The sequence below is a fragment of the Rhamphochromis sp. 'chilingali' genome (assembly GCF_963969265.1).
Source record: "Rhamphochromis sp. 'chilingali' genome assembly, chromosome: 9".
NCBI lineage: Eukaryota > Metazoa > Chordata > Actinopteri > Cichliformes > Cichlidae > Rhamphochromis > Rhamphochromis sp. 'chilingali'.
The window spans coordinates 22,777,934-22,850,022 of record NC_137936.1 but is presented as its reverse complement, the minus strand read 5'-3'; the positions used below and the strand labels follow the sequence as shown (position 1 = coordinate 22,850,022).

General features: G+C 41.0%; 2 protein-coding genes across 4 annotated transcripts; one reads left to right on the top strand and one right to left on the bottom strand.

Moving 5' to 3' along the window:
* Positions 1-52: 52 nt before the first annotated feature.
* On the bottom strand, positions 53-3,678 carry mrps16 (mitochondrial ribosomal protein S16). Its single transcript, XM_080890729.1, has 4 exons — positions 3,520-3,678; positions 3,307-3,337; positions 1,058-1,324; positions 53-609 (listed from the first exon to the last, which is right to left on the bottom strand). Exons 2-4 carry the CDS (start codon positions 3,317-3,319, stop codon positions 476-478), a joined length of 414 nt encoding a protein of 137 aa, XP_080746855.1. The 5' UTR covers positions 3,320-3,337; positions 3,520-3,678; the 3' UTR covers positions 53-475.
* Positions 3,679-17,947: 14,269 nt separating this feature from the next.
* On the top strand, positions 17,948-61,583 carry pax7a (paired box 7a). Of its 3 annotated transcripts, none has more exons than XM_080891072.1 (9): positions 17,948-18,494; positions 19,688-19,923; positions 20,625-20,754; positions 21,190-21,318; positions 38,882-39,081; positions 45,985-46,150; positions 46,622-46,818; positions 57,553-57,802; positions 58,967-61,583. In XM_080891072.1, exons 1-9 carry the CDS (start codon positions 18,407-18,409, stop codon positions 59,080-59,082), a joined length of 1,512 nt encoding a protein of 503 aa, XP_080747198.1. In that variant the 5' UTR covers positions 17,948-18,406; the 3' UTR covers positions 59,083-61,583. The 3 variants fall into 3 exon arrangements, with proteins under 3 accessions (XP_080747198.1, XP_080747197.1, XP_080747199.1); XM_080891071.1 differs by having other exon boundaries at positions 20,625-20,769; XM_080891073.1 differs by lacking the exon at positions 21,190-21,318.
* The last annotated feature ends 10,506 nt before the right edge of the window (positions 61,584-72,089 follow it).

Below are 72,089 nucleotides of genomic sequence, written 5' to 3'. Positions count from 1 at the left end.
GATTCAAATACACAAAGGATGAGAAAAGAAGAATGAACACTGACCAAAGAAGGATGGAATGATTTCAATATTTATGAATCCATTTCAAAGTAAACAAAACAAACTGATATTCATTAAAAATGCTTTGTTAGCGTGAATAAGCAATAAAGGCCTTCGTTAAGACACAGGATAATAAATACAATCTGCAACTAAACCCCAAACAGACGCAGTTATATTGAAATACTTTAATTAGGTCTCATAAAACACCATATGCAAACTGCTGCTGTCTAAAATTATATAACTGTATTAAAGAAAAAGATGCAATTTTATGAAGCATCTGATCAAAAATGAATCACATGAAGAAGCTACTGACAGAGCCAAAACTACAATATGACATATTTTGAGTTTTCATGAACAGTTCACACAGCAAGTCAAATTAGTGAGTTATTTTTCAAAATAATTGTGGCAACTGGATGGTCACGCAAAGTCCACAGCTTTAACTCTCAACATCAGCCTGCTTCTGTCCCTCTTTCGGAGATTCCTCTGTTTCTGTTTCTGTCTCCATTTGGGCTCCTCGGCGCTCTGCCTCTGTTATTGTCATGGGGTGAAGAGGGAAAAATCCGGCCAACCCTACAAAAGATAGGTGAAGACGACAACATTCACAATAAGTATTTCAAACAATACAGAGGAGACAGGTAAATATCCTAACATCTTCTTTAACTTAAGGATAATGACTAAAAAAAGGATAATAAAAAAGAGATAGTATTATCTAAATACTGACAATTTTCACTTTGTGTTTTCAGTAGGAATTTACAATCTATTGATGCTAATGTCATCTGAGGGCACAGCAAACACATCACAGTGCAAAAGTCGTAATTTAGAGTGTGTGCAAAGCAATTAAAGATTACAAAACCTGGTGAAGAAAAAGTAATAAAATGCTAAATAAATATTGTCTAATAGGTGTAGATGCCTACAAAAAAAAAAATCAGGCGTAAACCAGTTCTCAGGAACAGAATGACAATAAAATTTCCCAATGATGAAGACTTCAAAAGAACACGTTTATGCAGCAAATACACACCCAGGAGTTTGGCAACCGGCTTTGTAGGGTGTGCTCCACATCCAATCCAATACTTGATTCGGTCGAAATTGAAACTGACAAGTTTCTCGTTGTAGATGTTCGGAAGCGGGTCGTAGGAACCCAGCTGCTCAATATATTTACCATCTCTTGCCCTTTTGTTGTAAGCTGCCACAATGCGATAAAATGGTCTGTTAGCCTGTTTGTGGCCCGCAAGAGCGAATCGAATCACAACGTGACCTCCGTGGTACTTCTTTAGTAGGAGTGATGCTAAAGAAGAAAATAAGCATCAAAAGCATTGTCAAAGACAGGAAAACATGACTTTCTTTAATTGTTACATACCCATATATGTAAGTATATGTTATACTATTATAGGCATTCAACTACCAAATACAGAAACACATTAAAATCTTACTTAGCACCCACTGTTGTCAACATCTTTGCTGCTTTAAACAAAATTACTTTCTTAAACAATATGAAGCAATGGGAAGACCAAATTTGAAAAGTTCTCTTGCATTTTATTTTTGTTATGTATTCAGGTTTTGTTGAATCCGTTGCTTTTCCCCTTTTTCGTGAAACAATCCCTGCTTCTGCCCTGCACATAAACTCTACTTATATTAAATGTTCTAACTAAGATTAACCTGTTTTAGAGGCAAATATAGCCCAGTATTGCTTCTCATGTGAAAGGATTTAGTTCTTTATGCATTTTACATAAATTTTAATCATTCTAATTGTTTCTAATAATTTCTAATTGTTTGAAGGAAAAAGAAGAAGAATTGAACAGTAAACCATGATTTTTGTTTCTTAGCATAATTCATATTAATAACCTTTGCATGACTTTACTTGCATTTAATCAACCCCACTAAGTGCATGTCTTTGGACTGTGGGAGGAAGTCGGCATACCCAGAGAGAACCCACTCAAACACGTGGACACAGAAACTTAGGATATTCTTGCTGTGAGACAACAGTGCTAACCACCATGACAGCATGCTGCCAACTAAAAAGTGTAATGTTCTCATATACTCTGACAATAAGCGTGATATTTACAAAAAAAAAAAAAAAGACACATACTGGTATGCTGTCAAAATAATTTTGAACTTAAGCAATTGTGTTACACTAATTGCACTACTCAGTTTTGCAGTTGTAGTTTGTATAGTTTTCTAAGACTTTGTGTAACTTTTCTTTCGTTACTTTTTATCTTTTTTGCAGCTGATAAAAGTGTAATCTATGACGCAAATTGCGCAAATTTACCAAACAATGAACTCATTGTCATGCTCAAGAAACTAGTTTGAGAGGATCTGAGCTTTGCCCCAAAGTGAGTCTGAGCAATCAGAAGATGGGTACACTGTGGTCTTAAAGGGATGGACACGATCAACAACAATGTTCAGGTACACTGGCATTTAAATTATGCTCAATTAGTACAAAGGGGCCTGAAAATGAGCTGAGAAAATGTCTCCCATACAATTCCACCATCACCAACAGCCATTGGTACAAGGCAGGATGGATCCATGTTTGCATGTTGTTTACAACAAATTCTGAGCCCAGATCTTCTATTTTCCAATTTTGGTGAGTCCATGTGAAGTGTAGCTTCAGATTCCTGTTCTTAGCTAAGAGTAAATGGGAATCAGTGTGATCTGCTGCTGCTCTGGCCCATCTGCTTCAAGGTTCAACGTGTTTTACATTACACACGTTCTCCTACATGTTCTCCCCCCCAAAATATTCAGACCAGCCCATCTGGCACCAACACCTATGCCACATTCTTCCACATTCTGATGCTCGGTTTGAACAGGTCTACCCATATGGAAAATAAACAGTAAAAACTTATAAAAGACTCGCATAAGATAGGGCCTGCTTCATATAGTGAATCATATAAGGCTTATATGATTTACTCATGAAAGTGGCCACTTTCTCATTACTTTCATATATTGTTTTAGTACATATTCAAAACATACAAGTTTCATTTATATAATTTTTCAAGGGATCTTATGTGTGTTTTCACTCTTGTATGCTTTTCATACAAGTTTCACACAAGACAGATACAAACTTTATAAGATTTATATATATCTTTTCCATATGGGTATATGCCCACATGGATAGAGTTTCTGCCATGTGATTGGCACATTAGAGATTTGCATTAATAAGCCGTATACCTAAAAAAGAAAAAAAAAAGGTATGATGGTGAGAATTATAGGGTCGAGTTCATACTGACCACAACAATTGGGGGGGAAGCCTGTTAAGACTTGGATACTCACATAAATGTACCATGGTGTCTGCGGAAATATCCTGCAATAGGCAAAGAGTCACATTTAAAACAAAGTGTAAATAGCTATATTTTATAAATAACACATGACTGTTAATAATCCTGAAAAATATAATTAAACCACATCCGAAGAAAACCTGACTTTGCACAGGCTCTCCCGTTTTAAGAGCGATGGGTTTGAAAAATAAAAATAAGCAAAACTTACCTCAGAGGACGCGTGTAGGACGTAAAGACAAATCTTTTCAGATGCCGCCGCTTTTTAACTCCTTGCACAGATGATGTATTAAACGATAAGAAGCGTATGTTTTCCCCCGGAGAGACAGTGTGACTTTCCTTTAGGGCGCCGCCATGTTTTAAAAGGAAGTTACGTACGGCTGCGTAATTTCATCCCCGGGACGCTAGATGGCGGAGTGGCATTGCTGTCCGCTGAACCACCGTCTACAGAAGGCCCGCACCAGCTATTAATCTGTGCAAGAAAACTAAAGTTAGTAGGGGAGTTCATGTATCAAACTGCAGTATTTCCTGAGTCATTCTGGAGAAAAGACAGCCTGTGAAGTGCCTCTAGAACGGCAATGTAAGTAATTACACATCCACGAATGTTTATAATGCAGGTCATTTAGGACCGAGGCACTTCAGGGAGAGGCAGAAGTCGTAATAATCCTTATGACAGTAAAAGTAGACATCAGACATAAAACATCATACATACATACATCACATTGCTTATTCAAGCCAATATATATTTATTTTTTAACAATTATTTTCTAAACATTGTCCATTTTGCATCTTACAACTTTCAAACAGTACAATATTACTCTCACAGCCATCAGGATATTAAATACCACCTTGCTCGTTAATTGCAATAGATGGTAGTGTGTTCATTATTTTATGTATATTTTTTTTTACCCTTTTTATATGTCCTTTTTTCTCTTCCTTATAGTTATATTCATTTTTGTCTATATTTTTTTTTCAATGCCGCAGCACTGGCACATAATTTCTACAATAAAGATATTATGATTCTGATTCTAAATTACAGGGACTACAAATGTAAAGTGTAATTCAATGGAACCAAAAAATGACCACAAAATTGTACTCAGGGAGAGTACTCAAATTCTCAGTGCTTTTGCTGATTTTATCAATAAATAAAACACAGATTTTAGAGCTTCGTGCTCTGTATTAATTATATTCATTCTATTCAGGGGATGAATAGGCCTACATCAACTGTGAATACACCTAAATGAATACCCAATTGAACCTGAATGAATATTGACAATACCAGCCATTTCATTTATGATTATGAGTTGGTAAATATTATCATCTATCACTCAAAGTAACACTCTCTGGGTGCAACATCATTGCGAGTCATGTAATTCTTCTCATCCTGCCTGTAATTTCCACTTAACACATCTTGCATGAGCAGCACTTTGAGTTTCAAATGAGTTTGGCAGAGTTCCTGAGAGTGATCATGAATTTGGTGGGGGGGGGGGTCATTGCTTTGCCTGACGTGTCCCAAGTTTTCTGGCTACTCATCGCCCAACTGCTCCCCCGCCACTGCTGGTCTCGGAACATGGTGATTTCACACTCCTGTTGTGTAAGCCTTGTTTTTCTGTGAGTGTGTGTGACACACATGTGAGGAGAGGTCACCAAAGACACACAAAAAGAGATGGGCCCTTGTTTGTAATTCTGCAAATGTCCAACTATTGCTGGATCACTCAGAGCCCGCAATCGGTTAAAAGAGATGTTACTCAAGAATATGTTTTTCATTTGCTTGTTTTTTTAATTGTTTATATGCCACATTTTGCTCTCAAAAAATCACTTGTACAAGAATGAATCAAAACTAGGAATCATTCATCCATGAAGCATTACATCTGTGTATGCTGCAAAATATTTTACAAGTAAATAAAGACAATGCTCTCCAGAGTTCCAAAAATGAAAAGCATTTAATGGTATACTGTGTTGAAAACGTATATAACTGACTTAATTTATAATTATCATAACCCCTAATTCTTTAATTTGACAGAATAACAAGATTTCAAGCATATTAGTTTAAAAAGATTTGAAAATTTTGTCATTTTGGTTTGTCACAGAAATAATTTCAACACTTAAAACCCTTTCTTGTCAACACACATCATTGGAATTTGGATCATTACTGAGTGACCATGTTTTTTTCCTTCTGTGTAAGAATCTGAATATGAATAGAGGCTTTACACAGTTAGGCAGCAAACAAAATGCATCTTACATGGTGAATCGGCAATGCATGATTATCTGAACGGTGACATTGATTCTAGTTGTGGCTCACTCTCTCGTGAGGACCCCATGCTCTTTGGGATACCAAGACAAGTTGTTCGTCCTCTAATCATCTGTGACAGTTCAGTTAGAGACGCTCAGATGACCAGATATTTTTCTAAGAAGAAAGCAAGAGGAGTCTGCTTTAAATGAAAGAGGCTGCTCCAGTTGTTTAAGCCATACATGTCTGGATTTAATTTGATTATGGGGAAGACCCTACTAGTGTACTCAAAACTTAGCTTTCACGTTGTGTCCTTTACAAAAGCGCCTGCCTTTAAGTGCAATATATAGGCAATATTTACATTAGAGTTGCAAAAAAAAAGCATGCTTTCCTCTCTATGCAATATAACAGGATACATCTTTTGGCATAATTGTTTACATGACTAGAAAAATTTGAAAAATCAATCTTAATTTATAACCTCAGACTAGAATGTTTTTGACTATTTGAAACACTACAGTACTAGGTGATTTTTACATTTCAACTTTATTCACTAAATGTCTCACACTCAAAGACAAATTTCCAGTACTGGACCGGATAGACATTCACCCACCACTTGTTCAATTGCTTGTTAATGCAAATAGCCAATCACATGACAGAAAAACCTGCTGAAATTCAAATTGAGTTAGAAGAAAGGTGATTTAAGTGACTTTGAACATGATGGCATTTTTTAATGCCAGATGGGCTGGTCTGAGTATTCCATAAATTACTGATCTGCTGGGATTTTCCCACACAAACCATCTTTAGGGTTTACAGAGAATTGTCCTTAAAAAGAGAAATTATTCAGTGATGGCTGGTGAGTTTTCTTGAACATGACATTGAGTTTACTGCACTCAAATGGCCTCCACAGTCACCAGATCTCAATCTAATAGAGCACCTATGGGATGTGGCAGAATGGGAGATTCACATGATGGAGCAACTGTGTGATGTTATCATTTCAATATTAAGGTTGTTTGATTTAGTGATATGAAAAAGTCATATCATGACATCATTGCTATAGCAACACCTTGTTTTTACATTCTCTAGTGTACACAACAGTAAGATAAGCCTAGGCTTATATACCAGTGAGAATGTAAAATGAGTCAACTAAGTATCAGTAGTTGCATTCCATATGTGATATGGATGGTTAGGGTGTGTACTACTGAAGACAAATGGCTTTAGACTTCACTTTAAGGGACAAATATCAGAATTCCCATGTACATCTTTGCAAGCAAGTACTCCCAAAATCTGTTTAAGTATTCAACTGAATCCAGAACTGCTTAAAGGTAGACTTATTTGCTGAAAGACACTAAGACTACCTTCTGTTGCAATCAGGTCCCTCCTTGAAACTGTCAGATACAATCAATGACATGTTATACATCTTAGAAAGATGGCCGTCTTTTCTATATTTATAGTCAAAGCACTGCAGTGTTTTTTTCCCTGTATATTTTGTTAAACCTGAAAATGTGAAATTGAAAATGTGCATAAAAGGAGAAGAATAAATCTCAAATCAAATCAAATCACTTTTATTGTCACATCACCTGTGCAGGTACACTGGTACAGTACACGCGAGGGAAATTCTTGTGTGCGAGCTTCACAAGCAACAGAGGTGTGTAAATCTTGATTGATCTTGGGGTTCTTCAGTTTTACTCCCCTATTCAGTTAAATGTCATTTGGGTTTGCATAAGAAAACTCACAGAGCCAGTCCAGAACCGGTCATGAACCGCATGACAAGATAAGCCAGGAGAGATCTTTATGTTAGAATAAGAGGTGAAAAGACACTGCAGATGTCAATTTTTCATTTCTTGCCTGTTAAACAATGTTGAGAAGTAAAGTCAACAGCTGTAACAAACATTTTCATCATATTTTCTTCACATCCCTAACGTAAACAAATATTGCATGTTAATAGGAAGAAAAAATATTTTTAGAACAAAATATAGCTGGATAGACGTGTTTTAATCAGTAAGCATGACCTAATCTTACCGTCTAGGATACCTCATAGGTCCTTTATTTTCCTGACTTTGTGTCAGGTTTCTTTTTAAGACTACTAATGTGCTGGAGGGACATTCAAAGAAACTTAGTTCCCTCTTTGTTCTCTAGCTGGTGTTTGACATAGGTCGTAATTTAAAGTATGGAGTATTATCTTGAGGTGGAGGTATTTTGAAGGAGACAGATGCAGCAGCTTCTCGTGTTAAAGCAAATTAATAGTGTGCATGTTATGCTGACCCTAATGAGCATTAAAGCAAATGTGCATGTAACTTAAGTTAAGAATAATATTTTAAACTCGGCAGTTTTACGTTCATATTCATAAGATTCATCAGTGTGGTTAGTCAGAATAATGGACCTTTTGAATCACAAGCACCGTGTGACTTCTAGACTGTCAGCTCTTTGTGATTTCCTCTGCTTTTTTAAGCATCTGTGTCCTTCTTGAGCGGAGATAGATGCTATGGTTGCAGAGAGCACCTAATGGAAAGACATGATTTGGTCACACATGGGGGGTCAAGTGATCTCTTTTTTCTGGAAGGATCTTTCAGATGGTTGTGCTGAGACTAATTGTGATTGCATGCAAAAAGGACGCATTGCTTATATCTTCACTAACAAAGAGACCTTTTCATTTTCTGTTTCTTTTTTCTAATATTTGTCAACTGTCACAGCCACAGATTAAAGAAAAGATGTTCTGTGTTCTTTGAAATTGAGGGGAATGTGTTTGTCTGCCTAAGTCAATAAAGTGTTGAATGTTCCAAGTAAAGCACAACTTGTTTCTTGTGAAAAATAGGGTGTACCCCTAATTCTAGGGTTTATCGTTCATTAATGTTCTCACTAAATGTTTTCTAATACAATTACATTCGCTCCAAAATGATGCCCTGGCTTCCTTTTTATGCAAAGCAAAGAAGAGTGTAAAACATATTTTGACTTGGACTTTATTGCAATCATTTTGATTTGGCCCAACACAAGCCCAACATTTTAAAACTATTATGTAGATTAAGTTATGTAAATGTTAGAAATTGTACTAGCCAGAGCGTTTTGAGATTCTGGCTCTTTCCTGTTTTGGATGATTTTTTTTTTATTGTTATTTTAACATATGTTTTCACTGCATAACTTTCTTATGCTTTATGATGGGTTTCCATCTGACATCCATGCCATAAAATGCCATAGACTGCTGGCTTATTTGTGGTTTATAGGGTTTCTAAAGTAGAATGGGAGGCAGAGCTTTCAGCTATAAGGCCTCTCTTCTATGGAACCAGTTCCCAGTTTGAATTTGGGAGACAGACTCTCTTTACTTTTAAGATTAGGCTTAAATCTTTCCTTTTTGATAAAGCTTATAGTTTGGGCTGGATCAAGTGACCCTGAATCATCCCTTAGTTACACTCCAATAGGCCTAGGCTGCAGGGAACTTCCCATGATGTACTTTTTCTTCTGCAATCGTCTCTTTTTGCTCTCTGTGTTTAAACACCACTACTGTATTTAATCATTAGCAGTTATTAAACTCCAGCTCTCTGTCCTGCAGTTTGTTTTTTAGTTCTGGGTTCTGCCGGAGGTTTCTTCCTGTTAAAAGGGAGTTTTTCCTTCCTTTTTCAGTTTTAATGCTAAAGATGCTTCTCAGGGGAGAGGTGAAACATTTCCAAGAAACTTAAAGAAGTCCAATCGCTTTCTTTTCAAGATCCTGAAATTAAAGAGTTTATATGTGGAGAGTCAAGCACCTGATGGTGTAGTACTTGTCTGTAGGTGCTACGCAGAGCGTTGTAGACCCACCTGTGCATGTTGGATGTGTGTGTTGTCAAACACGGGCTATTCTGTTTGGTTTGCTGTTGCAGGCATTTTTGGTGCTTTTTGTCTGTCACTTTTATCTTAGTTTTTATTGCTACCTACTCTTTGTGGGGACCAACCAATCATCATTCCATCTACGTGTAATATCAGCAGTGTCAGCGCTTTGTGCTGGGTCACACAAGTGCATCTCTGTCATTGGTTGTTGTTCATTGCTCGTTTAGAATGAATTTACGCAATCCACTTCTCTGCATAGGCAAATAGCTAAGCAAACAGACACTAAGATTCGACCCTAAATCCCCAATCAAGCTCAGGAGACTGTTACAAGTTGGTCGCAGAAAACAAGAGGAAGGGGATGATAGCCAACAACTGGTTGTTTGCTGTTTTGTTCAGTTGTCTGTTACTATTGCAACAAGCTTGGTGGATGTGTCAGTGAGATTTGAAGTTTTTAGGAGAAAACTATATGAACATAAGTTGAAATATGATGTGTATTTTGTCAGACTGAGAGTTCTTGGTGCAGTTGTTCAGGTTGTGTTTCATTTATATTTACGTTTATGTAAATCTGCAACAAACCTGTGACAAGCCTGTGACACTATGAGTGCAGTGAGTTGTGTGTAGTCTATGTTCACATAGACGTACAGATGGAGAGAAAACTTTGGTTGGAAATTCAAGCTAACATTAATTTATTCAGTATAGAGGTTTAGCACAAGGTAAAAGGTTTTTTTTAAAAAGTCAGTAATTATACTACTGAATTTGTGAAGTTAACTAGTTGCTTGTTACAACCTAAAATGGCAGCGGGACACTATACTTATAAATGTAATTTTAAAAAATAAATAATGTGCAATAAGAAGACACTAACGCTGATTCAGAGTTCAGTTAACATATTGCATGTTTATGTAATTTTCTTTAGAGGTGAATTAATGTTTAACTGATACAGTGTGAGTAGAATTATTACCACTTTAATACCACTTTAACTGAAATCAAAAGGGACATGTAGCATTATTTCTCTTATTTAAAGTCTAAAAACTTCTAAAAAAAATTTCATGTTTTCCCCGTGGTCTCACTGGGTTGTCTCTCACTTCCCTGACTGCAAAAACATGCAGTCAGGGTAAAAGATTTTGTCTCCCTAACCGACTGACTGGTGACCTGTACAGCATGTACCCCGCCTCTCGCCCTATAGTAGCTATAGGTTCCATCCCCTCTGTGACCCTTAATTGGATAATGTGGAAAGAAAGTGGGTAGATGGAACTAAAAAAGAAATCATGTAAAATAAGGTGATATGTTAACTCATTTGGGCACTGATAACACCAGTTTCGATCAATAAGCTACAGACTGAGACTTCGAGACACATTTTTATTTCCTATTTATTTATTATTATTTTAACAGAATTGAAGACATTTCACAAACAGAAAAATCGCAGGATAATCATGTACTATCCAGTGTATGCCTGCATGATCAGCTCATTGTAAACATCCGCTTTCACCAAGACAATTTCTCAAAGCTTATTTCTCATAGGCAGTCTTGTGCAAAATAAAAATAAACTTTGGCCTTGTGGCCATGTAGAAGAAATATGAATAGACAAAAAAAAATTTCAGTTTCCAGTGAGAAAATTGCTTTTTGATGGCCTTAACATCATATTTAGACCAAGTGGCTCTGTCAGAGTAAACGCTGATTGTAGAAAAGTAGCACATAGGATATTGTTTGTTTTACCTACTATGAAAAATATAGTTGCAGTAGAGAATCAGATTATGTATATATACTGCATATGAGGGATTGTTACAGACTAAACACTCGATATGCATTATATATTTATAATTAGCTTCATCTTAAATTGCTATAATACTAAAACATTTTATTTATTAAAGAGTGATGACTACAAACTAATTTGATATCACATAATATATTTTCCTAACAGTTTTTATCTGTTAAGAATCTTTACATTTACATTATATGGTTTTATTTCAGTAAAGAAAGTGAATAATTCTGCAGCACAGACCTGATCCAGCAAGCACATCTGGAGCATACATCCCTAAATCGCTGAGAGTACTTCTTTAATTAACATTTTTACTTCCTTTTTTTATTTCTGTGGTCATATCTTGGAAAGACACACATATTTTTTGCTACTTGTCTTTTGTAGAGTCCTATTGTGCATGCACAATGGCAACAGGGTAAAAACTGTGAACATTTACTTTAATGGATATGCTTTAGCTTATTAAGATACAAAAAGACGACTTAATCAACGGTTATATTTACATTATAAAACAGCCACTGGAAATGGATACGGCTGATTGAAGATAATGTTACATATTCAGTCAGCACATCACATTGTGATTTCTGCTATAACAGGTCATGACCTGCTTCCTGTGCTGCTGCTCTCCCCGGACCTCGGTTGGCAGAGCTGAAACGGCAGAGCCACACTGGTAGGTTGTGTGAGAGGACAAGTGGATTTGGCATGCACATCAGAGCGTGATACCCAAGCTTTTTGGTCCTATCACATGCCACACACACACACACTCACTCACACACACAGAAGTACAACACACACAGAGCATTTCTGGTCGTGTAAAATGGATTGTAACACTGGCCACTGTAATGAAATGATGCCAGCAACCCACAGTATTCCTTTACAGCAAACTCACTGAAGGTTTAAGAGTACTTTTCCTGTCCAGTGTTGTTATTACAACATGAAAAGAGAGCTGTAGCACCTTTTTAGTGTCTGCATTTCTTGTTTTTACATTTTTAATCATCCGCCTGTTGGGATCGATCAAACAGTAGTTCTTATGAGATTTCCCTTACATTTAATGTGCTGGACAGATCACAAATTAATTTAGTTTCAGCTCGAAAAAGTGAATTTTAGTTTAATTAGATCAATAAACAACTTTCTAATCAATAGAAAAGCCCCTCTGGATGTGTTCTAGTCAAACCTTTGAAGGGATTTTGAGGCAAGTGACGAATATCATCAAGGACAAATTCTTCCAAAATGCCAGTTGACTGATTTAGTAGCAGACATGTTCACGCATGCTTCAGGGAAATCTGTTCGTCTGTGATCTTCCACATTTAGGTGTTTGTGTAACCTGTTTATTGAACACCCAGTAGCAACGCAGAGATTTTTCAGTGTGCAACTGTAAAAATGCCCTTCTCCGAGGATACTGACACTAAACCAAGAGCAGCCTTATCTTAGGGACATCGTAGGCGGCCATGACAAGTTATACACCATTTAAAATGTTGCATTATCTCAATGCGTTTGTGCAGGTCTGAGGCAAATGATCAAAGACATGAGATCAGCGGTTGGCTATGACATGGTACCTTGTTTATGCAAAACTCAGAGTAGCAGGCATCGCATTAAACTCTCGCAACATCCTTACATAAACAGATGTTAAAGAAACGGGTGTATTCGAAATGGAAGTGTGATTTCGTTTGACAGTAAAACAGAGAGGACTCCTTTATTGGTTGTCTGTTGCGTTAAACAGAAGAGGGCAGGTGGGCTCTGCTGTGGGGCGATAAGAGCCTCGGGATATGAAGACAACAGGTCTCCTAACATATTGTCTAAGAGGGATAAAGGAGCACTGTTGAACTTTCTGAGGCTTTGAGGAGACAACAGTCATCATCAGAGCTTCATCATGTGCCTTGTATTTTATGCTTATTTGTCTCCAGTTGCTTCCTGGTTGTGAGATTCCTCTTATTTCATCACTTTATATTGTGTGTCTTTGTGCACTATCTCCACCCATCAGACTAGTTTTGGACTCCTTTCTCTCTATTCCAGACCTCTATCTACTGTGTCACATCACTAGATTTGCTGTTGGTGCCAAGTGAAGGTGTTACAGAAGATAAACAGAATTCACACTATAATGAGCAGTGACAGGATGTCACCCACTCTGCCACAGATCAAACCCCAGCCTGCTGCTTCTACCCTTGCACCCACCTGCACCCATCCAGCTGAGACCGCCCGTTTGTGTGATGTCACCTGCAAACCCCACTAATTTCCGCAGAAGCAATCAGTCAGCTGATTCTGCTGCAACAAGACGGCAACACGCACTTTCAGTTCTTCAAAACTTGGTCAAATCTGATTGCGTTGCCTTATTTTTACCAAGGGTGGACCGTCTTTTGTTTCTCACTTGCCAAGTCCTCTGATCTCTGTAAATCCACAGAGACTTGCCCCCTCTAAGTGGCCTTTAGCCGTGTTTGATCATCAGTTGAGTTATAGATTTCTCCATGACTCATAATTCAGGCGCCAGACTTAGATGTCAACGTAACACATGTTGTTTTTCCTCTGAGCCTGCCACACATTGTGTGTGAGCGCGGAGTGAGTGCATGGAGAGGAACAAGGAAGGGAAAGGATGTTGTTTGATATCTTTTTGCTCTAAAGCAGCACATAGCAACTTTTTTTTGTCTTGCCCCAAAAGGAGGCTGTTTATTGGACCAGATAAGAGACAGATCAACTAAAGAGTGATTTTGTAGAGAAGTGAAGCAAAATTTTTCAGCTTTAACAGATTTTTTTCCCCTTGTTCTTATCACTAAAATCTTCTTAACCTCCAAAGATGGGAGTTAATTTTTCTTTAAAAGACTATTTCCAAAAGACAAAAGGCTTCTGCACACTATAGCTATTTCATGATTGTACATTTATTTCTGTTTTTCTTTTCCAAATTTGTTTTTCCAAACTCACTGGCTTACTTTTTACCTTTCACTGTTTCACCATGTCTCTTTATTTTTTATACACACTATGCACGGTTTGTATCGAGCCAGGATGAGACTGAGTTCACATGTTGGCTAATTTGTTCTGAATGAGTTTAAAGAATCGCTGCCTCCTTGCTCTCCTTATTAACCAAATGTCACCTTGTCAGACCCTACATGCCTGTTCACAGCTCCTCCCCCGTGCCACACATAATGAGATGAATATCTCACATCAGCTTTCTTTAATTACAGTTACAACACATCGTAAGCTTTTCACCAGTCTCCTCCTTAGAAGGCATTTTATACTCTCTCTATCCTGATAAAATAATTCCCATAAGGAAGTGATTACACATTTGGATAACTCTGCTGTGAAAATGTTTCAAGTTAACAAGGCAGTAGTGGAAGTGTAGCTCTCTCAAAGCAGCACGCTGTTTCATTAAGACCCCACCCCCCCACCCCCAGAGCCTTGAGCCTCGCAGTGGAAGTAAACCATGAATTGGAGACATGGTGGTAGTAAAAATATTCAATATTCATGCAATGAACAACTTCCTTTTTGTATGTTATGGGTTGCAGTTTATTTAACAAAGTGAGTTCATGTACTGAGTATTTGTGCAGATGTAAGGTTATTCAAAAAAAAGAAGAACAGAATGTATGGAAGCTTGTTTACGCCACTTAAAACATTTTTTTGTGAGGCATCAAAGGTTCGGGTTATTATTATCAATTTACCAGACTTCTGAAAACAATCATTCAGTACTGAGAAAATATTGTGAAATAGTATATTGCTAAGTAGAAATTGTGAGATAATAACCCAGATTTTATATTTATGAATGGCAACAAATGTTTTTTTTTAAATAGGTGGCTGATATTTTATTTATTTTACTTTATATATATTTTTATTAAAAGTTCAGATTACTTTTCTAAAACTTTGTTATGTTTTGTGTGTAAGATCTAAATCTATGAACCGTTACTTATTTAGTTTCCAAATTTTGAGTCTTGAGTTTCTTTTGTTCCTTATAAACAGACATGATTTAAAAAAAAAAGAAAGAAAGAAAAAAAAGAATGAGCAGCAGATATTGAAAAAAAAAAATAATCTAAATCTAAATATATTCAGCACACCGTTTGCTGTGTTCACCACACTCACCTAATGGAAGATAAAAGAACTGTTAAAATCTAAATAACAATAATGTTTATATCGACTTTGTTCAGCTCAGGAGCAGATAAAGCCTAAATTGGCGATGCCTCTCATCAAAGGTGTTTTCTCTTTTGTGTGCCTCAATGTGAAACCTAAATGCCGTGTATTGAGAGAATACGTGTAGATAGGAGGGTGGGGGAGTCTTCACCTACAAGCAAAAAAGAAACTTTGGTAATTGCCATAACACAAATAATGAGAGGCTATGTAGGAAAGTGTTTGAAGAGTGGTCCCGATCAAGATAAGATTGGAGACGATATCGTGAGAGAGAGGAAGTGTTTTTCTGTCTGCTGCCGCTAAAAGGAAACTGAAGTGACAGAGTTACTTATATGAGCTGTGCTAAACCCTGCAGAAACAACCAGGCTAAATGAAGTTTAGGGTGTGACAAGGACAAGCATGAGTCAGACTCCACTTAATGCATAATGCATGCATGCATTAGGGCTACAAAATTGTTGTTTGGAGCAACATGACGCTCTCAGAAAATTGCTTTTGTCCCTTTTTTGCTCATAAATCATTTGTTAGAAGTAGTGAAGCGGCAGTCGCCCACTAGTGGACATGCTACCGCCATATTTATGGCAGCTGATAATAATTTTAAACTAATATGAAAATCACTATTAAAAATACTCAAAATCTTTACCACAGTGTGACAGAGTTTCTGTATCACCAGAGGTCAAATTAAATCAAAGCTGCCATAAACATATATATGTATATATATGTGTATATATAATAAATAAATATACATCAGCATCTTTCTTCAACACCTCTGATTCTGTTCATATGATTCACAGCTCTCCTTGTGCAATACAGAATTAAACCTGCTTCTTTCGCTTTTTTATTCACCTCTTAAGTTGTGTGTTATTTTGCAAGCTTGTTGTGTTCCTTTTGCACAAATAAACCTGGCAAGCTATCAATGCATAAGGCAGTGTAACTTTTAACTGGGTGAAAATTGTTACTGTGAGTCTGCAAATTGTGACATTAAAAAAATGTGAGGATATAACCCGGAGGGGAAAAAACACCTGTGTAGTTAAATATATATATATATATATATATATATATATATATATATATATATATATATATATATATATATATATATATATATATATATATATATATATATATATTAAACCCTGATCATCATCACACATAAATGCATGATAATGTAAATTTTTCTGCACTCTGCTACAGCTTTTCTTTTGGGTGTAATTATAAACAGTTGCATAGCAAATTATTATCAGGCTTGTAATAATTATCATAACAGAGGCTAGACTTGGTGGTGGTGAACCAATGATATTTGGAATGCGGGATTATTAGCTTTATTTGCGTGTCTGTGTGATTTCAGAAACACAGTGAAGCCTACCTGTTGTGGCTTCGGAGAGAGAAACTGAGAGGTGGAAATGTTTGTGAAAGAGCACGCTTTCCGTAACAGAAATGTGCTGTTGTTTGGATTTCACATGATTGATGCTTGACTTAATCCAGTGCTCTTTGCAGCTTCCCAGGAGGGTGAGGCGGTCTCTTTGTGCTTTTCTGTCCCATGTGAAGCAAACCAAAGCGGGAGAGTGAGGGTCATAGCTATTCGGCAGGATACCAGATCCCTTCCCACCGGCACATCTGCATGTGAAATCGCCATTTCACCCCTCCACACTCCCTAATTGTTGCTAAAATTATTTGTGAAATTGCCTTCCACCAGGAGTGTTTTCCACGGCAATTGTCACACAATTTTATATGCACGGTGGGCCCACAGAGTTGACACATGCACCTCTTCTTTCCTGCCATATGTGCTCTTTCTATTCCACTTTAATAGTCATAGCGCATTATTTTTTAAACAATTACCTTTTGAGCAATTACGCTTGTGCGTACTCCAGCGGGTCAAGTCAACCTGTTGTCGTCAATAGCGGGTCGATCCAAATGTTGTAATTACCACAAAGGCTATATAGGAGCGTTTTAGATGTTCATGTTGCGCACATTTACTTAATTGAAAGGTTAACAAGCCAAAAGCATCTCACACTCAAAACCTCGCTGAGCTGTAGCGCACTTTGTCCATTCAGAAAACACACCTTCAGTCCTTAACTCGGTTATTTTGGGCCCGACTTTTTTTTTCTTTTTTAATTCAAACCAGCGCATTAATGGAAGAGTAACTTTTGCATATGGATACCACTATCGAACACATGATTTTAGTAAATTCATTTAGATATTTTTCCTGTCGTGATTTGCCATATTTTTTATTTGTAATATGTAATAATAGTCGATTGTTTACAGGTAAATATTATGATAACATGGTAAATATTTCAAAGGCTTGAATTTATTTTATTCACGTAACAATCGTAATTTTTCTGTGTGGGAAATTCTATCTTTGCCTTCCGTGTGTTTTAAAATGTATATATATTTTATATATGGAAAGAAAGAAAGAAAGAAAGAAAGAAAGAAAGAAAGAAAGAAAGAAAGAAAGAAAGAAAGAAAGAAAGAAAGAAAGTTGTAATTTAAAAAAATATTAATATTCCACAGGGTTAGACAGCTGGGTGTGATGAAGGCAGCCCCACACTTTGAAAAGATTGCTTTACAATAACATTTAGATATATTAACATTTTGAACTGGTTTGGGTGTACGGGCTCTTATGAGAGAGGCAGCAGTGGATTAAAAGTGGAATGTGTTGTTCTGATTGGTCGACCGGCTCCTGGCTAAACCCACTCTCTTTCATCCATAAAAGAAAGGGCAGTGAGCCTATGGGAGCGCTCGGCTGTCTCCTCCTACGCCATGCACGAAAGTTGGCCACTTAAACTACTTCCAACCAGCCAGCAGACATTACACTGAATCCAAACTACACCAAGGGAAAAAGAATAACACTGCATTTTATCTACCGCAGATACTTTGGGTGCAAATCATCCATTTTGCAAACTTTCCTTTGTAGAGATTTTTTAGATTTTATTTGATGCTTTCTTTATTCTCTCTCTCTCTCTCTCTCTCTTTGGCATATCTATCGCAGCAGAGGAAAGCATCACTTTTATTTTTTCCCCCGGTGGAAGAAGGGCTAGTCCAGTTTCTCCGCCTGGGATTGGGATTTGACAGCAGCAGAGCATCTTGTTTTCAGCATTTTTAATACATTCCGGGTTTTTTTTATCTTATTTTATTTTTTATTTTTTTGGCTTGGACTTTCTAAGAGTAGCAGTTTCGAGCAGACCCCGGTTTTGTGTTTGTCTGTGTAGCTACATGATGGCTACTTTACCAGGAACAGTGCCTCGGATGGTGCGCCCTGCGCCAGGCCAGAACTACCCCCGAACCGGCTTCCCCCTGGAAGGTAAGAAAAATGACCAAACGTGTAAAACATCTGAACTCGAGCTGATAAAGATCGTCGGCTGTTCGCTCTGTCAGCTTCCACCGTGGTAGTGACACAGAGCACAGTTTGTTATCGGCGGCATGCTGGGAAGAAAAAGATGGGTGGACAAATACGAGCCTCCAGTCAGTGCTGATGAAAGTTAACCCGAAGTCATGGTCAACGGTACTCCAGCCTCATGTTCCTGCGTTGAGTCACTCTGAAGTGTGTGTTTTGTATGACACTATATTTCTTCTATATTGAATCTATTTTCAAACGTATTATCTTTCTTGCTAATGTTGTTTATGGTGGATGAAATATTTGTTATAATGACAAATGCATCCGTTTTTATTTTGTTTTATTTTTTCACTTCCATTAAAATAAAAAATATTCTAAATTTACTATTAAATGTAGAGTTTCTTTTTAATTTAAGCTACTTTATTGTATTTTTTTTTTTTTTTAGCATTTTTAGTGCTCTAACTTTTATGGCTGCACACACACGTACACACACAAACACACACACGCAAAGCAATCTAATTGGTAATTTATTTATTTATTTTAACTGCGATGCCCAGCACACTCAAGTCGTCTGAACATATGGCGGGGGAAAGGGAGGGAGGAAACAAAAAAGGAGATCATTTTGTATTTGCATGCATTTATGGAAACAGTTTTCCCCTTACAACCAGTTCGTGCTCAAGTGCTCTGGACTGAAATGTACAAAAACCACGTAGCTCGCAAGTTACTCGAGCTCCGGGATTTGTTCAAGTATCTGGCTGCTGGAAATGGCAATAATACACACAGCAAAGAGATGGCCCAAAGGATCACATCAATATTTGTACAGCATGACTAGGAATAATCAAGGTGAGAAGTGTCACCCTCTTTAGTGTCTCTTGAATGTGAAATTGGATCCTGAAGTGGCCTTGCAAGCATCCTGTCAGCCAGACTAAGGCTGGACGAATTTGGCACGATGCTTTCTTGAAAATGTATAATATGATAATGTGTGTAAACTACGTCCCATTAAAAGTCAGGAACATGACAAATATGCAGCTGTTTGACTATAGTAAAATTTTAGCCTGGTGTACTCTGAAGAGAGCAAAAGCTCCACAGGAAACGTGATGTGTAGTTTGTGTTGTTTGTGTTGTTTGTTGAGACTTTTATTGTTTATTGTTGTGGCGCAGTATCCACGCCTCTGGGCCAGGGTAGGGTGAACCAGCTTGGCGGAGTGTTCATCAACGGGAGGCCCCTGCCAAATCACATCCGACACAAGATAGTGGAGATGGCCCACCACGGCATCCGACCTTGCGTAATCTCGCGACAACTGCGAGTTTCTCACGGTTGTGTCTCCAAGATCCTCTGCCGGTACCAAGAGACCGGCTCGATCCGTCCCGGGGCCATAGGAGGCAGCAAGCCCAGGGTGAGTGGGGGTCCACGGTCCAGGAAATGGGTCACAGTAGCAAGAGGATGGGAGAGAGGGTGGGGAGGGGTGGGGAGGTGGAGTGGCAAAAAGCGCATGACACCTGAGTGAACTCAAACCTGATGTTTGTGTTGTTATTGTAGATGAAGTGCAATATTATAATAATAATTTTCTCAAGGTGGGTAACACACCTGCAACATTTTTATAGGGTTCATGAAGATCTAAAATAAATACAAATATTAATTTTAAAATGACACAAAATAAAAGCTAAAAGAAAAAAATTGAGAAGCAAACATTTATTTTTTTATAATGATATAATTATATAATACTGATTAACCACAATATATTTGTGGTGTGTTTCATACCTTTTTCTTTTCTTATATTTGGTTATTAGCTTTATAAAATTGTGAATAGGGTGACGTAAAAATGTCTCACTGATTAGCCAGTTTTCTGTTTCTTTGCCTGCATAAGCCTATATCCCGACTAAAAAATAATCCTACATTTTAAAATTATTAATAATATAATTTAGAGTTATTTAGCATAATTTAGAGTTTCGTTTTAGATTTCGTTCGTATTATCTTTTCGTTGATCTTTCGTGGACTAAAACAAAAATATCTTCACATCTCGGTTAAAACTGAAATTCCTTCTTTTCCCCTCGTTTGTCTTCCCCCTCTCCTTTTTACACCTTTTCAAACCTAAAGCAGGTGGCAACGCCTGACGTGGAGAAGCGGATCGAAGAGTACAAGAGAGAAAACCCGGGCATGTTCAGCTGGGAGATCCGGGATAAGCTGCTGAAGGACGGGGTGTGCGACAGAAGCACAGTTCCTTCAGGTGAGGCTTCATCTGGTAAGCTGCACTTTTTTTCCCTACTACCAGCGAACACTGCAGCATCACTTCTGAATGAACATCACTTTGAATCCCACGTTTTAAGCTTCAGTTACTGATAATAAAGGGCGCACCTTCAGCTGTTTGACCCAGGAAAAAACTCATCCCGTTGAAATGTGGCTTCAGTGCTCCATAGTAAATTCCCATCATTGTATTACAGTGTAATTTTACTTACCTTTAATACAGTAAAACACTTTTAAAATATTTTCCTAGCGCTTCTGCTGCTTCATGTAAAACTTTTTTTTATTTTATTTTATTTTTTATTTTTTTTGCTGTGCTATTTTTGTGTGGTATAGCCTTCTAAAAATGTATGATAGGATTACTATGGTTCTTTTATGGGTTTTAGGGCTAATCACCCGTTTACCTTTTTGTTGCCATTAGTGAGCTCCATCAGCCGCGTTTTGAGGGCCCGATTTGGCAAAAAAGATGACGAGGATGACTGTGATAAGAAGGATGAAGATGGAGAAAAGAAAACAAAGCATAGCATCGATGGCATCCTCGGTGATAAATGTAAGTTAACAGCAGAAAATATATGGCCCTTTTGTATATGTCTGAAATAAGAAATTATTATTATTTATATTATTTAGAGTAAATTTCAACCTTGTAATCAGGAAGCAAGTGTTTTAAATAGACTTCCTACTTCACGTCCTCTTGGGAAATTGTCCCACACCCGAGCTGCAGCTAAACGGAGTGAATTTATTCCTGCTTTTAACTCCGAGCCAGCAGTTGTTCATTCACTCAATTATTTATGAGAGCCTTGGCAGAAGGTATTTAACTGCAGAAAATTAATTTGTGTAGCAAATTCCTCCTCATTCATTCACTCATTTAACGACCTCTAAACGACAGCTGACAGTTGACCCATTTCACAATCGATGTCAGTTCACCGACATTTCACCACTTGTCAGTTAAAGTGGAAATCAGTGTTCATATTATTATTTGCTCTGATGCTGCTAGGAGGGGAAATAAAGCGATGCAGGTATTTGCTGTCAGCGCCTTCCGTATTTATGAGGCACTTCGAAGGATTTTGGGTATATCCTGTTATATAGGATACGTTCGTTTTTGTAGCTTGTTTTATGTATATTAATTATGAAATTGTTAGACCATGGAATCATGGGGAAATTTCTTTTAATTTCAGGTATTTTTTTAACATGATCTTCTGATTTTATCATATTTTATTTTTTGCTATTATTTCTTTACGCTTGGCTATGAAAGCGGGAGAAATGCACAGTGTCTGAATCAAACGTCTGAAAGGGTTTAAATAGATTTTTTTTTTATCACAAAAGAAAAAGAAAAAAAGGGACGGCCAAGAAGAATTTTTCAAACTTGAAGATGAACTTTACGAGCAAAAAAACCCTCCCCTCTATTGATGCGGTTTATAAAGTGAAGGGTCCGATGTACAAAAGCAAATCCTGGAAAGCAGGGCAGCGAAAAGGAGAGTATGGGTCCGTCCATTCTTATTCAAAAACCTGGTTTAAAAAAAGAGAGAGGGAGAGAGAGCGAAAACTTTGGACAAAGGGCAAGAAGAGACATAAAAGGAGATGAATTATTCAGTACGCCCCGCTGGTAGATAGTTTTGTAATTTTATATAATGGTCCGTTGGAGAAGAATCAAGTGATAGCGTGAAAACGGTCTCTTTTTCTTTCACACCACGCGCTAATGTTAGGGAAAAAAACAACCTTTTTCTTGCAAAAATGTCCAATGTTCATATAGATGAGCCGCAAAACGTGCAGTCTCAAAATGACCATAGTAATAATTTTTATTATCATTACAACGATAAAAAAAAAAAAAATGCGCACAACTGATGCACACGTTTTGCATTTTGAAGTTCTTACCTGCAAAATCCTCGCGTAATTATTGACTATTTACTTTTTTCTTTTTTCTTTTTTTTGATGGTGCACAATATAGACATAATTCTCCTGCTTCTATTTTTTCTCCTTACCGCTGCTCGTGTTTTAAATTGGGGTTGATTTACGTTGCTATAAAAAGAGACGCACCCTCTGCGTAATGCAGTTTAGACTACCAGCAACCGGATGGCATTTAATAATGTTAATACTTATTAGAGTAAGCACTGGAAACGATGGTTGCTGAATAGGTGGCTGTGTTCGTGCCGGGTGTAATAGCTCGCAGGCATGGTAAGAAATGTATTTATCCCCAATCAGCCCCTCACTCTCCGAGTTGAAGCACAGCCCTTATGTGGAGAGGGGGTTTAAAGCAGATTAAATAGAGCCTTTTATTTCTTTTCACTTTCATCTCAGAGCGGAGCTCACAGTGGCTCGCCCTGGGCACAAAATTCATGAGATTTTTTTTTTATTCGTTTACTTATCCAGATTTTAAGACTTTATTTATTTATCTATTTGTTTATTAGGTCTGCGCATTTGATTTTCTCAGAGGTTACATCACGGATTTATCCCAGCTTTAATCTAGCTTTATTAAACGTGTATTTAAAGTCCTAACCACATGACAATAATGTAGATTTTATTTGCTGCATGAAGACAGCTGTTTGTTTGTTTTCATAAGGTTGTAGTTGAAAATAAACCAATCAAACCTCAGCGCATAACCGCCGGAAAAGTCTCGCTTTTAGGGCCTTTTGTCGTTGATAACTGTTTGGAGTGGTGATCCTGGTCCATCCCACAATTTGTGCAGAAACAAATTTCCAGTCCAAGGTGCGCACTTCAGTTGTCACGCACGGCTATTAAAATCAGTCCCAGGGTTTTAATTGCGCGCAAGAAGGTGCTTAAAGACCGCTGTGCGCAAACGTGGGTATCGTTATGTTTTGCGCCACCCCGGTGAGAATCAGAAGGCGAATCAGCTGCCTGGCGTCAATCTGCCACACTGATGCATCCAAACTGACCGTTAGATGCGCTGCAGACACGCGATGGACATTTCAGCAAATCGCAGGATTACCTGAGGTCCTCGGTGTAATTAAACAGATGTCAGAAGGGATTATTTCAAGGCAGTGGGGAGGGAAAGTGACAGAGCAGAGGAGAGGTGTGAGGAAGCCAGACCAGCCCAAACAGCCAGGTGGGACTGGGAAAGAGGAGGCTCTAACTGTTACTATAGATCCATATTCAGTGAAATACAATTTGGAATCCAGTGAATGTAAGTCGCATACTGCATTCCTTCAAAAGTATGTGGATCGTATTGTCTCTTTTCCTTTTCAGCTTCAGTTATAAGTCGGCATGTTTCATTAATTACGACGGAAACATGTTTTCTTCAGGTTTACCCCTCAATGCCAGGTACCCTGCATGTGATCTGCTACAGAAACAAACAAACAACAAGGGGAAAAATAGTTTCTGCCTGCATGGTGATGAAAATGTGAAAAGCTGCCCTCTCTGCGCTTTCCACATCACAAACGCACGTGTGTGCGCGCGCACAGGGAAGCGCGCCCTCGTGCACGCACACCCAGTCTCTAAGTGTATGGTAATATAATGTAGCTATATTTCGGGTCTAAAGCCGTGCTGAATGAGAAGGACAGGGGAATGAAGCGAGAGACCACTTCAAACAAATCCATCTGGAACAGTGTGTGAGAGAGATTCAGTGAAAGTATGGGGAAGTTATTTAGCTATTAATAACGTTTTTTCCTCAGGCATTGAGAGTGACTCCATCTGCACTTTCTCGCAGCTATTTGGCTGGGTGGAAATTGAGGGAGACCCAAATGTTGGGGAGAGATAACATACCCATCATAGCCCAGACCCTGCGCTGTGCTTCACTGCATTAAACTCGGATTAACCTCCCCTGTCCCCGCAGCCACTCAAGCCACATTTCACTGGAATTTACATCGGTAGGCCTACATCTCTTATAAAGGGGGCAGGAGCTGAAAGACATGACATCGTCGATATTATTATTATTAGTAGTAGTAGTATCATCATCATCATCATCATTATTATTCTTATTATTTTTATTTTTATTTCCAGTACAAAAATAAAAGTAATGATATTTCAATTTCATTTTTCCATTTTTAGCTTAATAAAAGAAAAGGTAAGAAAGCAAATATCATAAAGAGTAATTATTTTGACAATAATTAAGTTTTATTTGTATAAGTTTTATTTGGTAATTTTAACATTTCTTTAGAAAATATACATTGTGAATTGTTTTTAAGATGTCCGGACACCCGGACACCTCTGGGTTTTTTGTTGTTGTTGTTGTTGTTGTTGTTTTGTTTGTTTTTTACACAAAAAGAAAATTTAAAAATACACATAAGTACCTTTCTAACCTTTCTTTCGAGACTGCAGTAGTCCAAATAGTGGTAGGTTAACAGGTTTCAGTGACTGTTTATAAACTATAATAATAATAATAATAATAATAATAATAATAATAATAATAATAATAATATCGACACCTTAGATAGATGAACGATGAGCACATTTAGCCCATAGCTTGGTCATGATGTAAATCCATTATTGTTAACGACGTCTCGCCGTCATTTTGTCATTAGTGTGACAAATTTCCATTTCGGTATCAGCAATGTGCTAAAATTGTAGATTTAGAAATTAAAATTAACAGCGTACAAAAAAAGAGAAACATTTCCGCATTTCCGTCACTATTTCAATGCACTCCCCACCCCTCCCTTCTTTAAAAAAAATCAGCCTTTTTTCCTTCAAAGATTATGGTGTAATTTGTTATTTAATGACATATCGCGAGACTTGATGACAAGCGCTACAAACACTGTTACAAATTGGTCTATTGGTTCCAGCGAGGTAACGTGAGCAAACCGTGCAACATAATAACAGCAAACTGCGCTGCGTATGAGCGGATATTTGAGCGCTGCATCATTTTTTTAGGGGAGTTCAGTTTAAGCTTGTAGGCCTACCAAACCGGCGAGACATTTCGGTGTCAGGAGCTTTAAGTGTCCAAAGCATTAGGCTGCAAATAAGAAAAAAAAATCGAGTAGGCTTAAATTCATTCTCTGCTGACATTTGACTTTGATCACATGAGAAATATTCATGGAAGCACAAACACTAGCTCTGTCACCATTATCCAAGCTGACAGTGATACCTCTCAAGGCTGTCTATTAATTAAAGTGGCGCTTACCATGTGGGACGACTTCCTATCTGGGTACAAAAATGGTTTTTCCATCTCTTGTGGGGCTCTTGAAAAGGGGCAATCTTTCCTCTCCAGCTTCTTGTGGGAAATTTAAAAGTGTACAGAGGAAGACATGGGGATTTCTAGCTCATTTATAAAGACGAGTTTATAATCCTTTCCTGCTTAATAACTTAAAAGGATTCAATTTCTCCCCTCATTTATGGGGTTATGATCACACATTGTTAGGCGCAGATAGCAGCATTTCAAGGTTAACATTTCCTGCTCGAAAATATCAGAATATAAGCTGTAAGCCCATAGGTGCCCTTTGTTTAGCCCGCAATTTCCCCCGCAAATGCTGATAGGCCCATTTTAGATGTTGTTACTATTAATGTGATAACAACGAGGAAGCCGAGGAAGACCAATTCGATAAGATGCCTCTATGCCACAGAGCATTTTTTTAAATGATATGATATTTAATTATAGCATATAATTTCACCATCGAGAATTAAATTCAGTAGGCTTACGCTGACTCTGAGGATTGAATGTCTGGTTGGGGGTCTCGAGCCATACGAGACAAATTAAAGAGGAAGCGTTGCCCTCCAGGTATCCTGTCACAACAGTAGGGTGCTTCAGCGCGTCTCTCATTTCTGTCTGTGTTTTATTCCGCCAATTTTCACTATGGGGCTCCGAGAACCTGCGCAGTGCCCGCGGGGCTCTGGTCCAAAATAAATAGAGTCTCAATTTTTCATCATCTCTTTTTGCTCAAGTTTGCCTTCTTTCTCTTCCTCTCTCTTGTCCTCATTTCCTTCCCCCCCTTCTCTCTGTCTCTCTACCACGTGCATCACACGGTCACGTCAACAGGTGGAGGTGTTTAAAAACTCCGAGGAAGAATTTCCATTCTTTCGTACAGCTCCGGGGTTTCTTTTTGATGCACTTGACTTCCTTTTTTGATTGTGGTTTAATAATTTTTCTTAGCTCGAACGGATGCAGGTTTAGAGCCGGTTTTAAACAACTGTCGTCGTTTTAAAATGTCAATTTGCCCGAACTTTATATAATAATAATGCAGGAGTGATGGATTTCATGACATTTGAGGCGCTTTAGGGTTACATTGTGGTATTTTCACGGAAGCAACTGCAAAAAGCGCACTTTTTAAAAATTACCCGTTTAGAATGTGACAAATTTCACCGACTTATTATTATTATTATTATTATTATTATTATTATTATTATTATTATTATTATTATTACTACATTGAAAGTATCGTTGCTGTCAGCAGCAGCCCGCCTGACATCGCCTCAAAAACATTTACATTTCCACTTTAGGGGCTTGACGTATTCTCCAAATTGCCAGCGCTTTGTTAGCATTAATGTTTAATTGGCTGGAAGAAGATGAATGAGGCTGACAGGAATCAGCTGTCCGCAGAGTCCCCTGTGAGTCTGACTCGGAAATCATAACCTGACCAGCTTTTCCTCCTCTGAAACCAGCTCGTTGAACTTGTCACATCTAATTAGGGTGTTAAAACGCACCGAGAGCATCGGTGGGAAACAGTAGGTGGTTGGTCCGGGGCAGCCAATAAGGCCTTTTTGGGTCAGATGGTGGGAGGGGGAGGAGGGGTGGGCAGCGTGGTTGGATGGGGATGTTGCTGAATTGGACCGCTGCGGGCTTTTATTTCTAAGCAGCACCCCCTTTTTTCCGCTATTACTTCAATTATGGCCATCCAGCGGGCTAAACAGGCCAGCGTGCATGGACTCTAGCCTTGTTTTAATTAGGTATGAAATTAATTAGAGCAGACATCTATTAAAGACTTTTAAGTTTGGCTAATTTTTTTTCGACAGAGTTTAAAGGTATAACAGTGGATTAATGGCTTACACCCAAAATTACATTTTATTGCATCCCATAATTTCTGTGCTGGCTGTCTAACAGGTGTCAGGCAAATTTAGAGATACTGAAAGTTAATTAATATTTTTTTGATGGAGTTATATGCGCTGTTTGTAGAAACACGGACGTGCATTTAAAGCTTAAAGCGGAGTTTCTCATTTCTTTAAAAAAAAAAAAAGTAGCACAATTTTTGCTCTTTCAAGAGCGCACACACATATACTCTTTACATATAACATTTTATCTTATTGTGTTGTTGGAGCTGACTGGAATGGAAAAATGCAATTGTCTTCCATCTCCATTCTAAGAGACTGCATTTTCTTTCTTTTTTTAAAAAAAATCTTTTTTTTCTTGTATTGGTTAAAAGCTCTGTGATGTCTGACAGCCTACTCTCACCATTGTTAAATGAACAGCCACTAGAAAAGGAAGAGAGAAAGAAGAGGGAGGAGAAAAGGCCCGTCTGTTATTTTCTGTCTTGAGACTTGCTGCATAGGCTATTCAGCCAAGTTGATGAACTCCTCCAAAAAGTTTATTAAGGGGGTGAAAACAATAAGAACTAAAGCCTTTGGGTGCCTGGGCAGACAGTTTATAAACTAGCTGCTATTGTGCCTCAAAGGCAGATGCATGAATACTTTTGAATAGGGGCCTTCAAACTGACACGATCAGGCTGGACAGCAGCAGTTTTAAAGGGAGACAGGGTGCTTCTGCTGCAGCTCAGATCTCTGCCTTTTTTTTGCATTAATGTACATCTGCAAAGGAAGGGAGGAGGAGGAGGAGCTGGGCACTGTCTGTCATAGCCAATGGTTTTCTCTGTGTCTTTGTATAATATGTGTGTGGGGGTTGTTGTTTTTTTAAGAACACACACACACACACACACACACACACACACACACACACACACACACACACACACATATATATATATATATATATATATATATATATATATATATATATATATATATATATATATATATATATATATATATATATATATGGAAATACCTGTTAACATATTCTTAGATTCCCTGAATCCAATTGCAATAGAAACAAAAGTATATTACAAAGCATATCATCTGTATTTATGTTCAAACAGTACGTTTTTTCTTTTAGTACTAATGCTGTATTTTTTGGGCAGAAAATGCATAAACTGAGACAATTTCAGACAAAAAGCTTCTGACCAACAATGCACCGCAAAAAAGGGGCACAAAAACACAAGGCAGAAATCTGTTCAGTGCCTTAGCAGGCTGACGTGGATTCACCGTTGATATATTTTTTTTTTGAATGGGGCACAGTGGTTACGCACACTCAAGAAGATACATTATTCCCTTCCTTTTCAGTAAACAATAGACTGTCACTCTTTATCCTTCTTCCCTCCTCTGTCCCTCCCTCCTCAGCTTTCTCTTTTAGCCCTCTTAGTCTCTGGCTCTGTGCCTCACAACATCAGAGGGAGTCCAGTGATTTGTGACCCCAGCAACCCACACTTAATCTCGCTAAAGAGGGGGAGCATCCAGTTTACAGCTTGGCGGGCCCCAAATAGACCAAGCCTGCTCTGGCAGGTGTCAACATTAGCAAACAATTGGTCCCCAGTCCCATGCCCCATACCCCAGTGCAACACTGAACCTAAACTATTTGGGGCTCTCTGAAAGGAGCCACATAATAGGGAATGTGGAGGGGAGGAGAGGAGGGGGAGGACAAGGGGGAGATTACACTCTCAGACAGCTATTAGCAGGGATGAGGCTTTTCTAAACAAACAAAAAAAAGAAGAAGAAGAAGATCAATACTGTGTTAGTTTACCAAGTGGAGTCATCTTTGTGGCTTTGGAGTATTTATTTTCTGCTCCATTGTTTTTCTCGACTTCTCAAACGTCTGTGGGCCATATTGGCAATCCAATTAAGTTTGGCAGGGGGTCCCTAGGAGGCCTATTTCTTCTCGCGGGCAGTTGTGTGTTTGCAGTGGGCAGCTCATTCAGAGATTTGGTGTTGTAATGAATCCTGAATGGTGAGTATTACCTTCCATAGTGGACAATGACTGGGCTGTCCAGAGGGGAAACAACACTCAGGGATGACAGAGCTGTGTTTAGCCCTGTGGGATTGCAGTCCCTCTACTTCATTAGACAGGAGTGTCTTTGCGAGGAGAGCAGAGGAAATGGGAAGGGAATGAGTTGACATGTGGACTGCTGCTAGTGTTGAGTGGGTATGTGTCCTGACAAGAAGGCCAATGTTTTTTTTATAAAGGCTATTTATTTATCTTTCAGTGCTGATTCGTAGCCATGCCACAAGGAGAGACAAGTGTTCTCAGCAGGGGAGATTCGTTTCAAAGGTTTTAATGGGAAAACCTATTGTATTTGTTATGGGAGAGAAATCTCATTTAATTGCTTTGAGATGTGCTGTTGGTGTCTTTCCACCTGGCCTCCAGAAGAAGAAGAAAAAGAAAGAAAAAGAATAAAAACCCTGGTTGGTGCAGTTGTTTTTTCTACACATCGCTGGAGTAGCTGGTTTCATTTCAGTACCATAAACAAGGGTAGTGAACAGTAAAGTCACCGTGAGCGTTAATGGCATCTGGACATCACGCCACTTACAGGACAAAAAAAAGCTCCAAACGTCACAAACAAACACTGATGTTATTGTAAATTTCTCCTGCAGGTAAAAAAAATGTGTTTTTGTTTTGTCTTGGCAGGGTGACTGCCAAAGGAGACAGATAGTTTATTGTCATTCCAGCTCTAGGCACTACATAATTAACCATGTAATTTCATAAATTGTAGTCAGTTTGCTTAATAAGTTATCTACCAGACAACATAAATGTTGTAACTGGCTCACAGATAATGTCGCTAAATGACAAAGGCCTTTGAAATCGTGGAAGTTTCACCGGTAATTGTGCATTATACTTACGCAGGAAATATCAGTCAGCAGATGAAATGCTTCGCTTAGAGTTTGAGCCATTTTAAAAACGAAACTGTTGCCGTTTCCTTTGTGTTAGCTTTTCAAGCCTGAGAAAGCCGTTTTCTGCGGCGTTTTTACACGTGTTAGACACACACTACAATTATAGTGACATTTTTATAGCTTTACCTTTAATTTGCCCATTGTGTTTTAGAAATATTTATTATAAGGATTGAATATAATTTAAAAAGCTTAAAAAAAATCATGTTGTCGCAGCATTTGAATCTTATGTTAGGCCACTTTTCTGTGAGGAACCCAGAACAAAAAACTCTGTTGTCCGCTTGAATTTTCTGCCTGTCTGAAGTAGAAATTTTAAGATGAACGGTGCAATAATAAGCAGGACCTTTGGCAGAAATAGATCTTTGTCTGGGTGATTAAGCCATTGTCATTGTGCTAAACAATGAAGGATCGCAAACATGAGTGTTCAGTACATCAGGACATCTCGGACTTTATTATGTCCATGTAAAATTGTGCACTGGATGAGCAGGTCGGAGCCACATAATTTACTGAAAGAAATCTAGTTTCCTCCAATTCACCTTGCCAGCTAAGGTTGTCAAACTCTGACAGCTGGCACGGATCGGGGACAGTGTTTCGCATTATGGCCATCCACTGGTTACCATGGAGCTGCATTAGAAAAGACAAAAAGCATTTCTGGCTAATTTTATTACAATGCAGGAATAGCCCACATAATGTGCAACAGTAATTATGTTTAGCACAGTGCACCCGCGCTCTCCCTCAGTGATGAATGAGAAGCATTGACCATGGTCTGCTAGTTTAAAAATCGCCATTAGCCTATGCTACTTAGGGCCAGAACATTTCACATTTTATGCTCTTGATGTGCTTCGCCACTGAAATATTCATTTGTTTTAATTGTGCATGTTTTTTTCATAACCACAAAGACAATAAGCATGTTCCCTAAGTGTTGCAAATCAGAAATGTGTTTTTTTTTTCCCTACTAAGTTAAACTGTGAAAGCAGTTGTCCAAACAGTGGGGTGGAGCTCCTGTCCTAGCCGTCAAAATAACAACTTCAAATGTTGTCCCCTATTTTCAACTAATGGGCTTATTTCTGCATCGTCAGTCATTCTCTCCTTGGGGAATATGTAGTCTCAGTATAAAAAGCTTTTCTACTGTGCACATTACAACCCCTCAATATGGCGGGCTCTCGGAAATTTATGCCAAGCACTGTAATGCTTTACTGTGGCCAGAGAATAAGCTCTCTACAGGAAATATTCATTAAGTTCTTGTATATAAAGGAGCTCTTTGGTAACGGTTTGTTTATTTGCAGCCTGCTAAATGTTAGTGGAGAACAGCACGACTGCCTTTTTAATAATATATTCTCCAAGGTTTTTGGATCAAACAGCTTTTTATTAGTTTTCACTCTAAAATAATATTTCAATTCTACATCAGCAGCCAGACAGGCATTATAAAGAAATGTAGATGTTCCTGTGGCAATTTAACAACTTTTATTTTCTTTTTGAAATATTCTTTGAGCTTTTGTTAAAGTTTCCATCTTCCTCTCTTTCACCAACTCTTCTTTCCTTCCTGATGTCCTCTGTGCCACACAAACTTTTCCGCAATATTTGCTCCCCATCCTTGTCCAGAAAATTAGGAAACTTCCCTTGGGCGCATAAAAATGTCCGCTGTGCATTCCTATACTGTGCCCAGTAATCTCTCTTTGGCTTTGTTGAGAAAATGATTTGTTCCTCCAGGAGACCTTGGCTCATAGCCCTGAGACGTAACTGTTTGATTTCGTGCGAAGTTTTTTTTTTTTTTTTCGAGCTTTTTGCTGGGGGAACGGGGCTCTGGCTCTAGTGCCATTTGGCTGAGACCCCCATGGGCTCCTCTTTTTTTATGTTCTTGTGCTCTCGTTTAATTTCATTACTTTTGCTGTGACCTCAATTAGTAAAGACTTGAGGTCAGGCGGTGACATTCTGCTCGACAGAAAATAAAATCTGGTGCAAAGCTCAGTTTTAGTGGGCTAGGGAGAGGTGGCAGGAGCCCGGGTTCACATTTTGTCTGCTTAAAGTCTTTAAGGGTCCACGTGGCTCTGTAATCTGACTTTGTTCCTTAAAAGTGACACAGGAGGAAAAATAATGAAAATTTTGAAAATAAGCAAATGCATTTGGATGTGTGAATAAGGAAAACTTACTACTCACAGTGTTTAAAGCACATTTTCCCCAAATAATTACCCATTAAAAGGGTTACTAAAGAAGAAATTATCTGTTATAAGACTTTCCTGTTGTGGAAACAGAATGTCTTAAAGTCATAAGCAAACATTTATATTGTAGCTAATATCCAAGTTTTAGTCAGCAGTATATTAAAGAAAAAGAATCCCACCCTTCAAGCCCTTCACGCTTTCACACTCAGGCAGCGCAGAGGCATGGGGAGTCAATATGTCAGCGTTTATGGATGCCCTGCAGAGCTGCACAAGGCTGTCAGGCCCCTATTCATGCTCTAATGGCCCCCTGAGGAGCTCGTCTCTCCGGGCTGAAAAGGCCGTGAGGCCCAGTGGACGCCCTGTTGTTGAAGGTGAGCATGCGCTCTCATGGACGCGCTGCGCCTTCATCCATATGACAAGAGCCATAAAAGAGCAGCGCTCTCGCTGCTTCTCCCTCTCTGTCTCCTCTGCTTTCTCTTTTGCCCCCCCCCCCTCCCCCCCCCCCCCCCTCTGCCCACCTCTAAAAGAGAGAAGGGGGCTAATTGTTTGTTGTGGGAGCCAAAGATTATAGAGCCTCCATCTTTCTTCCTCCTTTGCCTTTTTCTCCTCTTCTTTTTTTCAAGCGCCTCCTAAAGAGCGCGATTCTGTCAGAGAGACAAGAGGAAAAAGTTTGGGAATTTTCCTGAGGAATGCCAACGTAAGAGAGCCTAAATCTCCTGACAGTGACAGGAGGAGATTTTGCGCTTGGCAGCAACAACGGGACAGTCTTCGGGTTCACTTGAAGTTTTTATAAAGTAATAGATAACTTTATGGAACGTTATAGACCTTAGAGCTCTGTTTCCGGTCTCACTTTGCTATCTTACCACTTGAAATAGATTTTGGGGCAAGTGCCAATGGGCCTCAGCCACTTGCTACAAACTAGTAATCAGTATGATATGCATGAGACAAAACAGAAACCGCTGATATCTGTCCATAAAGGTGATCTAAGAATGATTTTATTTTAGATATCTGGTGGATTTTCATGTCCTTATGTATACTTACACATCTTATCCAGATTCAATTTTACCTAAATGTCAAAATACTGCCCAGAGAAGGTCCTTGTCAACAAGGAGAAAAGTGATAACGCTTTCTGGCCTATTACCAGACGACCAAGTGAGCAGTTAACCTGGTTTTGCCACACATGCAGCCTTTTGATAAATTATTTGGTGTGTTGATCTGACTATTTTATTACCATACAAACGAGTAAACTCGAGCTGTTCCGAGGTTATGCGTTGCTTTCAGAGTTTTGAATTTGTTTTTCACATGCGGGGAGATAACTACAGGGGGAATAAAAGATTATTCATAGAGCGTCTGTCTATAAACCATTCTGGTTATCGCTGTCGTCTATCTTGTATTCACACGAGGTTCCTATCTCAGATACATCCTGCAGTAAATGCCTTGAATCATATGCCTCCTTTAACTTGGCAACCCCTTTAGGATGAACAGGCAAGTGCATTAAGCAGAGATGCCGCACCATTCTCCAAAAAATGCAAATTGGGAAGTTGTTAGTTATTTGATGTTGCTGCACGATCCACCCCCCGCCCCCGAAACATCCCTCCACTCCAGTGTTGGTGGTTGAATCGCATGCAGTCCTGAGGACAGGCAGGGCTGTTTATATGCAGGCCTGGAGCAGCAAAGACAGCACAGAGACAGATGCATGTCAGAGATAGCAGATCCCATCTCAGGCAGATGCCTCTTATCACAGGCCTGTTTGCATAATTAGGCCTTTTGATATTCACCCCCTCTGACTGACAAAAAGTATAATTGCGGTATCAAGTACGACAAAAGGTAGGCACAAAATAAACAAGTCAACATAAATAGGGAGAAAAGATGTGGTGTTATTTTTGTCCTGTGGGAAAAAAGAGGGAGGAAAAAACACCATTTTTAACTAAATCTGCTGTCAGTCACAGTCAACTGGTGTGACTCAGTGCTCACAGGCTGGTCCTGTGAATGCCTGCAAAACAGAGAGCGTGAGGCCTGATTGTAATTATGCTGGAACTAATATGCTTTTCAAAATGAGCCATTATGAGCTAATGCTGCACTGCCAAAGCCCTGTCTGTTTTTGTCCCTCTGTCTTGGATAGTTTGCAAAGGTATGGCTGATATTGAGGCCATGGGTTATGATATCAGAGACAGCCTGACTAGGATGAGTGCCACTTTACTTGATGCTAATACTGCTGACAGGTGAGATAGGGGATAAAGCACCTGCACTGCTGCAAAACCATGATTTTTTTTCCTTTTTTTATGATTTTGAAAGTAAAGTTTTAATCTTCTGGTAAAATGGTCTTTTGTTTTTGCATTGTAATTCCTTCCCCAAAGTATTATTTTATTTATATATTTTACTTCTACATAAAAGCTCTAAAATAGTTTTATTTATCAGTCCCGAGCTATCTTTTTCTTGTGCTTTTTAGCACCAACTAAACGTATCAGATGCACAAATTTGGCCAGGATTTTTAAATGCCGGGCGGGCGTGAAGTTTATTGGTAGGATGACGTATCGTAAACCTGTAACCCCGCAGATCATGTGGTTAATTGTGCGGATTGATTGGACAGCTGTCCGTTTAATCAGGATTACTTCAGTGTCTCGGGGGTAAAGGTGGAGGACCGGAGGAGTCCGAGGGTTTGGAGGGAGAATGCGAGGAGCCCTGGAGGAGTAGGTGGGGAGGGGGTCGACATTAGGACGAGTTTTGAGGAAACGGGGTGATGAGGATCCCATCTGCCTGTGTTCTGTCTGCAAGGTCAGCAGAGGAGCATCAAGCAAGAGAGCAGGCTTTAAACCTCACAGTAACCTTAAAACTATTAACTAGCAGCTCGAGTCCTTCAAGACCAAGAGGAATGTGCTATCTAAAAGGTCTGCTCAGAATTAAAGCATCGCTGACGCAAAGTCACGCTGAGGTGAAAGGATGTGGTTCTTCACATCTGTAAGCTTCACGTGTACTATAGACCCCACCCCCACCCATCACCACCCATCACTTATTTCACTATACCAACAATAGTTCGTATAATAAAAGCAAAACTCTACAAAGCAACAAACCCACATTAAAACCTTAACGAAAAATTGCTAAATACTAAATATAATAAATATGTTTGTTCTAAATAGACCTCCTATTGAATGATATAGACATGGATGTGAAACATCTCAAGAAAAAAAATACAAATATGTGTTTTTTGATGGCTTTTCAAAATAAATACATCTTAAATAAATCTTAAAAATATCATAAATAAAATCTGATTAATTTTCCCAGTTGGTAAAATACTAACTGCAAAACAGAATAATAGAAATAGGTGTATATAAAATGTATGCAGCTGATCTGCACAGTAGTAAGGATGTGTTTACTTGTATCACTGACTTTTTGCCTTCTTAAACTTATCAGATCAGTCATATTTTGGGACTGTAACTTGTAATATTGTAGATCAGTGTTGTATTATCTTCAAGTCGGTCCTTAAACCCGTCTGTGCAATAACCATCTCGTTTAACCAGTGCTAATTTGAATCTTTATCAGGTATTTACTTTGACAAAGCAGAGTGCAAACCTGATTAATTCCTGTTTATTATGGGGCACAATTTTAAATCAATGTTGAGGGAAAATCTCAGCGGGCCCCTGGAGGAGAGTACACGACACTAATCGTGCCCACTGGATGCCACATAATTAGATTCTAATTGCACAATAAGCAATGAGACAAGGCATGAGTGGTTTATCAATATCCCACGAACATTTGAATGGAAATTACAGCAGTCGTATTATATAAAGGTCTAATCAGAATGTACCTTTTTTGTGCCGAACAGACCATTAAGGAATTGACCTTGACAGCCCTGCAGGGATTTTGTTCAGTCGTATTTTGTCTTTGTCTGTTCACCTTGGCAAATAAGTGAGGAGAAAAAGGAGACATGAAATTTTGATTTTAAAGTGTTTTGTATCGAAGACAGCTGAAGACGTGGCTGTTTTCTCTGTATGTACTTGTGTGTGCGTGCATGCGTGCTTGTGTTTAACTGGCATATATTCAGACCACGTTTTAATTCCTCCGCTCTTTGGATAGACTTGTCCTTTATTGCAACTCCGCTGCAATCAGCGGCGGGCTCTCTCTCACCCAAATATAGTCAGCATATAGATGAGTTTCACATCCAACCCCGTTCCCAGTTGGCTCCATACAGCGTGTGCCGTGTTCCATTTTTCCTTACTCATTACAGGCAGGGCCGCTGACCTCGTGCTTCTGGTTCATGTACGAGAGCAGATGTGTTGGCTCTGCGGGGCTTAATGACGAGCAGAAGTACAAGCTATTGTCTGCTGAGGTGCTTAGGCGTCATTTGCCTGCTAATGGGTGCTAAATGTGACAAAGATTGCCACATCAGCTTAGCGACAAAATAAAGTCAGTGAAAAAAAAACCCCACCTCGAACAAAGGGGAGGACAAGAAAATCGGTTGAGGAGGAGAAGACTTTGGTGTCTTTTTCCGAACCCCTTGAGAATGTGTCGGCTGTGGCCCCGGCGTCTCCCTGTAGGACACAGAGGTGACTTTGGAAAGTGATCCGCAGACCGCTGGGCTGGTCTCAAGTGTCGTCATGGCAAGTTATTGCCCAAATGGATGTACGCATCCTCATGAAAACCAACAAAGGGATATGTGGTGTATGTACATATTCAACTTTGTATGTTCAAGGGTGTTCTGCAGCGGAGTGAGCTTGTGCTTCAAGAATCAATCTTTATTAAAAAGGATAAGACTGAAGAATTGATTTAATGAATGCGGCCTCATGTCCTGCGGACACATGTAATCCGCAGAGAATCATTGAGCATGAGCTCAGGGGGACAAAAAATGTTCGTAGAAGACTCATAGAGTGGCCTGTAATGATAGTCTCCATATAATCCCATAATTCCTTGTTTAATTAAACTCTGGAGCTGGCCTTGAGACTCCGCCAGCTCTGTTGCTCTTTTGTTCTCACAGTTGTTATTTGGAGGCCAGGTCTGAGTATTCTTTTGTCCACTTATGTTGAAAGATTTGACTAGAGTGAGCTACGAGCGGAGATTGGAGCTGTAAAACAACAAATCAGTCGCAGGCGAGACACTCAGGTGAGCAGCATAGTTTTTTATTCGAGCTGAATGGCAAAGGGCCTCTGTCAGAGGCGGAAATCTCTTCATGCACCCTCTTCTTCAGTATCTCTCTTTATTTTCCCTCTCCCACACTTTCTGGACTGTGCGTGATGCAATCCAACTAGGCCTGGAGCAACACTGGCACATCACGCAGCCTTGTCAATGTCTCAATGAGGAAATTATGAAAATATGAATTTTATGACATGAAATGAAAAGGGCCATGTAGTTTGAATAGACATGCAGAGGAGGTGAAAATGATGCAATTTTCTAAATTCAGTTATAATGGTAATGTGCAATGGTAATGCATATTTGCTGTCAAAAATTTCCCTGTCGGCCTGGATTGTACGGCTTTGTGCTGTATCTATATTCCTCGAGCAAAAATTCAGCTTAGTTGAATGCCTAAAAAGTAATGTAAAATGTGTTCTAATTCATTTAATGACAGCAGATGGAAACACATGGGACTGAATGGTTTTGGTGTGATATTGTGTTCTATTTTATACGTTTTGGCTGCACTGTGTATGAGCAGTGTGCCCTGGGCCAATGACAGAGAAAAGCAGGGTGAGGAGCAGCAAGGTGGCCTGTGCAGATTAACCCCTCTACCCACCAACACCCCACTCCCCCTCAGCTCTCTGCATTCACAGCCTCTGGGGCCCCTCTCAGAGGCAGGATTGTATATCAGGGGCTCTTCTATATTAAATAAATATCCACAGATTAAGATAATATTCTCCCAGTTGTATACTGAGAGAAAAGTAGCTGTCATTTGAATCCACTGTGTTGCCAGTCCCCCACTCTTGAGACTACAAAAGAGGCTCTTTTAGAATCCATTTAATGCTGAGTTTATGATAAGTTTCAACCCATATTTGCGGCTATTTTCCCCCCTCACTAGTCAGTATATTCACATAAAAGGCTTCTTAGCTTGTTTTCATTTAGTGGCCCTCTGTCCTTTCCTTTTCCCCTCAGGTAACCGGACAGATGATGGTTCAGATGTCGATTCTGAGCCCGACTTGCCTCTTAAAAGGAAGCAGAGGCGCAGCCGCACCACTTTCACCGCCGAGCAGCTGGAAGAGCTGGAGAAGGCTTTCGAAAGGACGCATTATCCTGACATCTACACCAGAGAGGAGCTGGCTCAGAGGACGAAACTTACAGAGGCCAGAGTACAGGTTAGACAAGCAGTGCCAGTACTCGGACTGATAAGCATGCACACTGTGATGTAGTCAGACTGCATGAAAACGCATTTCCGCTGGTGCTCGGCTGTGAAGTTTGGATCATTTTGAGACCCCTTTGTCTGAGACATCAGTACACAGCAAACATCGCTTTCCAGTTAACTCTGAGAACATGCAGCAAACCTTGTTACACTGTGTTTAGTAAAAAAAAAAAAAAAATGAAAGAGTTCCAGTGATTTTTGATGCTGCAAACATCCACCTATGAAATCTTAAAGGTTAATTTACATGAAAAATTAGCAGCACAGTGCTCAGTAGTTTATTTGTAATTTAGGTACATTACTCCTTTAAGAAGCGCATGTGTAATTGAGGTTTAGCTATGCTTTGTGCAAAAAACCCATCAGTGCTGAAAATCACTGAGGCCTAGCTCATACAGAAGACTTAAGGGATTCTGTGTTGCATAAATGCTAACATCTAACTAAAGCAACAACTAAAGATACTGCAAAGAGCAATATCTTTTTCCCAAAACCTAACATTTGCCTTCTTTTACCCATGGTACTGGTGTACACATCCATCAGGGCTATATTGCCCCTTTTTGTCATACTTCACTGTTGCATGTAAGGAAGCTTGCTGTCTACCATTATCTTTCATGTTCAAGTACTTTGACAGAGATACTCCCCTCCTTCGCACCTCAGATCCGGGGACCTGTCCTACAGCCTGAGTGCCCTGCAGTTGTATGTAAGCTTGAAGAAAGATATGTACAGTAGAGTTATAGCAGCAGCTGTTCTACCAAAGACTGAGGGAGAGAGAAAAAAAGGGAGAGGAGAGAAAGGGAATGCATTCCTGATGGATTTCTCATTTCGGCCTTTGGCCAGGATCTCATCCCATCACTTTCAAGCTCGCCGCTGCTTGTAAAACCCACCACATATCACACAGGGCTCTTCAGCCTCTCTGGGGACCCTATGCTCCGACAACAACATTAATCAATCAACTGCTAGTAAAAAAGAAAAAGGGTCTGGGGCACCCCTCTCCTCTTACCACAGTCATTCACACTACCCTAACCCCTCCAACTCCTCACTGCATGCTAACTGTGCATCACACTCCAAACATGCAATTGGGTAACTGATTCCACACATGTCTTTGTCCATCTTGAAACCCCCCAACAAGGATGTCCAATATGTCTGAGTGTGTAATGCCTCACTCAGGGAAAGAGAAATGTATCTCACCGCTGTTACAAGGCAATATATTTGAGGGGGGTTTCTTTTAAAAGTGTAAGAAGCGAGTCAAGACAAGATAGTTATTTTATTGATTTAAAAATAGCATTCAATTTTGCATTTTGATCGGACAAATATAGCCACACAAACTAAGCAAACCTTATGACAGAGGTGATATAAGTATATACATCTTTGTAGTGCACTTCAAAGTCATCAGGGAGCGTGGTCCCTCTTTGGGTTTAAAAGAAAAATTCAAGCGTGACTTAATGTGTATCTCATGTAAACATGAGAGCAGGAGAAAAAGAACATGAAGCGACTGCTGCCTCTCTGCTGTTAGATAATAGACTTAAATGATGTCATGTGAAAACCTGAGGAATTTGAGACATGGCTATAATTTGTTAATGCTGTTTTGCTCGTAATCTAATTCTTTAAGGCTTTGAAAGTCTCAAAAGGTCAACTTAAACTTAATTTTCTGAGAAGGTTACAAAGAAAGGGACTCTGGTAGCCAAAATATATTAATGCCCAAAGTTGCCCTACAGTGTGACGAGCATGTTTCAAGGATTGTGGTTCTAAGAATTTTCTGATAGTTTTATCTCTGTGTTTCCCCAAATATATCTCGGGGTTTGTTCTTAATGACTACTGGAGATGCCACATAAACATTTCAGTATTTAAACAGTGAGAGAGAATAGAAGCTAAATATGAAAGGATGTTGTTTAAATGTAAATTTGCCAGCTTGTGCATGTGAGTGCTATTTGTATCACTCGGTTCGGGAAATTTCCACCAGCTGGGCTTACATATAGGTGCCCAAATGGCCCATCACAGGGCAGAAGAGAGGAGACCCTTTGGCCTGAGAGAAAAGCCTCTCCAGCACAGCTGCAATGACGTATCTTCCAGATGTCGTTCAGAGACTTAACCGGTGTTTGGGGCTGAGAAACTGTCCGTAGGAAGGGGGGTGTTGGAGGAGGCTCATAGACTCATATTTTAACTCGTATGTGTGTCAGCTGTCACGGCTCGCTGTTATCCATTTGTCATTAAACACAGCGATAATGTGAAAAGCAGTTTTTAGGTTCGGTGCAGAGGTAAAAGCACTCGTGCGGCAAGCACCTCTGCAAACATGGCCGCGCTGGCGCTCAGCAGCCAGAGCTCAAAGCCGTGTTGTAAATTAAACCGCTTGATTCTCGCTGAAGTGATGAGTGTTTGGCTTAGCGCTGACTCACAACCCAAACTCGTAAACAGAGCTAACTCCCTTGTGTCTGCCCTCGCCTGCCATTTTAAGACCCCTTCACCATCTATCTTTATCAACCTCGCTGTCCCTTTCAGCAGAGCTACCAGCACTCCCTTACCACCCCGAGCCCTGCAGTGGTTTTATCACCCCAACTGACAAATTGTGGGATATGATCCATATCTCTCAGCAATTAGTTCCAGCCTGTCTCAGTAGGAGGGGACACTGCCAAGTCTACCTTCACTATATCCTCCACTGATGCAGTATGCTCTGCCACTTTCCATCTGATAACCCCTCAGTTTTAACAGGAGCAGGCAACAAAGCCATTCCAGGAGAGCAGCGCTTGTGTTTGCTCCCTGTGTTGAGGAGTGGACCAGGATGGGGAGAGCTGCGCAGGCCTCCATAAATCAGCTCTAGCAAATGAAGCAAATTACATTCCCCTCTATTTAGACTGAAGTTTCCAAAGAGACTGACTCCAGAGTGTCGGCTGAGGCTCATCATCTCAGCGTGCGGCTGCTGGCTAGCTTTCCTGAATCTGTCACATAGGTCCCCTTTCATTACCAATAAACATTCTGCATGTAGCTATTATAGGTAGTGGAATCTAATAAGGTATAAGCATTGCTTTTACGAAGTGTGCAAATCAATTTGGTAAAAAGTTTCTCTCTTTATCTGTGGCTTGCGCTGACCTCTTGGTGCATGCAGCGAGCAACAGGGAAACAGGCCTCGGTGGAGTCTGTTTGCCGGGCCGGCCTCTGCATCTGTACGTCACAGAGCAGTGTAGCTGAATTCAGACTAATGCTGATTCAAACGTTCCAAATAGCTGGTGAAAATATAATCTTAATGTCAAAAGGTGATACACAGTTCCCTGACTTTTAGGTCGTCATTGAGTTTCAGCAGAAAAGGCACGATGGATCGATTGTTGCCACAAAATCCAACGGGCAACTACATTCCCGCCAGTACGGGTTTATTTTTCATAAAGGAATAAATAGGATTTGTGTAGATTGTACGGGAGAAATTGTTGCAATGCATCAGTGTGAATGTTCTAACAGTTTCTTATTATTAGAATTTAAATGACTTTGGTACAGTGCTTCTGTACTCCTGATACTTATCAAGCTAATCCCACTCTCCTCACAAATTCACACTCCTAGCTACTTTAATTAGCATAGTGCCAGTCTGGAAGGCAGGCAGGGAGGGAATCAGAGAGAGGGAAGTGGGGAGTGGGGGGTAAAGAAGAAGAAGAGGGGAAGGCGAGAGGAGGGGAGGTGTGAGGGAGGAGGTGAGGGGGGTATTGCGTGGTGTGAGACAGAAGAGGATTTGTGTGTTGAAGCTGGTTGCATCACCCCTCTGTGTTTTCTGTGGATATGAAGTCAGCAGCACATTTTGTTTTGTCATTATCTCGGCTCTTGGTATTCATCTACCGAATGGTGCAAATTGGCTCCTGAAAGGCGTCACACATTCAGTACTTGTCTTTGACAAAATAATTCATGGAGGATTGTATAAATGGAGAATCCTGAAATATGAGTGATCCTATTTAAGAGAAACAACACTGACAGGTTTTTACTGCAGTGCAGTGTCACGCCTTTACAGTGTTAGTGTGAGTGTGTGCGCGCGTGTGTCATCACCGATCGGCGATAAGAAAACGCCAAATGCCACTTGATCGCTGGGAGTCGATTCTGCTGGCTGAGGGTGAATGGAAGATTACATGCAGCGAAGAGATGCATGCAGCTAAACACAGACACGAGACTTAAACTGTCCTGCTCCTTGTCGTATTTGCAGGGGTTTTTTGTTTTTTGTTTGAGATGTTTCAGGTTTGCATCTACGGCCTCTACTCTGGTTGCACTCGACAACAATCTTCACTCCCAATGTTGAGTTTTAGATCTCCTCTTTTCGCCCTTCCTCCCAAAACTTCCTCCATAAAGATCCAGAGCTGCTGTGCAGGCCTATCCAAGTGCACTAGATGCAAAAAACAGTTTAGTACATGAAAAACAAAGCACAAGTGAGCCATTGGAATTCAACTGCACATTTGTAGGTAGATAGGGAGTCATGGAGAAGTGCTGCAGCTCTCTGTACTGCAGAGAATTAAACCGGATTGGGGATAGCAGAGGAGAATCTGTGGTCCAAGGTGACTTTGTGATCAGGTTCCAGAGCGCAGCCTCAAATCCTCAGCTTCAGGCTGTGTGTTAGTCAGTGTGAGAGTGGATGTGTGCATGTATAAGACTGTGCAAGTAATGTATGCATGTGTGTGATAGTGTACAGGCTCTTGAATACATGTTTATCCCAGTCTGTGCTAAGAGCCCAGTGATTGCTGGAGAAAGCCATTCAGTCTGTGATGCATGCTCATCTTCCGTCCAATATGTTAAACATTGCATCCACTGTTTGTGCATGTTGACAGAGCTGCAGCCTGTATGGTAGTCTGCAAAACTTTCACTGTTGAAATTCTCAGAGTACTGCAGATTTCAATAAATCATGATGATATTCCAGAGTTTTCTCTGTGTGAGACTTTCCAGCAGCTGGAACAAGATGAGAAATGATTGAGATCAGACCCCTGTGCCGCAGAAATAGCTTTTCCATAGTAGCATGATAGATGAAATGTATATACTAAATTATTTAACTGAACATTTGCACTAAACTAAATTTGCACAAACTTTGTATGTCAGATGTTTTCAACAAATGTTCACAATTAGGACAAAATAGGTTTAATTAAAAAAAAAGTAGTTTGAAGTAAAATATATAAATATATAGGCAAAGTTAACAATAGGAGGCTGTGAATATGTATCTGTGAAAAAGGAAAATGGTGAAAGCAAAAAGTGACTTCAGTGTTTTAAGCGTTTTTGTGGCTACCATGATGGAACAGCTCCTTCCTAAGCTCAGATGACAAAGGGAGAAGGAAGTTAAAGTGAACATAAAAGACGAGTGGGGTGAGTCGATGAGGTCGGAGGTGAAGTGGCACTGCGGGGTGGGGTGAACGGGAGTGTGTGGAAGGAAGGGGTGTACCCCCCCGTGTCCTCCTCCCCTGAGCCTAGGCAGCTGTTTGTCTGGCCCAGTTGGAGCTTAGTTCAGACTTTGGACCACGCTCCACTACATCCCAATAGCAGAAATTTCCCGAAAGCCACACACACCACATTTGTTTTGGAATAGCTGATTGAGGGATTCAGACGTAGTCTTCAGGAGCAATCGGGCTTGAGATAAAGATTTCCTGTTGGTTTTCCACCTGCATAATTGAGGTTTGCCCTTTTCTCAAGTACCGACACAGTCATCGCCTGTTGCATCTTATTTTCTTTCTCCTAAGCACTCGCTACTAAACTGAGTAATAGTCAAAATAAAAGAAAGGAAAAGAAAAGAAAAACACCAGAGGCAGTGAATGTGTTTGAAAAGAAGCACATTCAAATTAAGATCTCCGACGGGCTGAGATCCCTTGTAGCCTCTACAAGTTTATATGTATGTTTGTGTGTACAAAAAGAGGCAGCCCCCAAAAAGCAGTGAGTATGTCGCTGTGTAAGTCCCCTTGAAAGTGTCCCTCTTTAAGACCTGTTTAAAAGGGACGCCCCCTCTTTGTGTCCACTGTTCTCTGTGGCGTATGGAGGGGCTTTTGTCCCCTTCTTTCATGTGCTCTCACAATAGCCCTGGCCGTTTGAAACACAACAGTAGATGAACTGCGCTGACAGTGTATTAAACTCTGATGAATTGCCTGTGCGAGGCATAGATCAATGTCCTTCAACCCTTAGCACACAGTGAAACCCGGGCCTTGTCTTGGTTAAATGGAACAGGTTGCAGGATCTTTTCAAAAGGGCTTGATTATATTCATGTTTTGTTGAAGCAGAAGCCTTTTTAAAGTGTGTAAATCTTTGCCGTTCCAGAGGGTCCAATTTTTCCCCCCCTTTCATTCAGGGAAGTGACATTGTCTGTCTGCGCTTCAGTAGCGCTGCTCATTTTGCGAGCATTTTTGCTGTTTGTAGCCTTAGAACTTCGCGTTTCGACTCTGAAGTTAAAACCTGTTTTTTTTCCCCTTTAAAAACAACCACACAGCCACACTGAAACAGAACAATAGCTATGAACAAGTTAACTGTGCTTCCAGAAATGGGGAAAATGGGCCTCCCTCAAAGCATGCAGCAGCTTCGCAAACATACTCGAGGTGTGTGATGCGGAGCTTAGTGACCTACCTCTGACCTTTAAACGACTCCTTCCTTCTGAAGTGGACTTAGGGCAGCCTGTTTACATAGATCACAGCCTCAACCACTTAAGAAAGACAGGGACCACACTACTGAGCTCCTACAGCACCAGCAACAACACTCACGCCAACCAGCAGATTAATTGCAGGTGGCAGGAGCCGGCAGACTCCACTGAGAGTCTAAACAGACTCTCGTTAAAAACAGACGACGCTGAAAACAACAGCTGAAAATGAATCAAATCAAATCCTGTGAGCCATTTGGATTCATGCCTTTTACAATATCTGGTTTATTCCCGCAGGTCTGGTTCAGCAACAGGCGGGCTCGGTGGCGCAAACAGGCCGGGGCCAATCAGCTAGCTGCCTTCAACCACCTTCTTCCTGGAGGATTCCCACCCACGGGGATGCCAACTTTACCCACATACCAGCTACCAGAGTCCAGCTACCCCAGCACCACACTATCACAGGGTGAGGTTGACACAGCATCCAGCCAAAATATACTCTATGTTCTGTTCTCGGAGTGTAATCAAATTTAGGTAAATATTGCATTAGTCCTGCTTATTTGTGGTATGCCATCCAAATTTTTATGTGGTAATAGTGTCATAAATTATGTCTGAATCATGTGCAGCATATAAGAACCATGCAGCGAGCAGTTATCTTTACAATCACATCTTTGTCACAGTGGGACAAAAATAAGGGTTGTATTATGAGCAAAGGTCATTTCTGTCCTTTACGCTTTTCCTTTGTAAAGCTGCATTTCTACGTGCCAAAGAATACACTGGCAGGACACCTAATGTGTGACTTATGACTGACTGAGCTCAAACTGTGAGGCCTCTGTGAGGATTCCCGGTGGGCCTCAGCCCAGATTTTAAGAAAATTTTAAGAAATTTCCCTGATTTGTTCTCACCTGTGCTCATGTGTTGTTGTTTTTTATGTCAGAGGGCAGCAGTACATTGCACAGGCCCCAACCCTTGCCTCCATCCTCCATGCATCAGGGAGGTCTGAGTGCTGACAGCAGCTCTGCTTACGGTCTGTCGTCCAATCGCCACAGCTTCTCCAGCTACTCTGACACATTCATGAGCCCCTCAGCATCCAGCAACCACATGAACCCCGTTGGCAACGGGCTCTCCCCGCAGGTCAGTCCACTGAACTTTCATCACTTGTCTGCATATTCCCACATAGGTGGTGTTCACACTCTTTAGTGTACCAAAGTCCCTCCTCCCCCTCCTCTTCTCACACTTCAGAATGTGTAATTGTATTTGACTGCAAATTAAAATTCAGAAACAGCGTGTTCAGCAAAATAACTGCCAGTGTGGGCTTTTATGTTCATGTTCCAAAGCCCTGGATTTATTTTAGCTACTCTAAATTGCTACATTTGTAAAACAATTGGATTAACATCAACAAATTAAAATTCATCTTGATAGCACCGCAAGTACTCAAGCTGCTCCAAACAGCGGTTTCGACTTTCCTGGGACATCTAAATCCTGCACAGCACAGAGAGAGAACACATGCAGATGAAATAATTAGCTAAAGCTTATAAATGTATACCCATAATCTTCTTCACGTAATTGTCTGCAGCTGGAGGACTCCAGTGCTATGTGTGATTTTGTTCATGTCTTTACGACGCGATTTACAAGCATCTCTGAGCAGGGTTGCACATGCTTCCCTGTAAGTTCACCTTGCTGCTCACTTTACCTCCTTTTTTAATATTACGGGGACCACCTTGGGTTTCCCTTTGAAATAAAAAAGGACCATCCCCACCCATTCTCCTTTTGCCATCTCAAAGCACGCGGCTATATGTGCACATTTGTTTGCCTTCTTCTCTCTAAATTGCTGGATTTCAGATGTTTAACCTCTTTGGACTCCTCCATTAATGAGCGTTTAAATAGGACTCTGTGGTAAGGGTTGAGCTTTAAGTAGCAGAGAATGAAAAATGATTTGTATTGATGCAAATCGTGTGTACGGAGTGAATTATACACAATTACCCATCAATACTGGCCAGTCTTGCCCACCCTCACCAACAAGATGTGGTTAACAGGCAGAAAATAAGATTGAAATGGTGTGTAAAGAGTTGAAAATGAATTTCAATGCTGCATTTGTCCACAATTACCCCGTCGTTCACACGTGTTTTATTGGGAGTTTTTTTTTTTTCTTTTTTTTTTCTTCAAATATTTCTCAAAGCAGATTGGAAACATTCTTGGTATTACCCTCTTTCTTCAGAGAAGAAAGAATTAAGGATTTTGTGACAAAAAAGAGATTTTCTCTCCTTCTGGAGCGACGGAGGATAACATGGAGGCTCACAGCGTGTTTGATTGTTAATCGTGGCACAGAGGCTTTAACTGCTAATGCTCTCACTGCAAACCTGCAGAAAAACACCAGGAACATGGAGTCTTTTTTTTTTTTTTCATTAATGGCTCTCTAATACTGGCGTGGGGTACACTGCCGCTTTCTCTCTTCGTAGACATTCCAGAATGTGTTGGGATATTAAACATTTCCTGTCATAGTGAGGATTAGGACAGGAGCCTTTGGGCAACTGTGCAGCCTGGATTTTCAGTATTCAATTACTCTATCGACATGGTTTGACAAAAGTCTTTGTATAAAACAACCTAAAATAAACTTTATTTGTTTATTGTCCTTTTTTTTAGATTTATTTCATTATTTTTGAAGTTAAACTGTGTGCGTTTTCAGCTTTCATGTGTGGGGGAGTTTCCATATGTATATGGTGTGGATGTTTTGGCTGCGCAGTAGTTTGCACCACACTGAAGAATGATGTGTGGCATTCCTATCAGTCTCTCAGCGTGGACATGAATGCTCCCACTGACAGCAGAATCAGAGTTCACTCCCTGGTGCAGCATCCCGCTGTGCTGGGCAGCTCCTATCTGTCCCCCCTCTCACTTCGCAAGCTCGTCACAGAAAACTCACGACACAGAAAATTCACAGAACAAACAACCACTTTAACATCTCAGAGTCGGAGAGGGCTTTGTCTTCTCCTTGCATTTAACCGAATTTCAATCAAACGACGGCTGGGTTTCATCTTTGGAAATTATCGGCACGTGTTCCACACCTCGCTGTTTATTTTTCGTGTTATTTTTTTTTATTCCCCTGTTTTTTCTCCTCCTTTCCTGTAATTGAAAAAAAAAAATCAACACAAAGAGACTCTCTATCGAGATGGAAATGAGAATATGATATTGTAAGTTACACACGGCATCTGTTTGCTCGAGATATGCTTGTGCATTGGAATGTGCAAGCTATTTCTTCAAGTGCCTGGCATTGATGGCCTCGCGGTTGCTGTAAAGATTGACAAAAATTCTCTGATTCGCAGTAAATGGGCTGCGGTGGCGAGGTGCCAAGTCTGTAATGGAATCCTGCAGCGTTCAGCAGTCCCGACAGGAGCTCGCGTCCATCCCAATCCCATAACCTATCCCGACAGCACACATTTTCCCATTACAGGCAGTGGAAAAGCCATCCACACTCAAACTGGTTGCTGTCATTGTGGGATATACAGCGTGTTTGGCTGGTTGAGGGAGGCAGTATATTTAGGGGTCATGGGAGTGAAGCTGTGCATGGCTGGGCAATAGGTATGAAACCAGAAGTGTGTTTTGTTGTTGGCCTTGTTTCATTTAGCAGCACAGCAGGTGTTGGAAAAAGGTACAGGCAAGGGCATCGAGGTTAGGCATTTCAGCCATCCTTACCTGAAGATTTAAGCTTGACGCCTGCTTTTTCTCTCTGGTCTTTTTTTCATTTTTAATATTCCATTTGAAGTAGACCTCTTGACCTTTCATCGCCACGATGAATTTTGCACATGTAAAAAACAAACAAACGAGCAAATTGGCGTTCTTTCAGCTGAAGAGGTGCACTTTAACAGGCAATCATCTCTCAAGCACGCAGCACATTTTCAACAAATCCCAGTAATATGATGCTGCAAGATACTTTTCAAATGATTCTTTGAAGCAGCATTCATGGCCATTGCATTTGCGTGAAACCATTTGGGCTGAATTCCTCATTATTGCATGACAGGGACACCTGCTGGGAGAGGAAAGAAAGCAACGGCACTTGCTGAAGCCCAGCGAAAGGAGCTCAGTGGCAGAATTTCTAGAAATATAGAGGAGGAGGGGGAAAAAGGGGAACGGGAAGCATTTCTCTTGTTGAATCAAAGTGGGAAATGCATGCAGGTTCTGTTGTAGGGTGTCCTTATGATAAGGAGACGTGATAGGGAAAGTGGGAAGTCTGTGAGCTGGATAGGTATGGTGGATAGAGATTTTATTGCTGTTTTGATGAAGGAAGTTCACAAAGTTTTGTGAGGAACTTTTTTTTTTCTGTTTTGCAGTTTTATGAAAGTGTTGTGTGTTTTGGAATGACAAGGATGTGTGTCTGTGTGTATTTGAGGGCCTTTGGGCTGTGTGAGTGGGCCGGGCCTCCACACACACACGTACATGGGATCAGAGGCAGAGCGGCTCTCACCCCTGCCTCCCTTTGATCTGTGTCCCCAGGCCTGCCTGCCCGCGCGGCGCTGCACCGTACCACGCACGCTGACACCATGCTCACCAGCGACTCCCCACAACTGTCTGAGAGAGATAAGCCAGGGGAGACTCCAAACTGTGCTGCTGCTCTTCCATTAGCTAGCGCAGACGCTTCTTTTAAAAATGGGATGAATTATTTTTAAGAAGCAAGCTCTGCCGTTGCCAAAAAAAAAAAAAATGGAGAGGGGAAAATGTACGGAACAATCTGGAGCTCTGGCTTCATTCCGCCTCCCTCCCTGACTTCTAACAAGACATTCTGCACCTGAATACCAATGAGAGGGGGAGATTCATGTAGTCCCCCACATTATTAAAACTTGGGCATTAAGCCTCTCACCGGGCACTGTGTCAGCTGGCAGGCTCCACTGACAACAAATCAAAGGGGATGAGCACATAGCCTGCATTCATAGCTCAGCCACTCGCAGAGCAAGTGGGGGAATACATACTGGTTAATTAGAACTCCCATTAAAACAAATACTGTTTCAATTTGGCAAGTATAAAAAAAGATGTAAGAGGCTTTCAGAAAAAAGAGACCTGCTGTCGGCAGTTGCCAAGAAAATCCAGGGACTGTAAATCATATCCACTGGCTATACTGTTTCTGCACAGATTATTAGTGTTTGCTGTTGTTTTGCAACACTTTTGAACTCTGAGGAAAGATTTTCTGTCTGCGACACCGAAGACGTACCTCTGCGTGCGCTGGCCTTCTGCTTTGTGACAATACATCTTGTTTTTGTTTTCGCCGCTTGCAGACGAGTGTGACGTGACTAATAATTTTCTTGCTCAGCTTAAACTTGATGCTTTGTGACCAAAAAAAAATGCTGTATAAGGAGCCACCTTTGCAGCATGCATGCAAACCTCGTTTTTTTCCCCCTTGCAGCAGAGACAGTGCTTTAGCTCTCTAGCCCCTGTTTATCTGAGCCATTTGTTGCTCTCTCCATCTTTCAGTCTCTTGAGCAGCCATGTGCTGCCATTTTCTCTTACGTTCCAAAATATCTTTGGTTGGAGCTTGGTGTATTCATAATCTATTTTTCACCTACCAACCTTCCTTCTCTCCGCTTGGCTTTTTGTCATCCAGCGATGCCTTGCCAATAGTGCTTTGCTCTCTCCCTCTCCCTCTCTCTTTCTCTCTCCCCACCTTCCGCTCTTGCTCCAACTCTCTCCCCTGGAGAGGCAGTTCTTCTCCCTACGCCCAGATGAAAGGCTATGGCGGACAATAAAAATGCTATTTAAATGCAAGGGTGTTTGTGTGCGGGTGAGAGATATTTCCTGCTGAAAGTGAGCTGCTGCATCCTGATAAATAGTAAATATAAGGGAATGTGATTTACATTTATCTTGCAGAGGCAGCCAATATGAATTTCAGTAAATCCTAGAAGATGGGGATTTAAGGAGGAAAAATGACTGAGACTGATTCACATGCTGTGTGTCCCACGCAGTTGAAATGCCTATAAGGTGGAGAGCGGCACTGCCTTTATGAAAGTATAGGCACAAATATCGATCCTATCTAAAATAGCTATTGCACACGGGTGTACGCAGTGTCACATGCTCATCTGGCGGGGATTTCCTTCCTCATACACAGACAATTTGAAGGTTACTTGTATCATCATAATGATAATAATAGTCATAATGTAATAATGTCTGCAGTAACAGCCTGCTTCACAGGTGAAGTGTCTGTGAGGCATATGCTGCGTGACCTGTCTCTTCGGGGTGAAGGGTCAGGGTTCAGGGGGTCATGGGATGGCTTGAGAAGAAGGAAGGCTACTTTGCTGTGAACCTGCCCCGCTAGCCAGAGGTTTGGGATGTTGTCTAGCTGCATGTGGTTCCTTTTAGTTCCAGATGCCACTCTGACAGGTGCATGGCTGTGATTAATACTAGCTGACTTTTTTTTCCCTCTCACCCATTCTGTCCGTCCTTCTTTCTGTTTCTTTCTCCCTGTCCCTCTTTGGTTTATTGGCTCTCTCTCACTCTCTCTCTCTGTCCTCTAACCTTCATCGTCGTGGGCTCATTCTCGTGACCCCTTTGCAGAGTTTATACCGTGCTTCCAGCTTTCACAAGGGGGGATCGCAAAGAAAAGGAAAAACTTACTAAAAATAAGCTTCATTGCGTGTGCATCTCTGTCTCTCACTCCCTTCTACATCCAGACAATAAGATGAGAATATGGGAGGTAGTTGGGTCCTCAGCTGGTTGTCTCATGCAGCAGCTCGCCCCTTCCAGTCTCCAGCTGAGAGCTATTTCACTATTTATTTACATGTAATTATGGCTATGAGGTGCAGATATTAACACTGTCAAGAACAATTTGACCTGACATTTTTCACTAGACCTGGCCCCTGCTGTTTTCAGCAAACAACCCCCACTCCTCCCCCCTCCTCTTCTTCTTCCTCCCTCTTCGTTTTTCTCCTTTCTCCCTCGATCAGCCTTGCTTCTTGCTTCTCTCACACACACACACACCAGGCCCTGCCTTGCTGAAACCACTCTCCTGGAATCAGAAAATCTGCCGTTTAATTTAGAAGAGGCGTTGGAGCAAGGTGCGGCGAGCTGAAGTCGGTGTGCATGTGTGTGCCCGCTTAGAAGGGGCCTCTCTTGTTCCCAGTGGCTGAATCCATCCCATAGTTACTCAAGCATATCACTAGCAGAGAATAGAGGATTGCTCCCCACACGTTCTCCAATTGCAGCCCAATAGACGGTATATTAACCTCTGGTTAGTGCGGGGCCAAGTTTATAGCTTATGCTGTGGGATGTTTAAGAGGGGAGTGGGGTGGGGGTCCTTTTTCCAACTTGAGCAGCTGTGCTTTCTGGAACGCTAAGGCCGCTATGAGCATTTAGCTTAATGGAAATTTGCAGTAACAGAGAGGGAGCGTGTCTAGCCTTTAAAATAAATATGAATTTTATTCCACTTCCGCTCATTTAAGCTTCCTTTGGTACGTGTGAACAGCTTCATGGAGCGCAGAGGGGAGACGCACAGGCGCAGAATGGCTAACATGTTGTGAGGAGTGACAGCTTGTTCCAGTGCCCGCTAATCGTCCTCATCTGTGCCTGACATGTCAATGCCCACATTCTGTCAGTGCCAATCAGCCACTTAATTGAACACAATTAGCACCCCACCACAACCCCCCATTTGCATTACATTCTTCAAAGGCCCATTTCTCTCCCTCCAGCACCAACCCCCCCACCACCACCACCATTCTACCTCTCACTCTGCTTCTGTCTCTTCATCCTGTGGCACTAGTGGAAGACACTTTTCAGTTTTTATGAATGTGCCGCGGCCAATTAACGCAGTGGCATGCAGGCCTGAGCCCGTCATCTGCTGCCTGCCACCATCCTGGCTTTCTGCTGCGGCCCCACACCACCCCTCGCGCCACCTCCACCGTGACCAAAACGCTTTAATTCAATTTATGCAATCACTGTTATTTTTAAATAGTCATTTTGTCTGCTCAGATGAGGGGCCTTACTGCCCGCTGGGCCGGCCTTCTCATGTGAGGGATGGGGGGAAGGGCGGGACGCTGTGTGAGCAGGAGTCGTCTGACTTGGAGGGGGGAGTCACTGATATTTTCATTTGTTATTTATTTCCTTTTTTGTTTGGTTTCATGTTAAGTGTTTGATTAGGATTTTAAAAGATTTAAATCAAGTTTTCATGTAACATTTAATGACCTAACATAAGAAGTCTGTCTGTTCTTTGTGTCTTTCTATGTATTAAATACACACATTTCTATATAGTTAAGGTTTTATTTCATATTTTGACTGTTTCCAAAGTCAGACACTTTCCAGACTTCTGGGCTACAGAAATAAACACTATTCTCTTCCTGTAATCACACCCCGAGGACTGGCCTTCAAATATTGATCTGAAATTCAGTGTCATCACTGTGGATCTTTAATCGTTCTTTGCTGGAGCGAGTATCAGCCAGGCAGATCTGCTAAGGTGCACAATGTTATTCTGCACTACTCAGATAACTTACAGACATTTGGAGTGCTCATTTTTCCCTGTCTGCCCCAGTGACCTCTGCCTAACTTAAAGGTACATCTTGGGGGCATTTTGATTTGGGCAGAACGGGGAGGTATCGGTGACAGAGGAACTAATCCAGTATTGCGCAGATTAAGAGTATTTGTGGAGCGGGGTGTGTTGGCGCTGGCGCTGGGAATGGAACAGAAGGGGCTCCTATCAGCTCTCCAGGCAGGCTAGCCCTCAGGCCAGTGCAGTCCTACAGGAGTCTTTGTACTTCCCAAAGCCTCCACTCTCCTCTCGCTATATCACTCTCTCTGCTGCCCCCCTCGCCTTCTTTCTATAGGCTATCATATTCTCAGCACTCCATTTCCTCACTTTACACTTGTGAATTGGTGTTGTTTTAATCCAGTGCAAGGGTGCATTCTTCTTATTATCAGGTGCAGCAGGGACGACTGCTCCTATAAGGAGACACGAATGAGCTCCATTTCACTGCCTAACACAATGTAAAAAATTAAATAGTCGAAGTGGAATAATGTTGACTTTTATGATCTCGTAATGATTATAATGGCTGAAAGAAAACTCAGCTCTTCCGGCACATTCCCATTCTCTTTCTTTACTGTGTTTCTTTTCTCTCATTGTGTTTTTTTCTTGTATCACTTGCAGTGTTTCAGCTCCGTCTCTGTCACGTTGTTTTATTCCAGAGTGAAATCCAACAAAGAACAACTCGTCAAACATTCGCGCAAACAAAAAAATGTTACAAAAAAATGTAATTTGGCTGTTGAAGAAATTAGGGGAGGGGAGGGGGGTTTGAAAGGGCCTCTTTTTGTCTCAAGTGTGCTATTTATTTATCTGAAAGGATGCACATTGTATCCATTTACACTTCCCGCACTCACTTTGCCACAGGCTGGAGGGCTCAGAAGTTGAGAGAATTAATTACTTTTTTATTATTATTTATAAAGTAATCTATCTGTAGAGAGAGAGCAGAAAAGGAGGGGGGCGGGTGTGAAGGGAGGGGTGTTGTGCGCAAGAGGCAGGGAACGCCCTGGAGCATTGTCCTTTAAACTGGGTCCTGGCTCACATTATCTCCCAAACCAGCACTCACACAACATTAAACAACAAACGAACTCTGGGCTGCTGAGGACGCCGTATGCGAGGCGAAACAGGGAGTTTGGGGGGGGGGGGGGGGGGGGGGGGGAGGCGGGTGCAGAGAAACAGGGAGAAACTCTGCTCTGCAAGAGCATGCTGTATGTATGGATGATAAATATAATGGCCTTTCCTCAACTCTAAAATTTGACAGGAATCCAAAGTCCTTTTCAACTCTTTATTAATACGCCCACGTGTTTAGTGACAACCATCAGCTTCCTGCCTTTTTTTTTTTGTTTTTTTAATTCAAGACAAAAAGCAGATCCCCCCGCTTTCTTAGAGTTCATTCATTGGCTAGAACTTAATATCTGCAGAGGCTGTTTCACGAGCCACACAGAAACAGAAATATGTCAATGTATCCAGCCACAAATGGCATTTACGAGTTTATGTGACAAAGTATCGTTTAACACTTGAACACTTAGGGGGGAAAAAACTTTATGGGAACATCAAAGTAGCAAAACCCACCAATTAAAACTGAACCGTGTGTCACATAAAATGCTGTAGGTGTGGGTGGAAGAAGCCACTCTGAACATACCTTTCCCCACTAAGAACACTTAAATTATAACTGAAAACTGTGCTTGAGATCCTCACAGATGCCAACACTTGTCAGCCTCTAAAGTGGCCGACCCATCTAAAATATCCTGCTAAAATAGCAATGCCGCAACGTGTCGCGATAAGAAGTCATTTCCTTTTGAAGAGCTTTTATGAGCGTGAATAATAATAGAGCCAGTTGTTGGCTGTCCTATTTCATAAGGAAGCAATGTAATCAAGCTTCAATTAACCAATAACTAAAATGGGCTCATGCCCTCCAGCTGTCTCTCTCAGGACATTTTACTAGCTCCCTTTTTTTTTCTTTTACTTTAAGGAACCCATCCAAACATAACCCTTCATCTTCCTCACATTGTGCACTTCATCTCCATATGGGAGGGAGCATCACATGTGTCCAGCATGAAGAGGGCTATGAATCTCCCTCTTATGGATACATGTCACATGCTTTGTTCGCAGATGTGGAGGGGACGGTGGGGGTTTCCTTACTGATAGAATTAACATGTGGAAATGACTAACCAGCCTTTATGTTTCTAATGTGCTTCGAGTGTTTCGTATTTCTAGGGAGGCCCCTTTCTAAAGATATGATTAATTTGCAGAATATAGTTAATTTTCCCTCTGAGGGATAATCCTGGCGTGCAGCATCATTTGTGGACTGTTTTGGCTAGCTCCTGCGTTGGGTGTGTGGTTGCTACAAATGTGTATGCATGCGTCCGTTTGTGCATGCATGCAAACATATGTCTGCCTCTGTATCACCCCTGTGTAACCACCTCTATGATGGGCTAATTGGTTTAGCAGCCAAGGGGCCAAAGGCCAGTGCAGCATAGCAAAACTTAACATGAACCTGATGTTGAAAGGAAGGCTTCGCTGCTATAGGAGGGAAGCATGTGTGGGACAATTGCTTTTTTTTTTTTTTTACCACACACGCACACTCTACACTTAGGCTTTTTCACTTAACGAAACTCACAGCATGCGAAAACAAAATTTTTCACAGCGTTCTGGGCCACTGTGCTTCAGACTAGAGGAGCACCAGAAGTAATCTCTTACATTTTAACATATTGTGAGGCCTTCTTCTGACGAATGTCACATGCTATTACATTAATCTAGAATATTGAATTGGAAGCCTTTATGCACTGTGAATAATATACACACTGTAATATTCAGGCAAGCCTCAACCTGCACTATCAGCGGCCCGCTCAGTATGGTTTGTGGAGCCTACTTTGTGTGGGGATCTGAGGGGATCGTTTACCAGTTCCAACCCCATTACTATTCATGAGATGGGTAGGCTAGGGGCGAGGGATTAGGGACTCCCTTGGTGCTTGTTGTGCTGTAGGCTCGGGCTCAGGCCTCAGGCTCCGGGACAGGGGCTGTCTGGCAAGGATGGTGGGTCTATTATCACCCTGGGACCCGTCTGTCCCACAGCAGAACACTTACTGGCAGCGCCAGCTAATGGAAACTGTGTCTCTTGTTCCCTTTCTCCTTTTTTTAACCTCATCACCCTCCTGGTATCCTCCCTCCCCTCTGCTCTTTAAAAAAAGATGGGGAAGTTTCTCCCCTTTCCTATTTCAAAGTTGAAATGGTGTATTTCTATTGGCATCTTTACCGTGAAGTGCTGGGATGGCACTATACTTGCAAAAAAAAAAAGTACTTTCCCTCAACTCTGTCAATGCTTTGATCCTCAATTTTCCAAGTTTCTAACATCCTTTTCCCCCCCCCCTCCCCTCCAGGTGATGAGTATCCTGAGTAACCCTAGTGCTGTACCCTCCCAGCCCCAGCACGACTTTTCCATTTCCCCCCTGCACAGCAGCCTGGAGAGCTCCAACCCCATCTCAGCCAGCTGCAGCCAGCGCTCTGACACCATCAAGAGTGTGGACAGCCTGGCTTCCTCGCAGTCATACTGCCCTCCTACATACAGCGCCACCAGCTACAGTGTGGACCCCGTCACTGCAGGCTACCAGTATAGCCAGTATGGCCAGAGTAAGTAGACCCTTTATGTGTATACTGTTGTTGTTGCATAAGCAAATACTTTCATGTTTTTGTGACAAAAGCTGGTCGTTCTTCTCCGACCCCCTCTTAAGCTGACTAAATTTAAAAAGCCTATGAAGTGATGCCCAGTTCCCAGGCAGGAGAGCCTCCTGACCTTTGCACCCTGGTCGGTGGAGGCAGACACGTGCTCTTGATAAAGACCCCACCACCACCTCCACACCACAACCATCCATTTACAGAGCTGCCTTAGTCACACCCCACTCCACTTGGATGGGAAAGAGAAGAGGGCCACTTCAAAGAACGGCACACCCTCAGGGGCCACAGTGTCCTCTTGCCCACCTCTCTTTCCCTCTTTCTCCTATTTTGATCACACATGCACACACCCTCAGGGCAGGAAAGAGTTTGCTTTATTAGATTAGCATAATTGACTGATGCTGTCACAGCCATTCACAAGAGGTAAAATGAAGCCCACTTCCTGAACAAACCAATGCAGCATTGGCTAGCTGACATTTGTTTGTATTTATTTTCAGGTTCTGGTGGTGATCTGATGCTTTTGTGCATCTGGTGATTTTCTTTTCCGAAATGTGTTTGTGTTATGCGTGAGTGCGGGCGAGCGCGTGCCAATCTGTCACGTTTTTATGTGTGCGCACCAGTGTTTTTGTCAGCAGCAAGAAACTGATGGCAGTGCGGATGTGAGCTGATGTGAGGTTAATTAAGATGGTGATTGAGCACAGTGGATGGGTAATGAATGGAAGAGAGAGGAGAGGAGCTGCTGTCTGAGGATGAAAATGATCGGCCATGTGGAGTGTGGAGGGCATGAAATCAGAGATGCCAAGTGTAATGAAGACTGGCACACAGAACACACACGGGGAACTGTCTGAGTGACAGCATGGAGACTTTACCAGGATGCACATGCTCTGTGCCAGCAGCATGCCAACCTCAGACAAGGGACAGGGGAGGGGTTTTTATCTTTCACTCTCTCTGTGTGAATTGTTTTTCATTTGACTCATTCTCTTCTGCCACAACTTGTTTCAGCCTTAATCAGAGGAATGAAATGAGAGTGAATAGGACATATGTCCCAGGAATCTACCACCTGTCTAACGTTTGTTTGTTTTTCCTTTCTGTATTCTTTTGTTTGTTTGTCTGTGTGTATAGCTGCTGTAGACTACCTGGCTAAAAATGTGAGCTTGTCCACCCAGAGGAGGATGAAGCTTGGAGACCACTCGGCAGTACTGGGGCTGCTGCAGGTGGAGACGGGACAGGCTTACTGAAGCCACTCGGGACAAACCCTGCACCTCTCTCTATTTCGCCCTCTGCCACCCTCCTCCATGCTCCATCAAGTCTGGACTGCAACTCCAGCTCGTCTATCTGCAGCTCGGCCATGACATCAGTGAACAGACGCGCGCCCTCACTCTGTACCAGAGAAAGTGACGCTTGTGAGAGAGTGAAAAGTCCCTTTTTGGGAATGGAGCTAAACTTTTCACACCACCAGGCGGCTCTGCACCCTTTCTCCCCACCCTTTGGGCATAATTGCCCGCTCCTTGTACTCATGTCCCAGCCTCAGACCTGTTTGTTTTACTCAGTGGGCCAAAAAGGACCCCCAGATGACCAAAGGATGGTCAACTTCATTGGCCCAGATTCCTCCTTTTCATGGCTGCAGTCCAGCACACATTTAGAGCCATCAACAACATGTACTTTTGACCTTGCTGTTCATAGTAGTTAACAAAGCCAATATCATTTGAACGACTCTTCTTCTTGTTCTTTTTTGATATTGTTAAGACTATTGTTGCTGTTATATGATTATGGTTAATGTGATTTCTGTTGTTCTTTGATTCCATTCGTATCTCTTTTCTCCGTTAGATGTCGGTGTGTAAAACACAGAGAATGACTGAGATGATCTGGGAGCGATGCATGTTTGCGTGTCGACACACAGTCACACAAAAGAGGATGATTGTTTTCCAAGCTGCTGTTCCTCTGCCTGTTCCCTGAGCTCAAATATTCGTGAGCGATTTGACCTTCCCACTTTCATATTCGTCTTGACATTCCTAAAGAACTTGGCCATACTGTGGGAAGTCTGGCTGGCTGGATTCTGCAGGGAATTAAAGCAGCGTTTTGGCGGCCAATAGCTTTCCCCTTGTAACCTCCATCCCATCCTTAGTGGTGGTCCATAGGGAGGAGGGCATTGTTTGCAAAAACAGGATTGGGGAAATTAATGTATTTTGAAATATGGACCTTGCCAAGCTCAACCACCCCCTCATACGAACACACACACACACACACACACACACACACACACACACACACACACACACACACACACACACACACACACACACACACACACACACCTCCCCATTCCTCCCAAATCCCATCTGCCAGGGAATCCTGTGTGACTTAAACAGTGTGAAGCAGATTAAATCACACGAATATAATGTCAAAGCTAATTCACAGTGACCCTTCTCATCACTAGCCAGTATTTCAGTTTTTTTTATAGCATAATTAGCACATTTTGTAAATGCACACTGTGTTGGCTTTCCACCTTTCGACTAAATTCCTTCAGAACATTCCTCAGCCTCCATCTCCAACATACTATAGGCATTCCAGCATTCTCTGTTATGAGATTAAAAAGTAGACAAGCTGTGCCATTCACATGCACTCTGGAAAATCATATAATCCAGTCAGTTGTGAAAGGGCACAGGTAACTCCGCTGATTGGCCCCCTTCTCTGGTTTGGACCAGAGCCACGTCTAATCCTCCACTTTCACATACTCACCCAAATGTACAAAAAAGACGAAAAAAAAAGTTTAATAATAGTGGATATGAGACATTTGTGTAGCACGCGTTGTTGACTTGATCCAGGACCAGCTGTTCCCTTGAGATGAATGTGATATTTTTCATTGACATCAGTGTGATTATTATGACAGTTAATGCTCAAGAAAGGATCTGGTCCTTCGTCGCCTTTAAAATCTGAAAAAATGTACAGTAGCTGGAGCAGATTGTGTATCGTTTCTTTATAAAGAGTATGTTTTATACTAAAACAACACTATGTTGAGTGGTAGGTAAGCAAGGGATCTGTGGAAGGAAATGTTTTGGTTTTCTTTTTCTGTTTCCTTTTTAATGTATTTAATTGGTTTACTTGTTTCAACCAAAAGTTTTGAGTCTGTTTTTTTTTCTGACCCAGGTAAGAATTGATTTGTATAAATTAGTAAAATATAAATTCCACTGAAAATGTTCCAATTAAAATGACATTTAAGAGGGTAAAACTGAGCTTGAAGGAAAATGAAAGCTTGGTGTCACAGACAGACTCCCCCTGAACCACAGGACCGCTGTATATTTAAAAGTTGGCTGAATTAAACATCTTCAGGGTGTTTTTGACCGCCTGTTTTACAGACTGAGTATAAAAGCTATCACTGGACCAAGGACCTAACACACCTGAGCCTTCGGTGTGTGACTCTGCCAATGGACCAGCGTGATGATGATGATAATGATGATGATGATAATAATGCCAGAGACAACAGGCTTTCTACTCTGGGAATTTGTTGGATTTGTGGACCAATAAGACTTCAGGAGAAAACGTCAAAGTAATGCTGACTCCGCACTGAACCGCAGCAGTTGCTGCTCCAACTGCTTCACTTAGACGCCTCACTCATGTGTATATTTTAAAAAGGAAGAGTTTTAGAATTGTCTTTAGTGTATCAAACCCATTTCTAACACTCGCATCAATAAACATTCGGGTATTTAAGGCATACAACTCCTTCCCTCCCAGCCCTCCCCCTTCCTCCTCCCGTCTGTTTGACCCTTAACCTGTTTAGTTGCTTTTTGACATCTGTGCTTTGCTTTACTCCTTTTTCTGTTCCGCATGTGTGTATATTATCATGGTATAATTTATTCTGCTGTATGAAGTATTAGAGTAGTGGGAAACTTGTATTGGTATTTACTACCTTCAGCCTGTTGGTGTGTTTACTGTAACACTGGCGTAACTGTTATCAATTAAAGATCCAAAACAGAGTTGAGCCTTTTGTCTCTTATTTCTGTCCTGTGCAGGTTATTTTAACGTTTATTATGAGACGAGTCAGTAATGAGCCTTTTTATTTATCCATTGCTTCTTTCAGTTTTTACATGTACTACATATGTACATACATATTCAGTATAGACAATAACCATTTTATCCAGCCAATCAACTATCTGGTTTTTCCAGCCTTTCTCCCATTTATATAATTTTGGACTGACTGACTGACTTTGATTAGGTAAGACAAGCCATTTAAATTGTGACCTTGGGCTCTTGGAAATTGTGGCAAGCCTTTTTAGTATTTTCTAAGATTTAAAAGGGCTAATAAAATAAAAATAAATTGATGGAAAATATATTTCAGACAGATTAATTACAGGCCTGGTGTAAATCTGTGTGCATCTGCAAAATCTTAAATCAGCCCTAACCGCATGCTTGTAGTCTGAGCATGTAAGTTCAAGCACATTTGCGGGGGTCACCAGTGACTGTTCCAGCGATATGATTAGAGAGTGATGAGAGCTCAAATGTCCCAGACGAGGAGACGCAGACTGAAAGTGTGTCTAGCTGCAGCTGTAGGAAGTAATTCATTCTACCCGCTGACCAGCAGCGCTCGCCTCTCCCTCCGCTTGCCGGGGAATGCAGTCTGCAAATCTCTGCGGTATGGTGTGAATGTAGGGGAACTAACCGGTGTAGTGTGGAAGCATCCGCTGTGCTTTATATTACACGTCAAAACAGTGGAGCTCATTCACTTGTAGCCATCAGGCACTGCTGGAGGTATGTCAAACCCGCCTTAGGTACGTTCATTCATTCATTTAACAAATCTCAAACATGCTGGATATGTGTGCAGTCGCCGCAGCAAGAAAATCTTCGTACATAGTCTTGTCTAAACTAGTAAATCATGCCAAGATGCACCGTGAGAGATGTATATTTACTTTCTGTACGCCACAAATTGACAACAAATACTTTGCATTTTATTTGCAATTAAATGTGAACTAATTAAAGGCATCACTAATCAAAATTATTAACATCATCACCATCAAATTGTATTAGCAGATAAATCTGAAGCTAAATGAAGTCAGTACTGCTTGTGTTATCAAGGGGTACCTATCATTCCTATTTCATATTTTCATACTCAGTGAGTATAAACTGATACATAACGTTTAGGATTCCCTTCACAGATTCAAATCAGCACTGAAATGCAGCGTTATCGCCACGTTATATCATCAAGGCTCAGTTAAATTTGATGCAAATGTTAATTCTCTTGAATATCTAATTACAAAACATATATTGTGGGGGGGAAAAATAGTGTTCTTGGGTGCTGGATTAGCATGCCAATGAGGCAGGTCAATTAGTTAATCGATTTCAAAGCAAGTTTTTGATATGAGGTCATTCTGAGGAGACTGGGGGGCTTTCAATGGATCCTCTGAACATATCAAATATGCATTGTGGCTCTTTGCCTGCTGTGTGTCATCCTTCATATATTCCTCTAAAAGTTTGTGTTCTGGTTGTCCAGATTAGACCTTGGCATGTGCTACGGTTGTCCCCTTTGCTCCAGCTTGTCTCCTGAGGTGCCGGCCTGGGAGTTTTGTCTCCCTCGGGTCTGCTGTCACTCAGACTGGACGAGGTGGCAGCTCAGGCAGTGGTGTGTGGGAGAGCTTTATGACATTTCCCTCATCTCCTGCTTTGATCCCCTAATTGATTGACTACAGGAGCAGAGGATAAACAGAGCCCACAAGAGCCGATTCCACTCGCCTCTCTGGAGTGGTTTAGATAAAGTGTAGAGGCCCGAGCGCTCCATTCCTCCTCTCCCCTCCTCTATATGGACATACGGCCATTGAAGGTAGCTCTATGCCATGGTAGCTTAGCTGTGGGCTGTGTCCTCAGGCCCAGTGCTTGCCTACTGCCCCTGTGCATAAATGGCTGCCAGTAATGGGGTTGTTTAGATCACAGGGATGGAAATGAAACTCCTGAGCCTTGCTGTAGAGACCAGGAGGCCCTATCACTCATGCAGCAGTGATAGAGAATTCACAGCGTCAGCCTGGTCATACTTTCAAAATGAGCCATGGAATAGAGGCTCTGATTCAGATCTTATTTAGGACCCAGCTCCTGAACCTGGCCATGCTGTGATAAATAACCTTCTGCTGAAGACTCAGGAAAGCCGTGAAGAGGAAGAACGCAAACAGCCAGTTAGGAAAAAAAAAACAACAACAAGCCAAAAAGTCTCAGATTTAAAGAAAATGTGTGTTTGAAAATATGACTTTAGAATGATTTAAACCAGATATGATAATTATATTCTAATTTTTCAAATTTGTCTTCAGAAAGAGTTCAGATCCGTGTGCAGGTATGCTAAGAAATGATTAAGAGATGCTCTGGGGTCTTGGTTTTATTCTTTGAGATTATGTGTCATAGGGAGTAAAAAAGCTCCCAGCTGTCGCCATGAAAGCACTTACAGTATAATAATCCCCCAAATCCTGTAATTATGCCAGCATACGCTGTGTACCTGAGCCTCAGCTTTGTGCTCGTCACCTCAAGGATCCCACTGACACAGACACAGACGCACAGCTTGCCATGCACATATCTCCTTCCCAACCATGTATTTTGCATAGGGAGAAAATCTTATTTTCAGAACATTTTAGGTATTTTGAATTTCATGGTTACCCCTCTCAGGTATTATAGATAGATAATCTGTCATGTATAAGTAAAAAAAAAAAGAAAAAATCAGGAGCTCAAATAGGGGATTGTCTGATTTACCAGGAACCAAAATTATAGAATCTTTCACCAGCTATATTACATTTAATCAGCTAAGTAAGATCAATCTTCAATTCATTACATTTTATTCATATAGAACCAATTCAGATTGCAATACTTGAAATGCACATGTGCACATATATGCACATCCATGCACACCTCCCTTAATTCATTTTTTTTAAACAAAGACAAAAAAAGTCCAAGTAAAGTTGTAAATCTAAGAAATCGGAGCTAGATAAAAATCACTGTGAAGCCAAGCTTGATTTACATTTAAAATCTGAGCTGTGTTCTCAAACTAATTAATATTAATAACAAAAATGGAAATGAGTGCAGTGGCGGCCCATAAGTGAAGAACAAACTGGGTGCATTCAGTCAGGAGATTCATATACAAGCCCTTTCTCAGGAGAAGTGGGCTCTAAACAGGCGTGACGGCAGGGCATAGACCGCCATACACAGAGACAATTTTTCTAGATAATAGCCTATCACGCAGGATACAATTTAAATTAAAAAATGCAATTTTCACCTTGAAATGAACAAATGATTACAATTTCTATACAAATTAAGGCATCCAGGCTGTGCCTCAGTACTGTGCCAAGGCCATGAAACCTGACATAATTACCATGAAATACATTTTCAAATATTTGTATTTTGTCCATCGCTTTAAAACATGCCACTCTGCTTTCTGTGGGTTTGTGATCTCACCTTCTGGGGGAAATACATAAAAAAGAGAGAAAATCATCAGAGATGAAAAGCTCTTCAACAGGAGAGATAAAAATGTAGGGGGAAAAAAAAAACAACCTCCCATACACACAGTAAATCAGCGCAACTCGGCACAGCGCCCCTGGAGCTATCTCTAAAAGCCAAATTACTGCTACTTATCTAAGGAATCATATCTACTAGTTATCTGCTCCTGAGATAGGCTCCTCTCTCTCTCTTGTGCCTTGTGCTCATCGCCAGAAAAGCTATTTATTTGTGATTACAGACACCCTTTGAATAAAAGATGTTTGTGTTTGACATCCAAAGTTTTCGCAGATTCTGAACTCCTGAGATTCTTCAGAGAGGAGAGTATTGAAGGCAGAACACCTTATTTGGGCAGGGTTGCTGGGGGTGGTCTGCTGCAGAGAGAGGGATGAAAGTGTAGCCGATGGGAAATATGAGACAAGACCTCAAACTTCTCTTACTCTTCATATCACATATGCTTTCAGAGGGGATTCATACTGAGATGAGGTGTCGAATTGACTTTAAATGCAGAACCTTATGCTGGAAACACATGGAGACAGGAAGTTCTGGCAGGTATTTTGTAGAAAGCTGCCAAAAGCTGCTAAGTTTGGAGTTTTGGGGAGTTTCTCTTCTCGCAGATATTAATGCCCTTAACTAGGAGGAATCACAGGAAAGCAAATTTTTAATGCGGTGGTACAGAAATGCAGTTAAAAAGTGTCTAATACTAGCAGTGGGTTTCTTTTGTCCACTACAATCTAAAATAGTCCAATGGCAATCTTTTTGCAGGGCTTCAAAACATGTTCACCTCCCCTTAGAAACACTTAACAACATGTGCAGTAGGGAGCGAACATTTTAAACTACTACACCAATATATATGCTCATTCCCTAAGCAAAGCAATGTAAGTACAAGACTCAGAGCTATTATACAGTTTACTAATCTTAAATGCCTCTTTTTTCCTTCCATTTCTTCCATTCCCTCTTTTGCCCTCCATCTGTTGAAGTCCCTCAGCCAGAGAGGCGCACATCAGATTTCAATAGTTGACCTCTTAATGCTGAGGTCAGTGCTGCACCGGCAGCGATTTCACACTCAAGATGAAAGGGAAATGAACACTGAGGATGCTGGGGTGGGGTGGGGGGTGACATGGGGCCCTGACCACTTTGGCCATTGCCACTCTAACCGCTTCACTGCACCGGGCTGGAATCTGAGGTGAGTCCAAGAAGAGGTGCTGAGATTGAGGTTTGCCACCTGTATAACAATAGGCGAAGCCACCGACCTAGACTAGATATGCACCGATTGTTTTTCTTTTTTCTCAGCAGCGATAAAACTTAGTTGCACTGTTGATTTCTGGTGCAACGAAGGAACTAGTCAGACGACAGAAGAAGACGCACATGAAGTAACTCCACTAGCATCTCCAGAACTGGAGAGATGAGCTCCTATGCATCTGAAATTCCTACGAGAACTCTCTGTTGTCACAGTCGTACGAGCTACTGAACCCCAGCATATTGTTCTTTTCCACCAATGAGCCCGGGCCCCGATGCTCGCCCTGATGTTTGCCGTCAGACTCCCGGCCTGCCCGCCCAGTTACAAGCGCTCATTACCGGTAGATTTCTCAGAAGCCATTATTGAATGAACACTGAGACAAGGCTAGCAGTGAATGGACAGTTTGGTTACACCGCCATGAGGCTTGAGCTCCTCAGAGTAATGTACCGCTTAAGTACCTGTCAGCTTTATAAAGGAGGGAGTAGACTGTGTAAATGTGTGTGTAAATAGAGTGTCAGATCAGGACCCCAGGGAGTGGAGGTGGGGAGCGTGCATGTGTGTCTGTGCATGTGTATGCTCTTTTGTTCGGCGGTGCATGTGTGTGTTAGCGAGTGTGCATGTGAGTGTCACAATAATGATCATTTAACCCTCCTCAGCATTCCCCAGGGCTCCACGTTCCCCTTTCGACTTCATAGTGCTCCAGGCTCTCGCTCTCTCTCGCTCTCCCTCTCTCTCTCCCTTTGCCTCTTCTGTCTGCTTCTCACGGCTAGGCACAGTTGGGGAGCAGCTCCTTATTCATTCATGAGAGAAGCACCGGATAAATAAAAAGGTTCATTACTGTGCTAAAGTGTTACTAATGACATGTACCTGCCACTGAGCACCTCCGAAAATCTAATGTGACACACTAGAATGGAAAATCTATTCTGCTGCACCAAGGCCTCCAATGGCGCTAGCACATACTCTATGGAAATTTCTCTCCGCTTGCCCTCCAATTGTGTCTCTCTAAAACCAATATTTACAATCCCATAGCCATTATGTCCTACTACGCCCTCTGCGCCTGCTGTTGCGACCTTCATATTAGCTGAAAATTGGACTTTGCAAACTTAGCAGGGGAGAAGAGACTCTTCACATAGATGAGAGGGGGCAGCACCGGGAGACTCAGCATGAGGTGCGGGGTCCTTCTCGACTCCCCTGCTGCCCCAAACCCTAAACTGACAACGGCCAACTAAATGCTAAACAAAAATACAGTGAAATCTCTCCATGATGCATGCCATCATTAAGTCTCCTCCATGTAAATGCTGTAATAATAAAAATGCTAATAAAAGACACCCTGAGTGCCTTTTATTCACCTTAAGGTTACACTGTGTTTCACTTGAGACGTGACTTCTCTTTTGACACTCATAATGTGTCACCGGATCACCAGCCCTAGGTTCATAGACTATGCAAATAAGCCTGATGGCAGCATTTAACCAGTAACTAGACAGAATGCTTTTGTATTCATCTGATTAATGTCAGCAAATGCAGACATAAAGCTTGACTGACAGGAGGAGGTCTGGATGAAGAAGCTAAAGCTCCCACAGTAACAAACTGTCTTTGATGACATCTCAGCTCTATTCCTGCAAAAGCATCACCCATTCATTTCCCTGAAATCTTGAGCTTGCTATATTATTTAAAAACGGATTTTTTTAAAAAGCATTTTCACCTTTATTATCTTTAAAAATATTATGACACTTGCGATAGTTCAAAGAATCAAAATCAAACAGCAGCTGTTTCTGGGATGTAGTACATTTGGCTCTGCAGGATTGTGCATGCATTCATTAGGTAGACTATTTTGCACATCTGGAGATAACATTGGGGAAAATAAACAGATTAATTGATGAACTGAGTTCTAAGAAGTTGCAAATACTAAATGCATATAAAAACAAATGTCAGAGTTAAACCGACTCTTCAGTTATGGCTCTCATATTTACAGAGTTAAGAATTCTGTCGTTATTTTTGTGATTAAGGACACGTAATCAAAAAAAAAAGATCCTTTCTGCAGGACGAGACAACAGCTGCCCTGGTCCAAACAGATTATATCGTTAGCTGGATAGATGTTAACTATGTTGTACGAAAATGTGATGTTACAGATAATTAAAGAGATAAGGTTTTCTTTGTACAGATTTAATGCAGCTCTTTGATGCAGTGCAAATGAGCTACGACTTAATCTTTAGAGATACAAAATGTGAAATGTAAGGGGGGGGGGGGGGTCCACATGTTTTTAATGCACACAGACTTTGATGTGTGTCTGAGGTCTACTCCACCTGGATTTGCTATATGATAAACCCAACAGTACAAACAATTTCATTATTTCCCAAAGTATTTATTGTTGTACAGAATAACTTAGGAATATACTAATCCCTAACCCATCTTATTTAAAATTTTAAACTTTTATCATTTCTCATCAATCAAATGCTTTAACCAGCTCTTGGGAGCTTTGCAGAAACACCAGCGTCAGTCAGCTGTGGCTGTGTTATTTCTCCCAAGCTGAAATACTTGTTGCATCTTTAAGAGCTCAGGGTCTAATTGAATCATGACTTCCATCAGTGTCTCAGCAGAGTCTTAAATGACTGTTTGCTCAACATGTCTGCCCATTTCCACTGATTAATTCATACGAAGCTAAACAAAATGTTCTGCCTTGTTTATCATGTTAAATCCAAGCCCTGCAGTGTTCCTGCAGTCAGTCCCTTATCAGAATGAATAAGGGACTGACTGCAGGAACACTGCATATATATATATATATATATATATATATATATATATATATATATATATATATATATATATATATATATATATATATATATATATATATATATATATATATATATATATATATATATATGTATGTATACATAAGAGTGATACTTAGATTGCAAGAAGTTATGCAGTTTTTCCCCACAAAAATTTTTATTTTTTGAATTATTTGTTCTATTATTAACAATTAAACAATCTAGTATACTGTCAGGATAATGTATAACAAATATCCCTACATAATATTTCATGAAGTTTACAGCAGTAGCATCTACATGCTCCACTGTTATATGTGAGGATGCATATCATCAAATACACCCCAGGCTGTAAAATTGTAAGGCAAATGAAAAGATCTCAAGAAGTGAAACGATTTACCTGTAAACACTAAACAAGACTCGTTGCTACTTGCGATGAAAAAAGAAAGAGTAGTGAAACATCACAAAGCATATTATACACACTTGCATGCAGAACAGGTGCGTCTTGGCTTCAGCCTAGTTTAGATACATAGATAACACAGATAATGTGCATCAAATTATTAAACTATTAAATATTAGCATAGATCATTTAAAGGCTCTAGTGGTCAAAGTGGTAAGACAATGTAGACTAACCACATGATTCACCTGCATTTCTGCTACAAGGGAGATGAATCAAGCTCCTATTGTTAAGTTTGATCAGTAGTCAAGGAGAAACTCGGAGTGGGAGGGTGGATCGGACATGAACATTTGTGCCGAATGTTCTCTGGATTGGACACAGCTATAACTGTGGCTTCCTGTGAAAACTGACTTATACAACAACAGGCCGGTACAACAGAAACTTCCACTTGAAAGCCGAAGAGATGAAGTGGCAATTTGGTTAATCGTGTTTCTCTTTAAGACTGGACAAACTGTGTCCTTGTACTGCTAAAATGTGCCAAGTGTTCTGAGCTGTACTTGTACTTGACAGAAACATGGCTTGTAATCTGAACATGGGCTCTAATCAGCCTGTAAAGCACGCTCCTAAAAACACCTATCACAGGCTACACGTGTGCCATTGGGGTGTGTGTTTGTGTTGCAAACACAATAGAAACACAGAGATCAATTAGCCTCATGGTAAATCATTGTACGGGTTAAACACTCAGTGGTGTTGTTATATCACAGACCCTGTGACAGCCACCACAATTATCTCCCCTCCCAATGCTTCCCAAGGGTCCTATAAACCACATTAGCCACTCTAGGCTGGCAGATCGTTCAACGAGGACCTCCTCCTCTGAACATCACTACAGCAATCCGCCAAAGTAGCTAGATCCAGGATTTGACACAGCTGTAAATATTAAAATATGATGATTTCATTACGATGTGCCCTCGCTGCATGAAATCTGTGGATTACTGGAGTTGGTTGTTTGTCTTTATTTTAAATGTCAGCCACAATCACAAAGCAGAGCTGTCATTTATTTGCTCACGTTCTAGAAATCTAAAATCAGGCCTTAATTGAGCATACATCTGTTATAGTGTTACTTTGAATAGCCAGCTCAGTTCCTCATTCAGCGGGCCTGTTCTCTCAGTGATTGACTTTTCCCTCAGCAACCCCACAGCAGATAAAGGAAGAGAGCTTAAACCTGTTACTGTCTGCTTCTCACCTGGATCATAAGAACTCCTGCTCGGAGCATGCAAACCAATATCCTCCTATTCTTTGCACAGCCGCCCAGGATTCGCAGCAGTAGCTCTTCACAAAGACCAGGGCTGAGCGACACTCCGTGTTATCTTATTGAGTTACCTGTAGCTAAGCTCTGAGCGAGCACACACAATGGCAGGCAGTTAATGACAGCACAAGGCCTAACCCCTTGTCCCCGGCCTTTCCCTGAGCCTCATTTCCGCGCGGCGGCTGCCATTTCACAGCTGTTAGCCACAGACTCTCTTTGTCATGATTAAGGACAAATTAATAGATGCCTCCTGGTAATCAGCTTTCATTAGGGCTGTCAAACCGTCAGTGGCATTCGCTCAGTGCACTGGACACGGGATGATCACCTCCCAGTTGGGAGACACTACAGCTGACTGTGTGCAGCTGTAGTGCTGCCTCTCAGCTGCTGTATTTGTGTGCTTGGTGTGGCTAAAGTGTGGGTAACCAGTGCATTAGCACGCTCCTTCGTGGCACAAGTGCTTGTAGTTGGTGCATTAACAGTGCTCCGTGTGGAGCTGCAAGATGGAGGTCATCGTGGGAATGACATAAAGAGTAGTCTTTCTGCTGGGTGTAATTGGCCCCAGCATGCTGAAAATGGACTGTGAAATGTAAGGGGGGGTCAAATAATTGATTTTCCCCCGAATGCAGAATCCAGGGCAGGGCTGTTTAGTGAGTAATTTACAAGAGCAGTTCGGCCCGGGCTGACTGGCATATCTGTTGAAAGTTCCCAGGGGCATGGGAATAGATAACACACACCTGAGACCCTGGAGCAGATGGACAGCAGTCACTGTGCTACTCAGAGGGCAGAGAGGATTCACATCAAACTTACTTCCACACATATATGTATGCAGAGGGGTATGAGAGCGCATGCACACACATACTCTGAGGATGATGGACACAGGCTATTGTATATAGAAATAGACTCTCTCCCCTCACTCTGTGCATCTCTCCTTCACTCTCTCTATCTCTCTCTCTCTCTCTCTGCAGCATTTCTGAAATTGATGAAATAAACTCATCAGACTTCCAGCAAGTTTGGCATTGTGAGAGGGAGCTGAAGTCATTTCAGTATGTAGATTTCAGACTTAAACCCATAAC

Coding starts and splice junctions, on each gene's coding strand:
- mrps16 (XM_080890729.1), bottom strand. Junction 610..1,057: donor GCCGGTTGCCAAACTCCTGG/GTGTGTATTTGC, acceptor TATCTTTTGTAG/GGTTGGCCGGATTTTTCCCT.
- pax7a (XM_080891071.1), top strand. CDS start 18,407: ATGATGGCTACTTTACCAGGAACAGTGCCTCGGATGGTGCGCCCTGCG. Junction 19,924..20,624: donor TAGGAGGCAGCAAGCCCAGG/GTGAGTGGGGGT, acceptor TCAAACCTAAAG/CAGGTGGCAACGCCTGACGT. Junction 20,770..21,189: donor TTCAGGTGAGGCTTCATCTG/GTAAGCTGCACT, acceptor TGTTGCCATTAG/TGAGCTCCATCAGCCGCGTT.